The sequence below is a fragment of the Heterodontus francisci genome, chromosome 49 (assembly GCF_036365525.1).
Source record: "Heterodontus francisci isolate sHetFra1 chromosome 49, sHetFra1.hap1, whole genome shotgun sequence".
Lineage (NCBI taxonomy): Eukaryota > Metazoa > Chordata > Chondrichthyes > Heterodontiformes > Heterodontidae > Heterodontus > Heterodontus francisci.
Genome location: NC_090419.1, coordinates 1,966,270 through 2,038,358, shown reverse-complemented (window position 1 = coordinate 2,038,358; position 72,089 = coordinate 1,966,270). Strand labels below are relative to the sequence as shown.

General features: G+C 45.2%; 1 pseudogene; it reads left to right on the top strand.

Moving 5' to 3' along the window:
- Window positions 1-26,159: 26,159 nt before the first annotated feature.
- On the top strand, window positions 26,160-62,141 carry LOC137358327 (probable G-protein coupled receptor 139; annotated as a pseudogene).
- The last annotated feature ends 9,948 nt before the right edge of the window (window positions 62,142-72,089 follow it).

Sequence of the window (72,089 nt, the reverse complement as noted above, 5' to 3'; positions counted from 1 at the left end):
ATAATGGCCAATTTACCTACCAACCTGCAAGTCTTTGGCTGTGGGAGGAAACCGGAGCACCCGGAGAAAACCCACGCAGTTCACAGGGAGAACTTGCAAACTCCGCACAGGCAGTACTCAGAATTGAACCCGAGTCGCTGGAGCTGTGAGGCTGCGGTACTAACCACTGCATCATTGTGCCGCCCAAAATAGAAATGAAAGCAGAACGTTCTGGGAATACTCAGTAGGTCGGGAAAAATCTATAGAGATCGAAGCAAAATTAACATTTCAGGTCTGTGACCTTTCATCACAACTGTTCTGAGAAAAGTATAGTCCATGTATCAGATACAAAAGACAGCATTTCTAGTACATGCTGCCATGGCATCAACATTTGAGCGTTAAATAATCCAATGTTTACACCACATGTCCACATACCTAATATGTACAACAGTCTCCCTGCACAGGGGTCAGGATCAGGATACTGTGAGGATTCTCATTCAGAGAGCAGAACTGCTGAGGAAGAGAGGAGTTCAGTGGGGAATGGCGAATGAATGAAACAGCACAAATAAGTTCGAAGTGGGGCTCTCAGAACGATCCAGCAGGAGATGGTGGATGCATACTGTCCGGGAAAAGGCTTCATGGTGTCTGCCAGGCAAGATTCCTTTATTGGGATTTGAAGGGCAGCTCGGCTTTACTGGACTTTGGACCAGAGGGGGGAAGTCTGACATGTACAGAAATGTAAATGCTCTTCTGAGGCATAGCTCCGAGCTCTGAAGGGAAGAAGAAAGTATCCTGCACTGTGGGACAATTGGGGCAGAAAGACCCAGTGGATTAGGATTCGGTTCCCGAAGAAAGGCGAGAGACCTCTGAGGGGAAGAATTAATGTCAGTTAATGGTGAATACATTTGAAAAATAACTTCATGACATTTAAGGTAGAAAGTGGGGAGATATTTGATAAATGTAATCGAAGAAAGGGCAAACTGGCTGGCTCAGATGGATTTCATCCACACATACTTTGGAAGATAGGGAAGCGATAACAGAGTCATGATTATCTGTTCATTAATGATGATCAGAGGTGGGAATAGTGCCAGAGATGGACAGCTAATTTAAGACAGAAGATAGAATATGTTGAAGGAACAATAGACAATAAAGCATAACGTTAGTGGTAGGAAAGTTTATGGAATATTTATTGAAAGATTTAGCAGAAAATATATCTAGAAACATAGTAGTGGCCAACCTTATCAACGTACTTGAATAATATAAGAAAGTGTAGAGAAGTGTGAAACAGTCCATGCAATTTTCATTAATTTTCTAAAGGTCTTCGATAAGTATGCCACACAGCATACTCATGACTACGCTCAGAAATAGTTGTGTTATGGGATAAGCAACAGAATAGACAGCAACAAAAACAAGAAATGCTGGATTCACTCAGCAGGTCTGGCAGCATCTGTGAAAAGAGAAGCAGAGTTAACGTTTTGGGTCAGTGACCCTTCTTCGGAACTGACAAATATTAGAAAAGTCACAGGTTATAAGTAGGTGAGGTGGGGGTGGGGCAAGAGATAACAAAGGAGGTCGAGATTGGAACAGGCCACATAGCTGACCAGAAGGTCACGGAGCAAAGGCAAACAATATGTTAATGGTGTGTTGAAAGACAAAGCATTAGTACAGATTAGGTGTTAATACACTGAATATTGAACAGCAGCAAGTGCTATCCTGAAAAAAAAAAGTGGGTCAGCAAACTGAACAAACTAAGATGAAATGAAGAAGACCCCGAAGAAGGGTCACTGACCCGAAACGTTAACTCTGCTTCTCTTTTCACAGATGCTGCCAGACCTGCTGAGTGGTTCCAGCATTTCTTGTTTTTATTTCAGATTTCCAGCATCCGCAGTATTTTGCTTTTATTTTAGTGTTTAATTCACTGCCACTTCTCTTCCAGGAATGCCTACCTTGAAGAAGTTCTGCTCTTCCCTCCGACGGGATTTTCGTTTGTCTCTTTTACCTTGTTCACCTTCATTGCTTTCTATTTCCCTCCTGGCGTTTGATAAGTTATCTACCAAAACTCGTTTTCACAACCACATCTCCTTCCTCAGTGACTGTCTCCGGCTCCGACTAATTCCACGTGGATTCCAACTGCAGTTTCACCCATCATGCTTTGAAACCACCCAGGATCACAGGTATCTCCGAGAAATACAACGTTCCTCGGACTGCTACTCTCGCCGCATCCTGAGATCCACACTCAGTGCTATGCGCTGCCACATGCACACACTGGACCTCTCTCTCCAGCAGCACCGTCTCACCTTATCTCAAAGCTGTTCTACTCCGCAGTTCTGTACTCAGCAAAGGTCTCAGTTTTATCCCCTTACATCCCCACCTCAATGAATTTCGCGCTCGGCATGATGTTGAGCTCTTCTTCCGTCGCCTCCGCCTTTGACTTCTTTGACCAGGAGTCCTCCCCCCGACCAGCAGACCCATTCACCCGCCTCCAGCATTCTCCCTCTACCTGGACCCCTCCCCCTGGCGTCTTACCCGCTCTTGATCTCTTCATTGAAAACTGTCGGCGAGACATTGGTCATCTCAATTTCTCTGCCCCCCTCACTCACTCTAACCTGTCCCCCTCTGAACTTGAGGCACTCCGTTCACGCACTTCCTTCAAGTAAAAGGTGTCGCTATGGGTACCCGCATGGGTCCTAGTTTCCAAAGGGATCGTTCCCTTCGCGACACCCTGGTCTACTCCTCCATTACCCCCACCACCTCGTCCCCATCCCAGGGCACCTTCCCCTGCAATCGCAGGAGGTGTAATACCTGCCCATTTACCTCCTCTCTCCTCACTATCCCAGGCCCCAAACACTCCTTTCAGGTGAAGCCGCGATTTACTTGTACTTCTTTCAATGTAGTATACTGTATTCGCTGCTCATAGTGTGGTCTCCTCTACATTGGGGAGACCAAGCGCAGACTGGGTGACCGCTTTGCGGAACATCTCCGCTCAGTCCGCAAGCAGGACCCTGAGCTTCCGGTTGCTTGCCATTTCAACACTCCCACCTGCTCTCATGCTAACATCTCTGTCCTGGGATTGCTGCAGTGTTCCAGTGAACATCAACGCAAGCTCGAGGAACAGCATCTCATCTACCGATTAGGCACACTACAGCCTGCCGGACTGAACATTGAGTTCAATAATTTCAGAGCATGACAGCCCCCCATTTTACTTTCATTTTTAGTTATTTTTTCTTCCTTTTTTTTACATTCCTTTTTACATTTTTTACAATCTATTTTTGCATTTATTTCATTTCATCTTAGTTTGTTCAGTTTGCTTACCCACTGTTTTTTTCAGGTTGTTTTTCTTCAGGTTTGCACTTGCTGCTGTTCAATATTCAGTGTATTCACACCTAATCTGTACGAATGCTTTGTCTTTCAACACACCATTAACATATTGTTTGTCTTTGCTCCGTGACCTTTTGGTCAGCTATGTGGCCTGGTCCAATCTGCACCTTGTCCTTTGTTATCATCTGTGACTTTTCTAATATTTGTCAGTTCCGAAGAAGGGTCACTGACCCGAAACGTTAACTGTGCTTCTCTTTCCACAGATGCTGCCAGACCTGCTGAGTGATTCCAGCATTTCTTGTTTTTGTCCCTGTGGAACACCACTGGTCACACGTCTCCATTTTGAGAAACTCCCTTCCACTGCTACTCTCTGTCTCCTGTTGCCCAGCCAGTTCTTTATCCATCTAGCTAGTACACCCTGGACCCCATGCGCCTTCACTTTCTCCATCAGCCTACCATGGGGAACCTTATCAAATGCCTTACTGAAGTCCATGTATATGACATCTACAGCCCTTCCCTCATCAATCAACTTTGTCACTTCCTCAAAGAATTCTATTAAGTTGGTGAGACATGACCTTCCCTGCAGAAAACCATGTTGCCTATCACTGATAAGCCCATTTTCTTCCTAATGGGAATAGATCCTATCCCTCAGTATCTTCTCCAGCAGCTTCCCTACCACTGACGTCAGGCTCACCGGTCTATAATTACCTGGATTTTCCCTGCTACCCTCACTCCAAGGCCCCTCTGTTCACAATCTGAGAGATTGTTCAGTTAGATTGAAAGAGCAAATGTAAAACATAATATTTTGATGTAATCCTTCACTGAAGTATACACAGACATACGAGCGAGAGGCATGGAGTGTGAAACATCGGGGTAGAGGGAGAAAGATAGATGGAGATGGTAACAAATTGGAAAGGAGTGACGGGGACTGAGAGAGGTAATCTCTGGTAAACTCTCTTGCTGGTAATCTCTCTCCATCTCTATCTCTCTCTTCCCATCTCTTCTACTCTCTGAAACCCTATTTCTTCTCTCTGTTACTCACTTTCCAAGTCTATCTCTCCATTTTCTCTCTCTATCTCCCTCTGCACACTATCTCAATCTCTCCCTCTTGCTCTCAGGATGGGAAGAGGGAGAAAGAGAGGCAGAGAAAGGGTGTTGCAGGCAGTGAGAGATGAGGAGAAAGAGACAGAGGAACAGTGAGTCTGGCATTGGTAGATGGATCTTTACTCTGTATCTAACCCTGTGCGTACCTGCCCTGTGAGTATTCGATGGGGGCAGTCTCGGACCGGGGGGACTGTCGAAAAATCAAAAATTAATCGAAAGCCTTATCAAAGATGACATTTATAAACTCTTCTACATACAAAGGGTGGTAGAAGTTTGGAACTGTCTTCCAAAAATGACCCCTCCCCATCGCCGCAATCTCCTCCAGCTCCACAATCCACCAATATCTGTGATCCTCTAATTCTGGCCTCTTGAGCATCCCCAATTTGAATTGTTCCAACATTGGTGGCCGTGCCTTCAAGTTGCCAAGACCCGAACTTTGGAATTCCTTTCCAAAACCTCTCCATCTCACTAACTCTCTTTCCTCTTTGAAGACGCTCCCTCAAACCGACCTCTTTGACCAATTTTATGTTCGTCTCGTCTAATAGCTCCTTACGTGACTCGATGTCAACTTTTTATTTGCCGTATTTATTTGTTGGATGTGTGGGTTACTGGCCAGGCCAGCATTTATTGCCCATTCCTAATGGCCCTTGAGAAGGTGGTGTTGAGCCTCCTTCTTGAACCGCTGCAGTCCATGTGGGGTAGGTACACCCACAGTGCTGTTAGGAAGGGAGATCCAGGATTTTGACCAAGTGACAGTGAAGGAACGGCGATATAGTTCCAAGTCAGGATGGTGTGTGACTTTAGTTGTTGTGTGGACAGTATTTTCAGTGCGCAATCCATTTAAATTTTTAAATATTTTTTTTTTAACGTGGTTAGATGTAAACTTTCTCCTACAATCTGCCTGCCTCCCCGTATCTCCTCACTCTTTCTGCCCGTCTCTCCCTCCTGCTCTAAATCCACTGCTTTACTCTGTATACAAACTCACACTGTACCTGCCCTGGGAGGTCTCATTATGGTACTTAAGCAATGAGTTATACAGTTCCAGCATAACCTCCCTGCTCTTATATACTTTAACAGTCTTGTTGGGAATGTCACTGTAGTTTGAAAATATGAAACTCTGATCCAACATTCACCGCTAAAACACTCACACTAACCTCCAAAAAGAGGACTGGGCAGATAATGAGGATTGTTAATGATTGTTACAACTTGTCTCATCCTCTCTCTGTCTCTCCCTCTCATGCCTGTTTCTTCCCATCTTTCTCTCTCTCTCTCTCTCCCTCGTCCTCTCCCTCTTTCTCTGCCTCTTTCCATGACTCTGTCTCTAACACCATCTCTCTCTCCTTGGACAGAAATGTTTGTATTCATTTCTTGGTTAATTTTGAACCTGTAAATCTTGCCCTTGCTTGGAACATCACTGCAGTTTGAAAATACAAAACACTGTTCAACACTCGCCCCCTAAACTCTCACACTAAACCCCCAATACAGGACTGTGCAGATAATGGGGATTGTTACTGAGATTCTGTCAAAGTCCCCTCACACACTGTATCCCATTTCCCCTGCTTCTAAAGTTTGTCAGTGTTTAATACTATTTTTTTCAATAATATTAAATGTCACTTCAGTTTGAAAATATCAATCACTGATCCAACACTTGCCCCAAAAACACTCACACTAAACCCCTGATCATTCCTTTCAAAATTAGTTCTTATACACAGCCAGTTTTACTTTTTAATTCTATCTTTTTTCAACATTATTAGATGTAAAGTTTTTCCTATAATCTCGCACTCCATCTCTCTCTGTCTGTCTCTCCTTCTCTCTCTGTTTCTCCCTCTGTTTGTCTCCCTCCCTCTCTCTCTCTCTGTCCCTTTCTCCCTCTGCATCTGTCTCTCTCCCTCTGTCTCTGTCTCCCTCCCTTTCTCCCTGTCTCTCTCCCTCTGCATCTGCCTGCCTCCCTTTCTGTCTGTCTCACTCTGCATTTGCCTGCCTCCCTTTCTGTCTTTCTCCCTCTGTCTCTGTTTCTCCTTTTTTTCTCTATCATTCTAGCTCTGTCTCTCTCTCTCTCCCTTTCTCTGTTCCACTCTTTCTGTGTCTCTGTCCGTCTGCGTCTCACTCCCTCCATCTCTCTGTCCCTCTATACATGGACAGCAATGCTTTGAGCCATTTGTTTGGTTAATTTTGAATCTTTGACTCTTGCTTTTGTTGGGAATGCAGTTTGAAAATATCAAACACTCACCTAACACTCATCCCTAAAACCCTTACATTAAACCCCAAATACCGGACTGGGCAGACAATGGGGATTGTGACTGGGGTTCCGTCAAGGTCTCATTTCGCTATCTCTTCTGTCTCTCACTGTCTTCCACTTTGTCCCTCTCTCTCCATTTCCCCATTTGTTTCCGTTTCCCTCTCTCCTCTTTCCTTCATCGCCCCCAAATTTATAAATGGAGAGGGTGCTCCTCCCACTTTATAAATAAAGATGGAGCTCACTCCACTTTTACATAGCGAGGGAGCTCCCTCCACTTTGTCCGGAGAGGTGGAGCTCCCTCTACCTTATACATAGAAAGGGAGCTCCCTCTGTTTTATATAGCTGCCGTGGTGGGATTTGAACCCCTGTCCCCAGGCCATCTGGTTGGGCCTCTTGATTACGTGACCAGTGATATTATCACTACCCAACTGCCTCCCAAATGGATGCGTACAGTGTCTGTCCTGTAATATCACTCACAGTATGTTCTGGGCTGTAACCCTGAACATGGTCCCGAATCAGAGACTCAAATTTCACATTTTAACTGGGAAAAGGCAGGAACAGAGTGAAACGGGATTGCTTTTGTCCCTGGATTCAGTGTCCACTGCAGACAGATCAGTTACACAACATGAAAAGCCAGGAGTAAACATGGTCAATACAATAATATGGAAAATGTAAATGACGCCTCTCACAATTGAAGCATCCGTCCAGTATGAGTATAGATTTCAGGTTTATTCCCGAGAGAGGTCTTACTCAGAAAATGTCATTGACATTGAAATGATTGTGTTTTATCCACCACATTATTTACATCAGAGTCAAAGCTGCTGATGTAATGTGTTTGTTCAGGTGAGTGTAACTAATAGCAATGATCAGGGGCATAACCGTGTCAGTGGAGACTTATCCCCTGTATAAATCAGGACCCATTGGAATGGATCAGCTCAGAGTGCCTACTGGAGCTGTGGATTCCAGGCTAATAGAAATCTCTGCTTCTCATAGAAATGGGATATCCAGTAATGTTTCAGATAGAAGATATTTACTATCCTGTGCTTGCAGCAATTGGAGTTGCTGGTGAGCCAGTATCTCAGCTGTTAATGGTCTAAATCGATGTTAACTGTGCTGCTGTACTGGGTATTATTTCCCTCTGTGTGTGTTGCACAGCCGCCTGTTCTTTTCCAGCAATTTACTGATGGAATCTCCTTATTGTCTACTCTTTCATTCTTGTAGGAGTTGTGTTATGTATTTAATGGTATTGTTTTAAGTAACTGTGGCTTTGTTATTGGATTATTCTGTGTATTGAATGTATTGGAATGAGATGTTTCAGTTAGGATCTATAATCAGACCATTAGGACTTTTTAATATTTTCGTGATGTGGATCTAACCAATCCTGGAATATTTTTATGATTTTTTTTCAGTGATTGATAATGAGACATCTCACGGTCTCAGTGTTACAAGGGGACAGAACAAAATACTCCCTCCCCAATAACATGGCCCAGTTTAACTGTGATTTCAATGTATTTATTGATTATCACTGTTATCAAATATTGTTTCATTCTGTATGTGTCTGACGCTGGTTCAGAGGTCTGGCTACTGAACTGAGTTTGCTGCTGACACTTTCACTTCTCCTTCTCTGCTTCACTGTGAAACTTCACTGTCACTGGACTACATTGTAAAATAGAAAGTATTGATGTGATGTTTTACTGGTTTTCACTTTATCAGTTGGTATCAAGAGTCTTTCCATTTATCAGCTGCAGCGCTGATGTTGGTGTTTTATTAATGAAACAATCCCACATTATAACAGATTACTTTATAATTCCAGGAGAAGGAATTTCAATGATTGAGAGGTTTGTCTGGAAGTAGCTTTCGATCCTGCTTACTCCATGTATTGTAGATGAAGTGAAGAGTGTAGGTGAACAGGTTGAGACTTGAGTGTTCTGTAGAAACATTAAATTATTCACAGAGGTTTCACCATTGAATAAACTGACTCTGAGAATAGAATCATTGAACCTGGGGCTGGTGAACAGAACACAGACGCAGAATGTTAGGAATAAATCATATGTGAAAAGCAGCATTAAGTAACAATTTACAGGGTGTGAGTACTCCAGAGAGATAGGGAAGGAGAAAAGGAGCAGGGAGAATGAAACAGAGGGAAAGAGATTAGCAGAAGTAAAGAGAAAGAGAAAGAAGCAGCAGTGTAAATAATTCACTGTCATGAAGTGCTGGAATGTCCAGAACAATTTTGTGAGAGAAACTGTGAGTTGAAGTTGTCTGTTGTCAGATTGTGTTCATTTTCCTGTTGGACTTGATCCTCTGTGTTGATTTCTGTCAGGTCCTCATTTTGTTTTGTGGAATGTTCCTATTCCTTACTTAGTTACTGAATGAACTGAATAGAATCAGTTCTTCACTGATGGTAATTCATTATTTAAATACTGCACTTTAAAATCTCTGTGACTGCTGAATTCAATAATGAGCGAGGCTAATATCAGAAATATATTTAAATTTATATTTAATTGCCTGTACAAACGAAATATATTGACTATATTGTATTAACAATGAACTGTTCTCCAACACCAATAACCACAGGGATTATTGTTTGAATGTATGAATTGAGTTGTATTCCTGGGATCTATAGATTAGATTTCCTCTAACACTCTGCTGCAGTCTCTCCCTGTGAATCTCAGCCTCTCCTCTCACTGTATTGAATCCTCAGTCTCCTCATCCATTTCTTCAGTTTATCCACTTTCCCAAACCATCTGCTCCAGTCTCCCCTCCTGCTTCAACATGTCCTTTTCCTTCTCTCCCTCCCAATCTCACTCACTGGCTCCACCTCCAGCTGCCTTGTCCAACCTGATAGGAATACAGGAACATAGGAGCAGGAGGTGGCCATTCAGCCCTTCTCGCCTGCTCCACCATTCTAGATCATGGCTGTTAATCAGACTCAGCGCTGCAGTTTTCAGCATTTTCCCATGTGGGAACAGTCCCTGTCTGTTCCCTGAACCCAGAGCAACAAACCAGCTACACATCCCGCTCTCCCCAACCCTTCCCAACCAACAGTCTGGAGACACATCCCCAGTTAACCCATTGGATTCCATCTCTGTAAATCTCCTTCTCATTCCCCCACTGACACTGCATCCTCACTCAGTACTTCCAGTAGATCAGGTGCTGACTTCATTCACTTTCTGCATCAATTTCCCAATTCATTATTAATAATTGTGTTTTCAAACATTTCACTGTGACAAAACACTGCCCAGGTCAATGAATCAGTTTTCACTGCTCGATGCAGCAACAAAGCTGGAAATTTCAGCCCAGATCCTGTCAAACTGCTGCTTTGTCTCCAGGTCTGATCAGTAATTTCTCTGCTTCCTTTTCTCTCTCTCTTCCAGTTAACTTGGTGGCGATTGTGACCCTGTCCCGAGGAAAGTGCGGTCTCTCCAAATGTATCAGTGTCTACCTGGTGGGAATGGCAGTGTCTGATCTCCTGGTCGTTATCACTGATCCCATATTGAACTGGATTGTTGGAATTTATTTCCCATATTCATTCCTGAACATTACTCCTGTGTGTTCTCTCATTTTCCTTCTGCTTTGTGCATCCACAATTGTTTCTGTCTGGCTCACAGTCACTTTCACCTTTGATCGATTTGTGGCCATTTGTTGTGAGAAGCTGAAAACAAAATATTGCAGCGAGAAAAGGGCGGCTGTGGTTGTGGGAACAGTGAGTGTTCTGGGCTGTTTAGAGTCTCTCCCCTGGTACTTTACACAGGAACAACAATACATTATTTATAATGTTCCCATGGATTGTGTTAATAAACTGAATTTCTTTACTTCCCCATATGGAAGGCATTTGAATTGACTGACCTCATTTTAACCCCTTGTGTCCTGGTCTTTCTGATTTTGCTGCTCAATGTTCTGACTGTCAGGCGGATTTTATTCTCCAGTAAAGTCCGCAGGGGATTCCGGCGCCACAGCAATGCAGAGAATCACAAGGACCCAGAGATGGAGAATCGCAGAAAATCAATTATTTTACTCTTCAGTATATCGGGCAGTTTTATCCTGTTATGGGTGACCCAGGTTGTGTTTATCATTTATACTCGAATTACAGATAATTATTATTATTCCTCCTACACTGACCCTCTCTTTATCACAGGTCAAACATCACAGATGCTGCAGATTCTCAGTTCCTGCACCAACACATGTATTTACATTGTGACCCAGACTAAATTCAGACAGGAGCTGAAGAAGGGGGTGAAATACCCTCTCAATCTCATTGTTAAATTAGTGAAATCATAGAAAGAGCTGAAGGGTTTCAAACACTGGAACTAAATCCCATTCCCCCTCCTCCCCGCCACCCCCCCAGACCCCCAGCTCCACCTCCCACCCTCCACCCACCTTTGTGATTATTTGACCGGCGCCATCTTTAGTCCTGGCAGCTGCCTGAGCGTCGGCAGACCCTGACTTTAACTGGAACAGGATACGTTTGCGCATGTGCCAGTGCAGCGCCACCTAGTGGTTGCTTTGTCAACAAACGCCGCCAGTGGACAAAGCTGCAAATCGCAGTGATTGTGAGGTGGTGAGAGTGGGGCAGTAACTGCAGTGAGGCAGGGGCACCAGCAGATGGAGATGGTGAGAAAGGGAGACAGTAACTGCAGTGAGACAGGGACACCAGCAGATGGGGATGGTGAGAGGGGAGACAGTAACTGCAGTGAGACAGGGACACCAGCAGATGGGGATGGTGAGAGGGGAGACAGTAACTGCAGTGAGACAGAGACACCAGCATTTGGAGATGGTGAGAGAGGGACATTAACTGCAGTGAGACAGGGACACTAGCAGATGGGGATGGTGAGAGGGGAGACAGTAACTGCAGTGAGACAGAGACACCAGCATTTGGAGATGGTGAGAGAGGGACATTAACTGCAGTGAGATGGTGACACCAGCCGATGGAGATGCTGAGCCATTACTGATGGGAGATTCCCTTGCTGAGTTTGAAAGTTTCCACAAGTCTGAAGAATTTACTTTATTGAAAACTTGAGACGCTGAATAAAATAATTTAATGCAACTGTTGGAAAATGGCTATTTTTCTACTATGTGAACACTTATAAAATGAAACTCATTCCTGTTTGGAAAGTTATATTGAATGATTAAAGGTAATGTATAAATAAAACAACAGGATCAAATAAAACTCATTCATTTATAAATAAAAACTCTCCATATAAGTTGTGTTGAGTTCTTGACCACCTACGTTATGACATCTCTCTCTCTCACACACTTCTCTTTCGATGCTGGTATCTTCTCTACTATAACTAAGAGTAGTTGAAATTTTACTCCAATTGTTTTCTGATAATTAATATTTAATCTGCTTTCAGAAACCTGTCAGACATTGAATTCCAGACCAGAACAACTCCCTGCCTATTTGTTTCACCCCTCTGCTAGTGTAAACAGTCTCTCCTCATGTCTCCAAAACGAAGGAAAGATTTTTAATGCAATTAATTTCTGCAGGACAGCAGCTGCAGAGGAGCTCGAACCTCCTGAATTTGGACAAGCGATGAACAAAAATCTCTCTGAATCCCCCAGGAGAACAGAGGATAGAAACAGTCTGGAAGCAAATGGAAGCAAGTGACACTTTATTGCAGCAGTAAAAACTCTTTGTCAGAATGTAGAGGTCGTTATTGCTGAACTTTATATAAACTGGAGGTGAAAATTGGAAGATCTTTAACACCATTTGTGATAAATGGCCATTTCCCAGCTTTGTTTCTTTCGATTGATTACAGGCTAATACATAAATACAGCAGCATCAAATACAGTGCAAAGAATCATTGACTAATATAACTGTAAATATGGGTAAGAATTGTTGTGTGAAATGTCACTGGTTATAAAAGTTCTCTTGGTTGCATCATTAACCTGGCTCTAGTTTCAGTCTTTGTCACACAGTGGAAGTGAAAATCTGAATAAAAACTGCTTATTTATACTGCAGTCAAACCGGCCTCTCCAGCAAAAACTCTTTGTCACAATTTCAAGGTAACTGCAATGAGTCATTTTCTGAACTTTCTGTAAACTGGAGATGAATAGTGAAAGACATTTAATACAATGAGTGTTAAATGGTCATTATCCAAACCGACCCCTCCAGGTTTTAAATTACAGCAGCTTTTCTGCTCTGTTAATGAGGATTTTGTGGGAGGGAGAGAGAGAGACAGACAGACAGGTTTCTGTCTGGAATGGTCCATTTGGGATATGGCTGGAATATCCTCTTCCCCCATTCCCTGTTTACACAGAGACTCACCTTGGACTGTTCCATACCTGGGAGGAAGTGCCCAGATGGAGGAAGCTGAGAGCTGGTTGGATTAGCTGAATTTGGGGTGGACTGTCTGTTTTGAGTGACAGGTTCTGGGATATATTAGGACAACATCAGCCTCTATTCATTCTTTCCTTGCGACTAGTTTGTGAAAGTGAGTTTCTGTGTCTCAGTTTCGCTGTCTCTGTGCCCAGGTGAATTGGAACTGATTACAGTGTGTGTGTGAGAGAGAGTCCAGTCTGAATCCCCCACTCTCTCTGTCCCAGTCCTGACGCTTATCTCCAAATCCCACTCCAGTGTCCCTGTCCAGGATCTTTTCCCCATGGATGAGCTGATGGAGGGAAGGTGTTAGAGTCCAACGATGGAACGCAGACAGTGTGGGATGGTGAGTATCACATCTTTACTGTCACACTCTGCCTTTCTCCCTCCTTCTGACTCAGTCTCTCTCACTCAGTCTCTCTCACTGAATCTCTCTCTCACTGAATCTCTCTCTCACTGAATCTCTCTCACTGAATCTCTCACTGAATCTCTCTCTCACTCAATCTCTCTCACTCAATCTCTCTCTCACTCAATCTCTCTCTCACTCAATCTCTCTCTCAATCAATCTCTCTCTCACTGAATCTCTCTCTCTCACTGAATCTCTCTCTCACTCAATCTCTCTCTCACTCAATCTCTCTCTCACTCAATCTCTCTCACTCTATCTCTCTCTCACTGAATCTCTCTCTCACTCAATCTCTCTCTCACTCAATCTCTCTCTCACTCAATCTCTCTCTCACTCAGTCTCTCTCACTCCATCTCTCTCGTGCTGAATCTCTCTCTCACTCAAACTCTCTCTCAATCAATCTCTCTCTCTCACTGAATCTCTCCCTCACTCAATCACTCTCTTACTGAATCTCTCCCTCACTCTATCCCTCTCTCACTGAATCTCTCTCACTGAATCTCTCTCTCACTGAATCTCTCTCTCACTCAATCTCTCTCTCACTCAGTCTCTCTCACTCCATCTCTCTCGTGCTGAATCTCTCTCTCACTCAATCTTTCTCTCAATCAATCTCTCTCTCACTGAATCTCTCTCTCACTGAATCTCTCTCTCACTGAATCTATCTCTCACTCAATCTCTCTCTCACTGAATCTCTCTCTCACTGAATCTCTCTCACTCAATCTCTCTCTCACTCAATCTCTCTCTCACTCCATCTCTCTCTCACTCAATCTCTCTCTCACTCAATCTCTCACTGAATCTCTCTCTCACTCAATCTCTCACTCAATCTCTCTCTCACTCAGTCTCTCTCACTCCATCTCTCTCGCGCTGAATCTCTCCCTCACTGAATCTCTCTCTCAATCAAACTCTCTCACTCAATCTCTCTCTCACTCAATCTCTCTCTCACTCAATCTCTCTCTCACTGAATCTCTCTCAATGAATCTGTCTCTCACTGAATCTCTCCATTTCGGAATCTGGTCCATTTGGGATATGGCTGGAATATCCCTCTCTCCCCCACTCCCTGCTTACACAGAGACTCACCTTGGACTGTCCCATACCTGGGAGGCAGTGTCCAGATAGAGGAAGCTGGGAGCTGATTGGGTGAGCTGTATTTTGGGTGGACTGTCTGTTTTGAGTGACAGGTTCTGGGATATATTAGGACAACATCAGCCTCCATTCTTTCTTTCCATGTGGCAGGTTTGTGAAGATGAGTTTCTGTGTCCAGGTGAATTGCAAGCTGATTACAGTGTGTGTGTGTGAGAGAGAGAGAGTCCAGTCTGAATCCCCCATTCTCTGTCCCAGTCCTGACCCTTTCTCCAATTCCCACCCCAATCTCCCTCTCCAGGATCTTTTGCCCATGGACGAGCTGATGGAGGGAACGTGTTAGAGTCCAACGATGGAGGCAGACCGTGTGGGATGGTGAGTATCACATCTTTATTGTCTCTCTCTGCCTTTCTCCCTCCTGCTGACTCAATCTCAATCTCTCTGTGTGTTTTTCTCTCTCTCTCTCTGTTTTTTTTCTCTCTTTTTCTCTTTTTTTCTCCCTCTTTTTCTCTGTTTTTTTTCTCTCTGTTTTTTCTCTCTCTTTTTCTGTTTTTTCTTTTTCTCTGATTTTTTCTCTCTCCCTTTATCTCTGTTTTTTCTCTCTCCCTTTTTCTCTGTTTTTCTTTCTCTCTCTTTGTGTATTTCTCTCTCTCTCTCTCTCTGTTTTTCTCTCTCTCTCTTTTTGTTTGTTTATTTCTCTCGATTTTTCTTTGTTTTTTCTCTCTCTTCTTTTTTTTTTCTCTCTCTCTCTCTGTGTTTTTCTCTCTCTCTTTTTCTGTTCTTTTCTTTTTCTCTGTTTTTCTCTCTCTTTTTCTCTGTTTTTCTCTCACTCTCTCTTTGTGTGTTTTTCTCTCTCTCTCTTTGTGTGTTTTTCTCTCTCTCTTTGTGTGTTTTTCTCTCTCTCTCTCTCTTTGTGTTTCTCTCTCTCTCTTTTTGTGTGTTTTTCTCTCTTTTTCTTTGTTTTTTTCTCTCTTTTTCTCTTTTTTCTTCTCTCTCTCTTTTTCTCTTTTTTCTTCTCTCTTTGTTTTTTCTCTCTATCTCTGTTTTTTCTCTCTCTCTCTCTGTTTTCTCTCTCTCTCTCTCTGTTTTTTTCTCTCTCTCTGTTTTCTCTCTCTCTCTCTCACTGCTTTTTCCTCTCTCTCTCTCTCTCTCTGCTCTTTCCTCTCTCTCTCTGTTTTTCCTCTCTCTCTCTCTGTTTTTTCCTCTCTCTCTCTCTGTTTTTTTCCTCTCTCTCTCTCTGTTTTTTTCCTCTCTCTCTTTTTCTGTTTTTTTCTTTTTCTCTGTTTTTCTCTCTCTTCCTTTTTCTCTGTTTCTCTTTCTCTTTTTCTCTGTTTTTCTCTCTCTCCCTCTTTTTCTCAGTTCCCCCCCCCTCTAAATTCCACCCCCCCCCCGGGAACAGACTCCCCCCTCTAAATACCCACCGATAACAAACTTCCCCCACCCCCCACTCTAAGTACCCGCCCCCGGGAACAGACCCCCATCTAAAAATACCCCGGGAACAGACCTCCCCCAACCCCCCCACCCTCTAAATACCCCCCGGGAACAGACCTCCCCCCTCTAAATGCCCCCCGGGAACAGACCTTCCCCCTCCAAAAATACCCCGGGAACAGACCTCCCCCTCTAAATACCCCCCCCAGGAACAGACTCCCCCTCTAAATACCCCCCGGGAACAGACCTCCCCCGCTAAATACCCCCCGGGAACAGACCTCCCCCTCTAAATACCCCCCCGGGAACAGACCTCCCCCTCTAAATACCCCCCGGGAACAGTCTCCCATCTAAATATCCCATTCAGCCCTTTGATCCTGTCCCACCCCATGTTAGATCATGACTGATCTGTCCCTTCCCCCATTGGGCCACAAGGAGACAGGCAGAGACAGTCGGGGAGCAGATACACAGAGAGGCAAAGAAACACTGGGCTGGACTCGGACTTGGTGCCAATGGTGCAAACCAGGGTAGAGGGGAGGAGGGTGGTTGTGAATCAGCTGTCCGTTCAGCATCTCGCCCCTGTTTTTATCTCAATGAGAGCAAAACTGGGCAGAGATGGAAAGCAGGATCCCGGTTCACAATCGCCCTGTAAAAACACCAAGGCAGCGAGTTCAAATCCACCCCCAGACAGAGGCACATAGACACAGAAAACAGATTAGGACAGAACAGAGAGAGAGAGAGAGAAATAAATGGAAAGGGAGATGGAGAATGAGATGCAGGGAGTCCAAAACCAGTGAGAGAGAAACTGAGAACAGAGGGTCAGAAATACCGAGAAGGGCAGAGAGAGAGAGAGAGATACAAAGAGATGTAGATATTGAGAAAGATCCCTTACAAAGAGAGATGCAGAGACAGAAAGAAGTGGAGGGGCAGAGATACAAAGTAAGATGCGTTCACAGAATAGAGAGGGCTGTCCCAGGACAGCGGGGGAGAAAATGCAGTGATAATCTTGCAGGAAATGGGGAGCAGAGATGGAAAGATTCAGGGATTTGGAAGTGAGTGAGTGAGTGAGTGAAGAAATTGACTGAGAGAGAGACAGATAAAGACGCAGAGAGTCGCAGAAAGAGAGTGACAATGGAAACCTGTGTGACTCTAGAGAGAGGCAGAGATAGAAAGGATGTTGAGAGATACAGAGATAGGGTTTTAAAGATGTGAAGAAACAGAACTAGGAACAAGGAGGAAGGTGCAGGGAACAAGTTGCAGCAAGAGATGGAGAGAGGGAAATCTACAGGATTACATTGACTGTTCTGGAGCAGCGCTTCCCAAACTATTCCCTTCGGAGCACCCTCCAGCCCTCTCCCTTGTGGTAAAAATCCACAGACCCCCAAAAAGTTTCAATCTCAGTCTCTCCCTCTTGCAGCAGTCACAGCGCATGCAGCCTCCAGCCTCTGGACACAGCAACAGTCAGTTGCACCTCGTTGTTGCACGCAGCACCTCCAATTAGCCAGCAGCCAACCACAGTGCTGTACCTGTCCTGGGAGTTGAGTTTCGCTCAGTTTAGAGATACAGCACTGAAACAGGCCCTTCGGCCCACCGAGTCTGTGCCGACCATCAACCACCCATTTATACTAATCCTACACTAATTCCATATTCCTACCACATCCCTACCTGTCCCTATATTTCCCGACCACCTACCCATACTAGGGGCAATTTATAATGGCCAATTAACCTACCAACCTGCAAATCTTTGGCATGTGGGAGGAAACCGGATCACGTAGACGAAACCCACGCAGACACAAGGAGAACTTGCAAACTCCACACAGGCGGTACCCAGAATTGAACCCGGCTCACTGGAGCTGTGAGGCTGCAGTGCTAACCACTGCGCCACTGTGCCGCCCTGTTTGATGGGACATTGTCGAGTGAGCTTTGCTCAGTATCTAACCCCGTGCTTTAGCTTTCCTGGGTGTGTTTCATGGGGACAGTGTGGAGGGTGGTTTACTCTGTACCAATCACGTGCTGTAACTGCCCTGGGAACAGATTTAACTAAGATGGTTGCAATTCCCCATGCGTAGAATTTCTAGGCATTAAACTCTGTGACAGTGGTTTGTCTTGGCCAGTTCTGTTATTATAAAACACTTTCTGTTTCCGTCTGTCGCTTTGGTCTTTTTCCTTGGGTATTTTCTTCATTTTTCAGTGCTTATTTGCTTCCATATAATGAAGGGAGCAGTCACTACCATTTGTCATCATGACCTCCCTTAACTGGCCCAATGCACTGACTCCATCCCACTCTCCGGCCAGTGTCTGAGACTGAACCAGCCTGTTCAAATCCTAGGCTTCCTATTGGGCTCTGAGCTCATCTTCCAACGCCATCACCCAGACTGCCTCCCTCGGAGTCTTTGTCCATCTCTGTCTCTGCCTCAGCTCCTCTGCTGCTAATTCTCTCATTCATTCCATTGTTAGCTCCACACTCGACTAATACAATCTACTTATCTATTGCCTCCCAGCTTGTCCCCTCCATAATCTTCAGCTAATCTAAAACTCTGCTGCTCACATCCTACATCACAGTAAGTCCTGTTCACCCTTCAGCCCTGTTCCTCCTGAGCTTTTTTGGCTTCTGGTCTGGTAATTCCTCAATTTTAAAATTCTTATCCTCGTGTTCAGGCCCAACTCATTAAACATTTTCCAGTGACGAAACTGCGTCCTCAAAATGGCAATTGTTAAGTTGTTTATGTTTATTATTTTACCCTAAGTACTTTTAACCCCAACGTGGCATTTTGTTTCCATACAAATGGCACAAAGGGAACAGAAGACATAGGGGAGGAGGTAGAAATCAGCTTGGACTCTGATGCAAAACACCATCACCAATACATAGAACATAGAACATTACAGCGCAGTACAGTCCCTTCAGCCTTCGATGTTGCGCCGACCTGTGAAACCATCTGACCTACACTATTCCATTTTCATCCATATATCTATCCAATTAACACTTAAATGCCCTTAAAGTTGGCGAGTCCACTACTGTTGCAGGCAGGGCATTCCACGCCCCTACTACTCTCTGTGGAAAGAAACTATCTCTGACATCTGTCCTATATCTATCACCCCTCAACTTAAAGCTATGTCTCCTCGTGTTTGCCATCACCATCCGAGGAAAAGGGCTCTCACTATCCACCCTATCCAACCCTCTGATTATCTTTTCTGTCTCTATTAAGTCACCTCTTCTCCTCCTTCTCTCTAACGAAAACAACCTCAAGTCCCTCAGCCTATACCAGGCAACATCCTAGTAAGACTCCTCTGCACCTTTTCGAAAGCATCCACATCCTTCCTATAATGCGGTGACCAGAACTACACGCAATACTCCAGGTGCGGCTGCACCAGAGTTCTGTACAGCTGCAGCATGACCTCGTGGCTCCGAAACTCGATCCCCCTACTAATAAAAGCTAACAAACCATATGCCTTCTTAACAGCTCTATTAACCTGGGTGGCAACTTTCAGGGATTTATGTACCTGGACACCAAGATCTCTCTGCTCATCTACACTACCAAGAATCTTCCCATTAGCCCAGTATTCTGCAATCCTGTTACTCCTTCCGAAGTGAATCACCTCACACTTTTCCGCATTAAACTCCATTTGCCATCTATCAGCCCAGCTCTGCAGCCTATCTATGTCCCTTTGTAACCTACAACATCCTTCGGCACTATCCACAACTCCACCGACCTTCGTGTCATCTGCAAATTTACTAACCCACCCTTCTACACCCTCATCCAGGTCATTTATAAAAATGACAAACAGCAGTGGCCCCAAAACAGATCCTTGCGGTACAACACTAGAAACTATACTCCAGGATGAACATTCACCATCAACCACCACCCTCTGTCTTCTTTCAGCTAGCCAATTTCTGATCCAAAGCACTAATTCACCTTCAATCACATACTTCTGTATTTCCTGCAATAGCCTACCGTGGGGAACTTTATCAAACGCCTTACTGAAGTCCATATAGACCACATCCACGGCTTTACCCTCATCCACCTGTTTGGTCACCTTCTCAAAAAACTCAATAAGGTTTGTGAGTCACGACCTACCCTTCACAAAACCGTGCTGACTATCGCTAATGAACTTATTCTTTTCAAGATGATTATAAATCCTGTCTCTTATAACCTTTTCCAACATTTTACCCACAACCGAAGTAAGGCTCACAGGTCTATAATTACCAGGGCTGTCTCTACTCCCCTTCTTGAACAAGGGGACAACATTTGCTATCCTCCAGTCTTCCGGCACTATCCCTGTCGACAATGACGACATAAAAATCAAGGACAAAGGCTCTGCAATCTCCTCCCTGGCTTCCCAGAGAATCCTAGGATAAATCCCATCTGGCCCAGGGGACGTATCTATTTTCACACTTTCCAAAATTGCTAACACCTCCTCCTTGTGAACCTCAATCCCATCGAGCCTAGTCGTCTGTATCTCAGTATTCTCCTCGACAACATTTTCTTTCTCCACTGTAAATACTGACGAAAAATATTCATTTAACGCTTGCTCTATCTCCTCTGATTCCACACACAACTTCCCACTACTATCCTTGATTGGCCCTAACCTATCTCTAGTCATTCTTTTATTCCTGATATACCTATAGAAAGCCTTAGGGTTTTCTTTGATCCTATCCGCCAATGACTTCTCGTGTCCTCTCCTTGCTCTTCTTATCTCTCCCTTTAGATCCTTCCTGGCTAGCTTGTAACTCTCAAGCGCCCTAACTGAGCCTTCACGTCTCATCCTAACATAAGCCTTCTTCTTCCTCTTGACAAGCTCTTCAACTTCTTTAGTAAACCACGGCTCCCTCGCTCGACAACTTCCTCCCTGCCTTAAGTACATACTTTACAAGGACACGCAGTAGCTGCTCCTTGAATAAGCTCCACATTTCGATTGTGCCCATCCCCTGCAGTTTCCTTCCCCATCCTACGCATCCTAAATCTTGCCTAATCGCATCATAATTTCCTTTCCCCCAGCTATAATTCTTGCCCTGCTGTATATGCCTGTCCCTGCCCATCGCTAAGGTCAACCTAACCGAATTGTGATCACTATCACCAAAGTGCTCACCAACTTCTAAATCTAACACCTGGCCGGGTTCATTACCCAGTACCAAATCCAATGTGGCATCGCCCCTGGTTGGCCTGTCTGCATACTGTGTCAGAAAACCCTCCTGCACACACTGGACAAAAACAGACCCATCTAAAGTACTCGAACTATAGTATTTCCAGTCAATATTTGGAAAGTTAAAGTCCCCCATAACCACTACCCTGTTACTCTCGCTCCTGTCAAGAATCATCTTTGTTATCCTTTCCTCTACATCTCTGGAACTATTTGGAGGTCTATAGAAAACTCCCAACAGGGTGACCTCTCCTCTGCTGTTTCTAACCTCGGCCCATACTACCTCAGTAGACGAGTCCTCAAATGTCCTTTCTGCCGCTGGAATACTTTCCTTGATTAACAATGCCACACCCCCCCCCCCTCTTTTACCATCTTCTCTGTTCTTAGTGAAACATTTAAATCCCGGAACCCGCAACATCCATTCCTGTCCCTGCTCTACCCATGTCTCTAAAATGGCCACAACATCGAGATCCCAGGTACCAACCCATGCTGCAAGCTCACCCACCTTATTCCGGATGCTCCTGGCGTTGAAGTAGACATATTTTAAACCAAGCTCTTGCTTGCATCTAGATGTGGAAATATATCACCGTTCCTTCATGGTCACTGGGCCAAAAGTCAGAAATACTATCTGTATAGTATTGTGGGAGCATCTTCACTAAACGACTGCAGTGGTTCAAGTTGAAGGCCCAACATTTCATCATGGAAACCAGGGATAGAAAAGTTATGCCAGTCTTGTCAGTGTCACCCATATCCTGAGAACAAATGTATATGGAACAGAATATAAATAAAATCATTGAGTTTGTATTTAACTGATTGAAACCAGGCTTGGACTGTGATAAGAGCAGGACATCTTCTTCTTTGGCCTCCTTGTCTCGAAAGACAATGTGTAAGCGCCTGGAGGCAGTCAGTAGTTTGTGGAACAGCGCCTGGAGTGGCTATACAGGCCAAACCTAGAGTGACAGGCTCTTCCACAGGTGTTGCAGATAAAATTGGTTGACGGGGCTGTTGAGCAGTTGGCTCTCTCCTTGCGCTTCTGTCTTTTTTCCTGCCAACAGCTAAGTCTGTTTGACTCGCCGCACTTTAGTCCCGCCTTTCTGACGATCACTGGCAACTGACTCCCACGACTTGTTATCAATGTCGCAGGACTTCATGTCACGTTTGCAGGCGTCTTTAAAGCGGAGGCATGGACGGCTGGTGGGTCGATAACAGTGACGAGCTCGCTGTACAATGTGTCCTTGGGGCTCCTGCCATCTTCCATCCACCTCACATGGCCAAAACATCTCAAACGCCGTTGGCTCGGTAGGGTGTATATGCTGGTGTTGTTGGCCCCCTCGAGGACTTCTGCGTTGGCGATACGGTCATGCCACCTGATGCCAAGGATTCTCTGAGGCAGCGAAGATGGAATGAATTGAGACGTCGCTCTTGGGTGACATACGTTGTCCAGACCTCGCTGTCATAGGGCAAGGTACTGAGGACACAGGCTTGATACACACAGACTTTTGTGTTCCATGTCAAAGTGTGCCATTTTCTCTCTTGGCTAGTCTGGATGCAGCAGTGGACGCCTTTTCCATGTGCATGTTGATTTCTGCATCAAGAGACAGGTTACTGGTGATAGTTGAGCCTATGTAGGTGAACTCTTGAACCACTTCCAGAGCGTGGTAGCCGATATTGATGGATGGAGCATTTCTGACGTCCTGTGTCATGATGTTTGTTTTCTTCAGGCTGATGATTGGGGCAAATTCGTTGCAGGCAGCCGCAATTCTGTCGATGAGTCTGCCATAATCCGACAACGTACTCTGATAAACATTCCGTCAACTTAGTTGGCCTCAATGGCCCTTTGTGTTTGATGTTCTGCTGTTACCTTTATTCGAGTGCAAGTAACAATGAGCCACTGGCTCAAAAACTGCCGGACACCAATTGTAAACATGAAATAATGAATCAATGGCTTGTTTTACTACCGAATCGGAGAATCACGCAGCATGGAAACAATTCATTTAGTCTATCGTGCCTTTTCCATTTTTTAAAGAGCTTTATATTTTGTTCTTATTGCCTATTCTTTTCCCATACATCTGCAAATCATCTCTCGACCTCCGCCAGTATTCATCCAGTTCCCTTTTGAAACTTACTTGTGAATTGATTCATTCATGTCTTCAGACGGTGCATTCCAGATTGTAATAAATCACTGTATATATAAAAAGTTATCTTTTTATTCCCTCTTGTTCTTTTGCCAAGTATTTGAAATCCTGTTTCCGACCCTGGTTCCAGTGGAAATAGTTTATCCTTACTCTGTTAAAATTCCACATCATTTTGAACGCGGATATTAAATGTCCCCTTGACAGTATTTGCTCTAAGGAGTGCAATCCCAGCTTCTTCAATCTTCCACATAGTTGAAATCACCCAGCCATACCATTATTCCAGTAAATTTCCCCTGTACCCTCTGCAAGGCTTTGACATCCTTTCTAACATGTAATGTCCAGAATAACTCACAACTGTTCAGCTGAGACCTAATCAATACTTCATCAAGTTGTCGCGTAGTTTTCTTGCGTTTTCATTCACTGCCTCTATGTATAAAACCAAATATCCTATATGCATTTTAACAAGCTTAGCAACGTGTCTTCTCACATTCAAAGACTTGTGTACATGTGCCTGCACCTCTGTTAACATTGTATCATTTAATTCTGTTGCCTCTCCTCATTCTTCCTGCCAAGTGTATCCTTCACACTTCTTCGCAGATAGGATCAACAAAAACCCTAAAGCTTTCTATAGGTATATCAGGAATAAAAGAATGACTAGAGTTAGATTAGGGCCAAAACAAGGATAGTAGTGGGAGTGTGCATGTGGAATCAGAGGAGATGGGGAAGCGTTAAATGAATATTTTCCGTCAGTATTTACAGTGGAGAAAGAAAATGTTGTCGAGGAGAATACTGAGATACAGACTACTAGGCTAGATGGGATTGAGGTTCACAAGGAGGAGGTGTTAGCAATTTTGGAAAGTGTGAAAATAGATAAGTCCCCTGAGCCAGATGGGATTTATCCTAGGATTCTCTGGGAAGCCAGGGAGGAGATTGCAGAGCCTTTGTCCTTGATCTTTATGTCGTCATTGTCGACAGGAATAGTGCCGGAAGACTGGAGGATAGCAAATGTTGTCCCCTTGTTCAAGAAGGGGAGTAGAGACAGCCCTGGTAATTATAGACCTGTGAGCCTTACTCCGGTTGTGGGTAAAATGTTGGAAAAGGTTATAAGAGACAGGATTTATAATCATCTTGAAAAGAATAAGTTCATTAGCGATAGTCAGCACGGTTTTGTGAAGGGTAGGTCGTGCCTCACAAACCTTATTGAGTTTTTTGAGAAGGTGACCAAACAGGTGGATGAGGGTAAAGCCGTGGATGTGGTGTATATGGATTTCAGTAAGGCGTTTGATAAGGTTCCCCACGGTAGGCTATTGCAGAAAATACAGAAGTATGGGATTGAAGGTGAATTAGTGCTTTGGATCAGAAATTGGCTAGCTGAAAGAAGGTGGTGGTTGATGGCAAATGTTCATCCTGGAGTTTAGTTACTAGTGGTGTACCGCAAGGATCTGTTTTGGGGCCACTGCTCTTTGTCATTTTTATAAAAGATCTGGATGAGGGTGTAGAAGGGTGGGTTAGTAAATTTGCGGATGACACGAAGGTCGGTGGAGTTGTGGATAGTGCCAAAGGATGTTGTAGGTTACAGAGGTACATAGATAGGCTGCAGAGCTGAGCTGAGTGATGGCAAATGGTGTTTAATGCGGAAAAGTGTGAGGTGATTCACTTTGGAAGGAGTAACAGGAATGCAGAGGACTGGGCTAATGGGAAGATTCTTGGTAGTGTAGATGAGCAGAGGGATCTTGGTGTCCTTAAATCCCTGAAAGTTGCCACCCAGGTTAATAGGGCTGTTAAGAAGGCATATGGTGTGTTAGCTTTTATTAGTAGGGGGATCGAGTTTCGGAGCCACGAGGTCATGCTGCAGCTGTACAAAACTCTGGTGCAGCCGCATCTGGAGTATTGCGTGCAGTTCTGGTCACCGCATTATAGGAAGGATGTGGAAGCTTTGGAAAGGGTGCAGAGGAGATTTACTAGGATGTTGCGTGGTATGGAGGGAAGGTCTTACGAGGAAAGGCTGAGGGACTTGAGGTTGTTTTCGTTCGAGAGAAGGAGGAGGAGAGTTGACTTAATAGAGACATATAAGATTATCAGAGGGTTAGATAGGGTGGATCGTGAGAGTCTTTTTCCTCGGATGGTGATAGCAAACACGAGGGGACATAGCTTTAAGTTGAGGGGTGATAGATATAGGACAGATGTCAGAGGTAGTTTCTTTACTCAGAGAGTGGTAGGGGCGTGGAACGCCCTGCCTGCAACAGTCATAGACTCTCCAACTTTAAGGGCATTTAAGTGGTCATTGGATAGACATATGGATGAAAATGGAATAGTGTAGGTCAGATGGTTTCACAGGTCGGCGCAACATCGAGGGCCGAAGGGCCTGTACTGCGCTGTAATGTTCTATGTTCTATGTTCTATGATCAGGGATGATTTAGAATTAACATATCCAGGCAGCTTGTCATTTACAAACTCATGTTTTGCTTTTTTTCCCCCAAGCCACAAAAAATTTGTCCCAGATTATAGAATCGAAACATCTCTCGAACGTTTCACCGACGTTAGAATGAATGACCTGTAAATTACAGGGTTACCCATTTGTCCTTTTTCAGACAGGGTGTGACATTTGTAACCACCAGTACACTGTCACCATTGCCATGTCAAAGTAGGATTGAACAATTCTGGCCAGTGCTTCTGATTTTTCCACATATCTTTCCACCAGCAACCCACAGACATCCCATCCTGATCGAGTAAAGCATATTCTTTATTGTCCTTCAAAAAGTGTTGGATCGAAATGGGTTAACTGAGCCTGTTTTCTTTCAGTGCTTGGAATTGGTGTTAGTCTCCATGGACTGTAGTTGTGAGGGTTTCCTCTGGAGGGTTTTCTTCTTCTATTAATAGTGCACGTCCTTCAAAATGCTAAGCTATTAACACCTAGTGTCAGCGGGAGTATCAGCCCCGGCACTAACAGGGATCTGCGGCTGCAGAGAGAAGGAGATGATCGATCAGAAACTGAGAACAATGGATTGGAATGTTACAACAATGGATCAGAATCTGAGAGCAATAGATTGGAATGTTACAAAAACGGGTCAGAATTTGAGAACAATTGATTGGGAGGTTGTAACAATGGGGAAGGGTTTATCTTCTTCGTTTCAGGCACTTATTGCAGATTATGATTGGATAACAGTAGCATGGCGAATTTATTGCGCTCTTTATGTGATTCAATACTTTTATTATCCAATACTCGCTATTCTTGGTGTTCCTGGTAAGTCTGGCTGTTCAGCGATTAATTCTGTAAACCGTGCATTCTAACAGCATTATTGTACTGCCATTTATTCTGCCCTCTTTGCTGTTGCTATTGTTGTTTGTGCTGGTTAGTCTCTGTACCCAGCTATTAACTCTACAAACTGATTTGATTTACTTTTCCTTATTTTTGCTGCTGCTGGTGTCTGTGGTATGTATGCTGTCACATGTGCAGACCAAGATTCAATGCAGTGCTGCTTTTGATGTTTAAACATCGGCAAAATGGAAGCCATGATTTTCGTTCCCCATCACAACAAAGAACAAAGAACAAAGAAAATTACAGCACAGGAACAGGCCCTTCGGCCCTCCAAGCCAGCGCCGATCCAGATCCTCTGCATAACCCTGTCGCCTATTTTCAAAGGGTCTGTATCTCTTTGCTTCCTGCCCATTCATGCATCTGTCTAGATACATCTTAAAAGATGCTATCATGCCCGCGTCTAACACCCCCGCTGGCAACGCGTTCCAGACACCCACCACCCTCTGTGTAAAGAACTTTCCACGCATATCCCCCCTAAACTTTTCCCCTCTCACTTTGAACTCGTGACCCCTTGTAATTGAATCCCCCACTCTGGGAAAAAGCTTCTTGCTATCCACCCTGTCTTTTCCTCTCATGCTTTTGTACACCTCAATCAGGTCCTCCCTCAACCTCCGTCTTTCTCATGACAATAATCAGAATCTACTCAACCTCTCTTCATAGCTAGCGCCCTCCATTCCAGGAAACATCCTGGTGAACCTCCTCTGCACCCTCTCCAAAGCATCTACATCCTTTTGGTAATGTGGCGACCAGAACTGCGCGCCGTATTCCAAATGTGGCCGAACCAAAGTATTATACAACTGTAACATGACCTGCCAACTCTTGTACTCAATACCCCGTCCGATGAAGGAAAATATGCCGTATGCCTTCTTGACCACTCTATTGACCTGCATTGCCACCTTCAGGGAACAATGGATCTGAACACCCAAATCTCTCTGTACATCAATTTTCCCCAGGACTTTTCCATTTATTGTATAGTTCACTCTTGAATTGGATCTTCCAAAATGCATCACCTCGCACGTGCCCTGATTGAACTCCATCTGCCATTTCTCTGCCCAACTCTCCAATCTATCCATATTCTGCTGTATTCTCTGACAGTCCCCTTCACTATCTGCTACTCCACCAATCTTAGTGTTGTCTGCAAACTTGCTAATCAGCCCACCTATACTTTCCTCCAAATCATTTATGTATATCACAAACAACAGTGGTCCCAGCACGGATCCCTGTGGAACACCACTGGTCACACGTCTCCATTTTGAGAAACTCCCTTCCACTTCTACTCTTTGTCTCCTGTTGCCCAGCCAGTTCTTTATCCATCTAGCTAGTACACCCTGGACCCCATGCGTCTTCACTTTCTCCATCAACCTACCATGAGGATCCTTATCAAACGCCTTACTGAAGTCCATGTATATGACATCTACAGCCCTTCCCTCATCAATCAACTTTGTCACTTCCTCAAAGAATTCTATTAAGTTGGTAAGACATGACCTTCCCTGCACAAAACCATGTTGCCTATCACTGATAAGCCCATTTTCTTCCAAATGGGAATAGATCCTATCCCTCAGTATCTTCTCCAGCAGCTTCCCTACCACTGACGTCAGGCTCACCGGTCTATAATTACCTGGATTATCCCAGCTACCCTTCTTAAACAAGGGGACAACATTAGCAATTCTCCAGTCCTCCGGGACCTCACCCATGTTTAAGGATGCTGCAAAGATATCTGTTAAAACCCCAGCTATTTCCTCTCTCGCTTCCCTCAGTAACCTGGGATAGGTCCCATCCGGACCTGGGGACTTGTCCACCTTAATGCCTTTTAGAATATCCAACACTTCCTCCCTCCTTATGCCGACATGACCTAGAGTAATCAAACATCTATCCCTCACCTCAACATCCGTCATGTCCCTCTCCTCGGTGAATACCGATGCAAAGTACTCATTTAGAATCTCACCCATTTTCTCTGACTCCACGCATAATTTTCCTCCTTTTTCCTTGAGTGGGCCAATCCTTTCTCTGGTTACCCTCTTGCTCCTTATATATGAATAAAAGGCTTTGGGAGTTTCCTTAAGCCTGTTAATGACCCCTTTTAGACCTCTTAATTGCCTCAATGCCCTCAATGCTGCCCTCAATGCAGCCCAGCCTCTACCAGTCATGGATGAGCTGGACATACAGCCAACCAAATCGGAACTCAGTGATGCCATTGATTCCCTAGCCAGCGGAAAAGCCCCTGGGAAGGACAGCATTACCCCTGAAATAATCAAGAGTGCCAAGCCTGCTATACTCTCAGCACTACATGAACTGCTATGCCTGTGCTGGGACGAGGGAGCAGTACCCCAGGACATGCGCGATGCCAACATCATCACCCTCTATAAAAACAAAGGTGACCGTGGTGACTGCAACAACTACCGTGGAATCTCCCTGCTCAGCATAGTGGGGAAAGTCTTTGCTCGAGTCGCTCTGAACAGGCTCCAGAAGCTGGCCGAGCGCGTCTACCCTGAGGCACAGTGTGGCTTTCGTGCAGAGAGATCGACTATTGACATGCTGTTCTCCCTTCGTCAGATACAGGAGAAATGCCGTGAACAACAGATGCCCCTCTACATTGCTTTCATTGATCTCACCAAAGCCTTTGACCTCGTCAGCAGACGTGGTCTCTTCAGACTACTAGAAAAGATCGGATGTCCACCAAAGCTACTAAGTATCATCACCTCATTCCATGACAATATGAAAGGCACAATTCAACATGGTGGCTCCTCATCAGAGCCCTTTCCTATCCTGAGTGGTGTGAAACAGGGCTGTGTTCTCGCACCCACACTTTTTGGGATTTTCTTCTCCCTGCTGCTTTCACATGCGTTCAAATCCTCTGAAGAAGGAATTTTCCTCCACACAAGATCAGGGGGCAGGTTGTTCAACCTTGCCCGTCTAAGAGCGAAGTCCAAAGTACGGAAAGTCCTCATCAGAGAACTCCTCTTTGCTGACGATGCTGCTTTAACATCTCACACTGAAGAATGCCTGCAGAGTCTCATCGACAGGTTTGCGTCTGCCTGCAATGAATTTGGCCTAACCATCAGCCTCAAGAAAACGAACATCATGGGGCAGGATGTCAGAAATGCTCCATCCATCAATATTGGCGACCACGCTCTGGAAGTGGTTCAAGAGTTCACCTACCTAGGCTCAACTATCACCAGTAACCTGTCTCTAGATGCAGAAATCAACAAGCGCATGGGTAAGGCTTCCACTGCTATGTTCAGACTGGCCAAGAGAGTGTGGGAAAATGGCGCACTGACACGGAACACAAAAGTCCGAGTGTATCAGGCCTGTGTCCTCAGTACCTTGCTCTACGGCAGCGAGGCCTGGACAACGTATGCCAGCCAAGAGCGACGTCTCAATTCATTCCATCTTCGCTGCCTTCGGAGAATACTTGGCATCAGGTGGCAGGACTATATCTCCAACACAGAAGTCCTTGAAGCGGCCAACATCCCCAGCTTATACACACTACTGAGTCAGCGGCGCTTGAGATGGCTTGGCCATGTGAGCCGCATGGAAGATGGCAGGATCCCCAAAGACACATTGTACAGCGAGCTCGCCACTGGTATCAGACCTACCGGCCGTCCATGTCTCCGTTATAAAGACGTCTGCAAACGCGACATGAAATCGTGTGACATTGATCACAAGTCGTGGGAGTCAGTTGCCAGCATTCGCCAGAGCTGGCGGGCAGCCATAAAGACAGGGCTAAATTGTGGCGAGTCGAAGAGACTTAGTAGTTGGCAGGAAAAAAGACAGAGGCGCAAGGGGAGAGCCAACTGTGCAACAGCCCCAACAAACAAATTTCTCTGCAGCACCTGTGGAAGAGCCTGTCACTCCAGAATTGGCCTTTATAGCCACTCCAGGCGCTGCTTCACAAACCACTGACCACCTCCAGGCGCGTATCCATTGTCTCTCGAGATAAGGAGGCCCAAAAAGAATTCCTCGATTCAGATTGGTCCTACATTCCCCATATTCTTCCAAAGCTTCGTCTTTCCTCAGCCGCCTAGACCTTATGTATGCTTCCTTTTTCCTCTTAGCTAGTTTCAGAATTTCACCTGTCATCCATGGTTCCCTAATCTTGCCAATTCTGTCCCTCATTTTCACGGGAACATTTCTCTCCTGCACGCTAATCAACCTCTCTTTAAAAGCCTCCCAATATCAAATGTGGATTTATCTTCAAACAGCTGCTCCCAATCTACATTCCCCAGCTCCTGCCGAATTTTGGTATAGTTTGCCTTCCCCCATTTAGCACTCTTCCTTTCGGACAAGTCACGTCTTTGTCCATGAGTATTCTAAAACTTATGGAATTGTGATCACTATTCACAAATAGTCCCCTACTGAAACTTTAAACAAGACTCCCGCGAGATTAACAGTGAAATCTTGCAGAACTCCAGTCACTGGTGGGCTCTGGTGGTTGATATATGAGATGGTTGTGGTTGTTGGAGGTCAATCATCTGAGCTCCAGGACATCACTGCAGGAGTTCATCAGGGTCGTGTCCTAGGCCCAAACATCTTCAGCTGCTTCATCAATGACCTTCCTTCAATCATGAGGTCAAAAGGTGGGATGTTCACTGAGGATTGAACAATGTTCTGCACCATTTGCAACTCCTCAGATACTGAAGCAGTCCATGCAGAAATGCAGCAAAACTTAGACAATATGCAGGCTTGGGCTGATAAGTGGCAAGTAACATACGCGCCACACAATTGCCAGGCATTGACCATCTCCAACAAGAGAGAATCCAACCAACTCCCCTTGACATTCAATGTCATTTTGATTGCTTAAGTCCCCACTATCAGCATCCTGGGAGTTACCATTGACCAGAAACTGAACTGGAGTAGCCATATAAATGCCATGGCGACAAGGGCAGGTCAGAGGCTAGGAATCCTGCGGCGAGTAACTCACCTCCTGACTCCCCAAAACCTGTCCACCATCTACAAGGCACAAGTCAGGAGTGTGATGGAATACTCTCCGCTTGCCTGGATGGGTGCAGCTCCAACAACACTCAAGAAGCTCTACACCATCCAGGACAAAGCAGACCGCTTGATTGGCACCCCATCCACAAACATTCACCCCCTCCACCACAGACACACAGTGGCAGCAGTGTGTACCATCCACAAGATGCACTGCAGCAATGCACCAAGGCTCCTTAGACAGCACGTTCCAAACCCGCGGCCTCTACCACCTAGAAACCTAGGCAGCAGACGCATGGGAACACCATCACCTGCAAGTTCCCCTCCAAGTCACACACAATCCTGACTTGGAACTATATCGCCGTTCATTCACTGTCGCTGGGTCAAAATCCTGGAACTCCCCTCCTAACAGCACTGTGGGTATACCTAACCCACATGGACTGGTTTTTTTCAGGTTTTTTTCAGGTTTGCACTTGCTGCTGTTCAATATTCAGTGTATTCACACCTAATCTGTACTAATGCTTTGTCTTTCAACACACCATTAACATATTGTTTGCCTTTGCTCCGTGACCTTTTGGTCAGCTATGATGCCTGGTCCAATGTGCACCTTCTCCTTTGTTATCTCTTGCCCCACCCCCACCTCACTTGCTTACAATCTGTGACTTTTCTAATATTTGTCAGTTCCGAAGAAGGGTCACTGACCCGAAACGTCAACTCTGCTTCTCTTTCCACAGATGCTGCCAGACCTGCTGAGTGACTCCAGCATTTCTTGTTTTTGTTCCACATGGACTGCAGCAGTTCATGAAGGCAGCTCACCACCACCATCTCAACGGCAATTAGGAATGGGCAATAAATGCTGACCTAGCCAGCAACATCCCCATCACAGGAGTGAATAATAAAAAAACACAAACATACATACAGACACACTCTGAGACACAAACAGATACACACAAACACAGAAGTACACACACTCAAGACACAGAAACTGAGGCACAGATGCACCAAGATATACAAACAAACACAGTCACAGTCTCAGAGACACACACACTATGAGATACAAACAAACAGATACACATAGGCACATAGAAAGACACAGAGACATGGACACACACTCAGTGACACATACTCACAGAGACTGAGACACATAAACACACAAGCACAGAGGCACTCAGAGACACCGAAACTGATAATCAATCACACTGATACACAAAGACACAGAAACACTCAAACTCATATATACATAGACACTGCGATAAAACACACAGAAACACACCATGAGAGACAAGCAGGCAGGTATATATAACATATAAGTAAACAAACATGCACAGACACACACACACACACACACAAACAGACATAAACAAGCAGGTATACACTGACACATAGTGGAACACACACACACACACACACACAAACACACACACTGAAACGCAAGGAGATACACAAAGACACGTAAAAATAAGCAGACATACTTGGAGACACACACACTGAGACACAATCAAACAGAAAAACACATACACAAGCACGTACAGGTCGAGGGTTTGGAAGGTGCTGTCTGAGGAGCCTTGGTGCGTTGCTGCAGTGCATCTTGCAGATGGTACACACTGCTGCCACTGTGCGTCGGTGGTGGAGGGAGGGAATGTTTGTGGATGGGGTGCCAATCAAGCAGGCTGCTTTGCCCTGGGTGGTGTCCAGCTTCTTGGGTGTTGTTGGAGCTGCACCCATCCAGGCAAGTGGAGAGTATTCCATCACACACCTAACTTGTTCTTTGTAGATGGTGGACAGGCTTTGGGAAGTCACGTGGTGAGTTACTCGCTCAGGATTCCTAGCCTCTAACCTGCTCTTGTAGCCACGTTATTTATATGTCTGCCCCAGTTCAGTTTCTGGTCAATGGCCGCCCCTAGGATGTTGATAGTAGGGGATTCAGCGATGGTAATGTGATTTAATGTCAAGGGGAGTTGGTTAGATTCTCTCTTGTTGGAGATGGTTATTGCCTGGCACTTGTGTGGCGCGGATGTTACTTGCCACTTATCAGCACAAGCCTGGATATTGTCCAGGTCTTGCTGCATATCTACACAGAGTTCTTCAATGTCTGAAGAGTCATGAATGGTGCTGAACATTGTGCAATCATCAGCGAACATCTCCACTTCTGACCTTATGATTGAAGTAAGGTCATTGATGAAGCAGCTGAAGATGTTTGGGCCGAGGACACTACCCTGAGGAACTCCTGCAGTGATGTCCTGGAGCTCAGATGATTGACCTCCAACAACCACAACCATCTTCCTTTGCGTCGGGTATGACACCAGCCGGCGGAGGGTTTTCCCCCTGATTCCCACTGACCTCAGTTTTGCTAGAGCTCCTTGATGCCATACTCGGTCAAATGCTGCCTTGATTTCAAGGGCAGTCACTCGAAGCTCACCTCTTGAGTTCAGCTCTTTTGTTCATGTTTGAATCAAGGCTGTGATGAGGTCAGGAGTTGAGTTGCCCTGGCATAACCCTAACTGAGCTTCTGAGCAGGCTATTGCTAAGCAAGTGCCGCGTGATCGCAGTGTTGATGACACCTTCCATCACTTTACTGATGATTGAGATGGGGCGGTAACTGGTCGGGTGGGACTTTTCCTGCTTTTTGTGTACAGGACATACCTGGGCAATTTTCCACATTGCAGGGTAGATGCCACTGTTAGACCTGCACTGAAACAGCTTAGCTTGGGGCGTGGCAAGTTCTGGACCACAGGTCCTCAGTACTATTGCCGGAATATTGTCAGGGCCCATAGCCTTTTCAGTATCCAGTGCCTTCAGTCGTTTCTTGATATCACAAGGAAAGAATCGAATTGGCTGAAGTCTGGCATTTGTGATGCAGAGGACTTTAGGAGGAGGCTGAGATGGATCATCAATTCGGCACTTCTGGCTGAAGATTGTTGCAAATGCTTCAGCCTTGTCTTTTGCACGAAAGTGCTCCGCTCCCACTTCATTGAGGATGGGGATATTTGTGGAGCCACCGCCTGCAGTTAATTGTTTAATTGTCCACCACAATTCACGGCTGGATGTGGCAGGACTGCAGAGCTCAGATAGATACTCAGAGTTACTGCTTACAGACACAGGAACTGAGACACAAACAAACAGATACACTCAGACATACAAACACAAACGTACATACACACACACCCAGAGACAGAGACTGATACACAAACGAACAGATACACTCAGACATAGAAACACAAACGTACATACACACATATACCCAGCAACAGAGACATAAACAAACAGATACACACAGACACATAAACACAAACTCATACACACGCAGAGACACACACCCCGACACCCAAATAAGCAGATATATAAAGATGCATAAGGAACAAAGAACAAAGAACAGTACAGCACAGGAACAGGCCATTCGGCCCTCCAAGTCTACGCCGATTTTGATGCCTGCCTAAACTAACACCTTCTGCACTTCAGGGCCCATATCCCTCTATTCCCTTCCTATTCATGTATTTGTCAAGATGTCTCTTCAAGGTCGCTAACGTATCTGCTTCCACCACCTCCCCTGGCAGCAAGTTCCAGGCACTCACCACCCTCTGTGTAAAACAATTGCCTCGTACATCCCCTCTAAACTTTGCCTCTCTCACCTTAAACCTATGTCCCCTGGTAACTGACTCTTCCACCCTGGTAAAAAGCTTCTGACTATCCACTCTGTCCATGCCGCTCATAACTTTGTAAACCTCTATCATGTCGCCACTCCACCTCCGTCGTTCCAGTGAAACCAATCCGAGTTTTTCCACCCTCTCCTCATAGCTAATGCCCTCCAGACCAGGCAACATCCTGGTAAACCTCCTCTGTCCCCTATCCAAAGCCTCCACGTCCTTCTGGTAGTGTGGCGACCAGAATTGCACGCAATATTCTAAGTGTGGCCTAACTAAGGTTCTGTACAGCTGCAGCATGACTTACCTATTTTTATACTCTATGCCCCGACCGATGAAGGCAAGCATGCCGTATGCCTTCTTGACTACCTTATCCACCTGCGTTGCCACTTTCAGTGACCTGTGGACCTGTACGCCCAGATCTCTCTGCCTGTCAATACTCCTCAGGGTTCTGCCATTTACTGTAAAGCTCCCATCTGCATTAGACCTTCCAAAATGCATTACCTCACATTTGTCCAGATTAAACTCCATCTGCCATTTCTCTGCCCAAGTCTCCAACCGATCTATATCCTGCTGTATCCTCTGAAAATCCTCATCACTACACGCAACTCCACCAACCTTTGTGTCGTCCGCAAACTTACTAATCAGACCAGCTACATTTTCCTCCAAATCATTTATATATACTACAAACAGCACTCAGTTACACACTCAGAAAGAGCTACAAAAGAGCGTGAAAACACATGTGTTAGTTCATATGTGTTCTAAAACATGTGCACAGAACCAGACACAGTAACGCACATTGACACACAGAAAGCCCACACACACACACAGATGTACATACACACATATACTTCTCTAAATGTTGTGGTGAAGCAGAGATATGTACGAGTCCAAGTGCAGGAATCACTAAAACCTAGTAGGCAGATGCAAAAAGTAATGAAGAATATTATTAGGATGTTGGCCTTTATCTGGAGGGCTGGATTACAAAGGGAAGTGAGTGGTGCTTCAGCTGTACAGAGCTCTGGTTAGACTCCATCTGGAGTATTGCTATCGGGTTTGGGTCATCCATCTCAGAAAGGATGTATTGTCCTTGAAGTGAGTGCAGCCCAGAACGATACCAGAATAATACTGGAGATAAAAGGGTTAAATTCTAAGGACAGGAAGCATAGACCAGATAAACATTCACTTCCGTAGAATACATTAAGAGGTGATATAATTCTGGTGTTTAAGATCACAGAATCACAGAATATTACTGCACTGAGGGAGGCCATTCAGCCTTTCAAGGTTCTGCCAGCTGTTTCGAAGAGCAATTATGTTTGTTGGACTGTTCCAATCTTCCCCATCTCCCAGCAATATTTCCTCCTTCACAGATTTATACAATTCCCTTTTGAAATCTACATTTAAATCTTTTTCCACCACCAGACCATCAAGTAGTACATTGGAGATGCTAACGATTCATTCACAAAAACGTTTGTTCTCATGCTCCCACTGGGTATTCTGACAGTCACCTTAAACCTGTGTCATCTGCTCATTGATCCTCCAGTCATTGGAAACAGTTTCTTTTTAGTGAATCTGTCTGAATCTATTACTTCTGTCACAACTCTGTCATTACCTATGAATTGCTCTTGTTCATTCTTCAGTGACTCTGCTCCCATTCTGATTTACATGTTGTTATTTATTTCTCTGTAAAATACTTCACTATTTCTTTTCATATTACTTGACAATTTAAATTTGCAGCTCCTCTTTGACTTCATTTATTTTGGTTTCCTTCCTCATTTCTTTGATTTTACTTTCTCACATCCTCACATTTATTGTCAATGGACTTTCATTTTAGTTTCAATTTGTGCTTCTTCATTTATTCATCCATGGTGTCTCATTATTGGGCAGTCTGTTCTTTTTTAGCAGAATAAATATCTTCTGAAGTCCATTCATCACTTTTTGAAATATTTCCCACTGCTGTTCTATTTGCTTGTTCATCAATATTCTGTTCCAATTTACCTTTCTACATTGCAGACTTACCATTCAAAATCAGCTTTTCTAATTTATTATTTTTGGCTTTTCTTCTTTAAATCTTTCTCAATCATTGCCTTAAAGTTTGTTATGTTGTGATTGATATTGCCTCGATTTTCATCAAAGTTTTGATTTCACATCAGCTCTGGTTTATTTTCAATGACTGGATCCATCACCACTGCCTTGATGGATCTCCTATCTACTGGGTACGAATTCCATCCTAAACACATTGTAAATATTCCTTTCCCTTTGCCCCATTCCCTACCTCTTCTTTCCAGATTATTAGTTGTGGTTGAAATCTCCCATGATTAATACACGATGAATTTGATTCACTTCATATTTTCCTCTAATTCCCATCCACTATTAGCTGACCTGTAGAATGGCCATTTTCATATGATTTAACTTGGCTACGATCCACATTCCCCTGAGACATTTGTATCCAATATGGAAAATACACTCAGCAGATCAGCAGCTATTGCTTGCCAATTATTCAAATGTTCAAGATGAATTTGGAAGTTGACCAAACAGCTTCCGTGACAGAGACAGACTGTCAAAAATAAGGAAAAACAAGTCCCGGAAGACTTACAAAGTCTTACTTACAAAGCACATCTTCTTAGGCCTCCTTATCTCTTGAGACAATGTGTAAGCGCCTGGAGGTGGTCAGTGGTTTGTGAAGCAGCGCCTGGAGTGGCTATAAAGGCCAATTCTAGAGTGACAGGCTCTTCGACAGGTGCTGCAGAATAATTTGTTTGCCGGGGCTGTTACACAGTTGGCTCTCCCCTTGCGCTTCTGTCTTTTTTCCTGGCAACTGCTAAGTTGCTTCGACTCACCACACTTTAGCCCCACCTTTATGGCTGCTCGCCATAAACAAGTCCCAGAAGACTTACAAAGTAAAGCACATCACAGGCATAAGAACATAAGAAATAAGAAGAGGAGTAGATCATTCGGCCCTTTGGTTCTGCTCTGTCATTCGATATGATAATGTTTGATCTATTATCATAACTCCACCTTCCTACACTATCCCCATCTGCCTTATTATCCAAGAAATTATCAATGTCATTCCTGAATATATTCAACAGCTGAGCATTCACTATCCTCTCGGTAGAGAATTCCAAAGATTCATTCCCCTTTAAGTGAAGACATTTCCCCTCATCTTAGTCCTAAATGGCCAACCCTTATTCCTAGTCTGTGTTCTCTAGTTCTAGATTTCCCAACCAGCATGCAGACATAAGCCAGCAGATATTCCAAGTGAAATGAAATGTCAGAAAATGTGTTCAAGAATGTGGCTGGGTGAGATGGGGGCACAGATTTGCAGCAGAGGTCAAAACTAAAAGTAATCTTGCTTCTCGATTAACAGAAAAATCTTATAGAACTCGAAGTCACTGATGAAGCTTGACATATCCAGAGTCGCTCAATTGAAAACTGGGAGTGTGGAAGTTCAGTTCAGCTCATACATTGTGTTCAGTGGTATTGCTGGGCTGTGTGAAAGTGATTGTGTTGGGACATAAATTACACAGCAAATCTCTTGACTCAGATAGTAGGCACAGGGAGAGAGAGAGAGGCAGAGAAACAGCAGCAAAGAGGAAACATACAGAGGGAAATAAGTGAGACAGACTGAGAGAGAGACGTGGAGTGAGAGGTTTACAGTGCGTCGGGGAAAAGAGAGAATGAGGCAGAGAGTGTGAGTATAATTATGTCATGTTCATTTACCTAGTTAAAAACTGAGGCTCAGTGATTTTCCATTATTTCTGCTAGTTTACTGCCATTACCTAACTTTACCTTATGCATCCCTTAGTGAGCCTGTCCCGATCCTGATTTTACTTTTGTTATTTGTGTCTGTAGAAAACTTTACTAATTTATTTTTATTATTCCCTGAAAATTTCATTTCCTCGGTCCTCTTTGCCTTCTTTTTTCACTTTGTTCCTAACTTCTTCCAATTCCTTTTTGTTGCCTTATTCTGTCTTGTAAATGGAATTAACGTTTACCTTTTACTTTCATTTCAATTTCAATGTCCTTATCAAATTATCCGCCTATGGTGTTTTATCATTGACTGGTTAGTTCTTGTTATTTAGCAGAATATATTTATACTGAAATCTATTGATCACTTTTTGAAATATTTCACACTGCTCTTCTATCTCTTCGCATGTCAATATTTTTTCAGCATTCCTTTACTAGTTCCATTCTCATTCCCTAAAAATCAGCTTTTTCCCCAATCTATTAACATTGGCTTTCCCTTACTTACATCTTTTTCAAACATTATCTTCAATCTTTTAATCTGATCACTATTTCCAAGATTTTCACCTAAGACTACCTTTCCTAACAGCTAGGCTTCATTTCTAACGTTAGATCCTATATAGGTCCTTTCTTCCTGGGCTTCCTCCGTACTGGGGAGGAAAGGAGATCTGATTGGCCATTAAATATTCCATTCCCTTTTCCCCTTCATCCATGTCGTCTTTCCAGTTTATGTGGAGGTAGTTAAAATTCCCCTGATTTTTATGCTATGCATTTATGGAATTTCAAAGATTTGTTTGCATGTTTTCCCTCAACTTCTCTTCCACCATTAGGTGGTCTATAGGAGAATCTTATTGGAATAATTTGAACCTGACTGTGATCCCTGTTCTCCAGAGGCATCTGTGTCCTGGATGGATATAAGCTCAGCACAGCTGTGACAATTCCTTGTCAATTATTCAAATGTTTCAGATGAATTTAGAAATTGACCAAATGTCTTCAGTTCCAGAGACAGACTAACAAAACAAATGAAAAACAGAAACAGAATGAATGCATAGAGAATGTACAGATAAAGAAGAGAGTGGGTATGTCATTGGAAGATGAAATGTAATAAAATGAGTTGAGGAATGGGGCTGCGTGAGATGTGGAGTCAGAGATGAGATTAGAAACACAAACAGGATTCGCCCGAGATTATCAGTGAAATCTTGCAGGATTCCAGTCAGTGTTGGGGTCTGGTGGTGGTTGTGTAAGATGGTTGTGGTTGCTGGAGGTCAAACATCTGAGCTCCAGGACATCACTGCAGGAGTTCTTCAGGGTAGTGTCCTACGCCCAAACATCTTCAGCTGCTTCATCAATGACCTTCCTTCACTCATGAGGTCAAAAGGTGGGATGTTCACTGAGGATTGAACAATGTTCAGCACCATTCACAACTCCTCAGATACTGAAGCAGTCCGTGCAGAAATGCAGCAAGACTTGGACAATATGCAAGCTTGTGCTGTTACGTGGCAAGTAACATTCGCGCCAGACAAGTACCAGGCAATGACCATCTCCAACAAGAGAGAATCTAACCATCTTCCCTTAACATTCAATGGCATTCCCATCGCTGAATCCCCCACTATCAACATCCTAAGGGCTGCCATTGACCAGAAACTGAACTGGAGTAGCCACATAAATAACGTGGCTACAAGAGCAGGTTAGAGGCTAGGAATCCGGTGATGAGTAACTCACCTCCTGACTCCCCAAAGCCTCTCCACCACCGACAAGGCACAGGTCAGGAGTGTGATGGAATACTCTCCACTTGCCTGGATGGGTGCAGCTCCAACAACACTCAAGTTTGACACCATCCAGGCTAAAGCAGCCTGCTTGATTAGCACCACATCGAGGAACATTCCCTCCCTCCATCACCGATGCACAGTGGCAGCAGTGTGTACCATCTACTGGGTGCACTGTATCAATGCACCAAGGCTCCTGAGACAGCACCTTCCAAACCCCCGACCTCTAACAACGAGAAGGATTGGAGGACAGCGAATGTGGTACTATTATTCAAGATGGGTAGCAGGGATAAACCAGGTAATTACAGGCTGGTGAGTCTAACATCAGTAGGAGAGAAACTATTGGAAAAAGTTCGAAGGGACAGGATTTATCTCCACTTGGAGAGGCAGGCATTAATCAGGGATAGTCAGCATGGCTTTGTCAAGGAGAGATCATGTCTAACTAACATGATTGATTTTTTTGGGGAGGTGAATAGGTGTGTACATGAGGGTAAAGCAGTTGATGTAGTATACATGGACTTCAGTAAGGCTTTTGATAAGCTCCCACATGGGAGATTGTTTAAGAAGGTAAGGGCCAATGGGATCCAATGCAATTTGGCAAATTGGATCCAAAATTGGCTTAGTGGCAGGAGGCAGAAGGTGATGGTTGAGGGTTGTTTTTGCAAGTGGAAGCCTCTGACCAGTGGTGTAACACAGGGTTCGGTCCTGGGGCCCTTGTTGTTTGTCGTGTACATTAATGATTTAGACATGATTACAGTAGGTATGATCAGTAAATTCACAGATGGCATGAAAATTGGTGGTGTTGTAAATAGTGAGGAGGAAAACCTTAGATTGCAGGACGATAAACATGGGCTGATAAGATGGGTGGAGTTGTGGCAAATGGAATTTAATCCTGAGAAGTGTGAGGTGATGCTTTTGGGAGGACTAACAAGGCAAGGGAATATGCAATGGATGGTATGACCCTAGGAAGTACAAAGGGTAAGAGGGACCTTGGTGTACATGTCCATAGATCACTGAAGGCAGCAGCACAGCTAGATAAGGTGGTTAGGAAGGCATCTGAGATACTTGCCTTTATTAGCCAAGGCATAGAATATAAGAGCAGGGAGTTTATGATGGAGCTGTATAAAACGCTATGATACAGGATGAGTAGAGCGCCCCATGTCTGTGTATCACATACTCAGGGGATGAGTAGACCGCCCCCTGTCTCTGCATCACAGACTCAGGGAATGAGCAGACTGCCCCTTGTCTCTGTATCACAAAATCAGGGGATGAGTAGACCGCCCCCTGTCTTTGTATCACAGACTCAGGGTATGTGTTGACTGACCCTGTCTCTGTATCACAGACTCAGGGGATGAGCTAACCGCCGTTGTCTCTGTATCTTATACTCAGGGGATGTGTAGACCGCACCCTGTCTCTGTATAACAGATTCAGGGGATGAGTAGACCGCTCCTGTCTCTGTATCACAGACTCAGGGGATGAGTAAACTGGCCCTGTCTCTGTATCACCGACTCAAGGGATGAGTAAACCGCCCTTGTCTCTGTATTTCATACACAGAGGATGAGTAGACCGCACGCTGTCTCTGTGTCTCATACTCAGGGGATGAGCAGACCACTCCCTGTCTCTGTATCACACACTCAGGGGATGATTAGACAACCCCCGGTCTGTGTATCACAGACTCAGGGGATAAGTAAACCGCCCTTGTCTCTGTATCTCATACTCAGGGGATGAGTATATCGCCCCCTGTCTCTGTATCCCCGAATCAGGGGATGAGTAGACCGCCCCCTGTCTCTGTATCACCGACTCAGGGGATGAGTAGACCGCACCCAGCCTCTGTATCACCGACTCAGGGGATGAGTAGACCACCCCATGTCTCTGCATCACAGACTCAGTGGATGAGTAAACTGCCCCTTTTCTCTGTATCTCAGAATCAGGGGTTGAGCAGACCACCCTCTGTCTCGGTATCTAAGACTCAGGGGATGAGTAGACCGCCATCTGGCGCTGTATTGCAGACTCAGGTGATGAGTAGACCACTCCCTGTGTCTGTATCGTACACTCGGGGGATGAGTAGACCGCCCCCTGTCTCCGTATCACACACTCAGGGGATGAGTAGACCACCAGGGGATGAGTCATATGCTCATCGAGATACAGAGCGTGGCCATTCGGCCCACTGAGTCCATTCACTCTCTTCGCAGATAAATCCAGACAGTCCCATTCCGACTCTCAACCCATGGAGCCCAGAAACTTTCTTCCCTCGAAGAGCCCATGCAATTTCTTTGCAAGTCATTGATCACCTCCGTTTCCAACATCCACGTGGGCAGCAACTTCGAAGTCATTATCACTCGCTACATAAGCATTTCTTCTTCACATTCCCATTGCATCTCTTGCCCAAGATTTTCAATCAGTCTCCCCTTGTCCTTGTACCATCATTTAATGTGAACCGTTTTCATTTGTCTACATTATGCATGCCTGTCATAATCTTGCACATCTCTATCAAATCTTCCTCAATATTATTTGCTGCAGGGAGACAAACCCCAGGTTTTTAAAGTAAATCTTTTAACTAAAATCCCCACCCTCGAATCATTCGGCTAAACGTCTTCTGCACCCTCTCCAGGACCCTCATATCTATTCTAAAATGTGGTGACTAGATTGGACGCAATATTTTCGCTGTGGCCCAACCAGTGCAAAAACCTTCATAAAAGGGTAGGTAGGGAGAGTAGGTCCCTTTAAGGATCAGTGTGGTAATCTATGTGTGGACCCACGGCAAATGGGCGCGGTCTGAAATGAATATGTCTGCCTGTATTTAACGTGGAGGAGGTCATAGAAGCTAGTGAGCTCAAGGGAGGGAACACCGATATCTGGCAGCATATCAGCATTACAAATGAGGAGGTGTCGGAGGTTTTGAAGTACATTAATGTGGGTAATTCCTCGAGGCCTGACCAGGTGTATCCTCGGATGCTCTGGGAAGCAAGAGAGGAGATTGCTGTGGCCCTTGCAGAGATTTTTGTATCATCGTTAGCCACGGGTGAGGTACCAGAAGACTGGAGGATAGCTAATGTTCTGCCTTTATTTAAGAAGGGCAGCAGAGATATGCCAGGGAACTATAGGCCGGTGAGCCTTACATCAGTGGTGGGAAAGTTATTGCAAGGGAATCTGAGAGACAGGATTTATATGTATTTGGAAAGGCATTGTCAGATTATGTATAGTCAGCGTGGCTTTGTGCTTGGGAACTCATGTCTCATGAATTTTATTGAGTTTTTGAGGAGGTGACCAAGAGGATTGACGAGGACAGGGCGATGGACCTTGTCTACATGAACTTTAGCAAGGCTATTGAAAAGGTCCCGCATGGTAGGCTGGTCCAGAAGGTTCGAACACATGAGATCCAGGGTGTGCTAGCAAATTGGATACAAAATTGGCTTGGTGATAGGAGGCAGAGGGTGGTAGTGGAGGGTTGCTTTTCAGATTGGAGGCCGGTGACCAGTGGTGTGCTGCAAGGATCGGTGCTTGGCCCTTTGTTGTTTGTCATATATATTAATGACTTTGATGTGAATATAGGGTCAATGATTAGCAAGTTTGCAGATGACATCAAAATTGGTGGTATAGTGGACGGAGAAGAAGGTTGTCTAACGTTACAACAGGATATAGATTAACTGGGAAAGTGGGCAAGGGATTAGCAAATGGAATTTAACACAGACAAGTGTGAAGTAATGCATTTTGGGAAGCTAAACCAGGGCAGGACATATACAGAGAATGACAGGTCCTGTAGAGTGTTGTTGAGCAGAGAGACTTTGGGGTGCAAGTACATAGTTCCCTGAAAGTGGCAACACGTTAGACAGGGTGGCGAAGAAGGCGTATGGCATGCTTGCCTTCATCGGCTGAGGCACTGAGTACAAGAGTTGCGACGTCATGTTACAGTTGTACATAACGTTGGTTCGGCCGCATTTGGAGTACTGTGTGCAGTTCTGGTCGCTGAACTACAGGAAATGTGTGATTAAACCAGAGAGGGTGCAGAAAAGATTCACAAGGATGTTGCCTGGTTTGGAGGGCTTGAGTTATAAAGAGAGATTGGACAGGCTGGGTCTGTTTTCCCTGGAGTGAAGGAGGCTGAGAGGGGGCATGATCGAGGTATATAAAATTATGAGAGGCATTGATAGGCCAGAGTCTGTTTCCCATGGTAGGGGTGACTAAAACTAGATGGCATAGATGTAAGGTGAGATGGAGGAGGTTTAAAGGGGATCAAAGGGGTAAATTTTTCACACAAATAATAGTGGGTACCTGAATGAGCTTCCAGAGGAGGTGGTGGAGGCAGGAACAGTAGCAACATTTCAGAGGCTTCTGAACAGGTACTTGAATGAGCAATGCATAGAGGGATATGGAATTAATGCAGGCAGGTAGGATTAGTATGGATAAGCATTCAGGTTGCCATTTATACGGTGGGCCGAAGGGACTGTTTCTATCCTGTATGACTCCATAACTTTCTTGCTTTTGAAAACTATTTCCCTATTTATGAAGCCCTATATGCCCCATGCTTTACTAACCACTCTATTTTTTAACGCCTTCAAAGTTCGATGCACGTGCATCCCCAGGTCCCTCTGTTCCTGCACATTCTTTAGAACTGTGCTTTGAAGTCTCTGTTAACTTCCTATCGTTTAAAACGGAATGCATCACCTCACACTTATCTGAATTAAAATTCACTGGTCGCTTGCCTGCCCATTTTGCCAACTTATCTATGTTCTGCGGCAGGTGGTGCATATCTTTCTCATTGTCACTGTCCAAGTTTGGTATCATCAGCAAATATTGAAATGCTACTGAGTAGGCCAAGATCCAAGTCATTATATCCCGCAGAAGGAAAACAAAATACACAGTGGACCGAACACTGACCCTTGGCGAACATCACTGTCTACCAACGTGCATTCATTAAAGCCACCATTTACCGCCCTTAAGCCAATTTCAATCCAATTGGATAAATAACCCTCCGATTCCACGAGCCTGAATTATGTTAACCAGACTTTTACGTGGTATCTCAACAAATCATCAAATGCTTTCTTCGTGTCCATATGAACAACGTCCATCGCATTCCCTTCATCAACCTTCTCTGTTACTGCATGATCTGCCCTTTAAAAATCCATGAAGGTTATTGTTAATTCGCTCAAGCCTCAAGAAGTGCCTATTGATTGTTTCCCTGACTTGTTTCTAAAACCATAAACTTCACGCATGTTAAACCAACTGCTCTCTAGTTTTTAGGAGTATCCTTACACCCTTTCATAATTTGCCCCTCTCCAGTCATCCTGCAACTCCCCCATATCTAGGGAATATTGGATGATTGTGGAAAGCCCTTCCATTATCTCCACCTCACCTTCCTTTAACAACCTGGGTTTCAAGCAATCAGGAAAGTTTACTAATCTACCCTAAGCACAACCAGCCGAACTAGTACCTTCCCTTCTCATTTATTACCCTATCAATTGCCTCTATTCTCTCTGCTTCGACCGATACTTTGCCAGACTCCTCTTCCTTAATAAAGACAAATACAAAGTACTGATTCTGTATTACATCATATATACCAGAAATGTTGGACATACTCAGCAGGTCTGGTGGCATCTGTGGAGAGAGAAGCAGTGTTAATATTTCAGATCCGTGACCCTTCATCAGTTCTGAGTTTTTGCAGCATTTCTTGCTTTTTTTTCAGATTTCCAGGATCTCCATTATTTTGCTTTTATTACTCATTGTGTATTCCAGCCTTGCCACATGCCTCCAAATATAATTCTTACCCTTCGTGTCGCTAATACGTTCTACATCACTTCCCACTACCTGCTTCATATTTGTATGCAGTACAAGATTGGTGGAATCCCTATTGGAATACTTTGGGTTACCTTTTGTTTTGAATGGGAGTGAATGTACAAGGTGGTGCCGATCAAGTGGGTGGCTTTGTCTTGAATGGTTTCGCGATTCCTGATTGCTGTTGGAGCTGTACTCAGGCAGGTAAGTGGAAAGTATTCCATCACACTCCTGACTTGTTTGGTGCGAAGAATACATGCCCATTATCAGCACAAGCCAGAATGCTGCCCATGTCTTGGGGCATGCGGTCATGGACTGCTACAGTGTCTGAGGATTTGCATATGGTACTGAACACTGTCATCGTTTCTGTTAATTCATGTATGGCATGTGGGCCAGCATTTATTTACCATCCCTAATTTCCTTGAGAAGTTGGTGGCAAGATGCCTTCTTGAACCACTGCAGGCAATGTCGTGTAAGTGGACCCACAGCGCTGTAAGAAAGGGAGTTCCAGCATTTTGACCCAGCGACAGTGAAATAACAGTGATATAATTCCAATTCAGAATGGTGTGTGGCTTGGAGAGGAAATTGCAGGTGCTGGTGGTGTTCTCATGTATCTGCTGCCCTTGCCCTTTTAGGTGGTAGAGATCGCGGGTTTAGAACGTGCTGTCGAAGGAGCCTTGGCGAGCTGCTGCAGTGCATCCCGTAGAAGATACACACTGCTGCCACTGTGCGTCAGTGGTGAAGGTAGTGAAGGTTCATGGTGGTGGATGGGGTGACAATCCTGCGGCTTGCTTTGTCCTGGATGTTGTCGAGTTTCTTGAGTGTCGTCGGAGCTGCACCGGTCCAGGCAAGTGGAGTATATGACGTCACATTCCTGAAGTGTGCTTGTAGTTGGTGGACAGGCTTTGGGGTGTCAGGATGTTAGTTACTCGCAGTAGAATTCCTAGCACTGGACCTGCTCTTGGAGCCATAGCATTTAATTGGCTGTTCGAATTCAGATTCTGGTCAATAGTGATGCCCAGGATGCTGATCAAAGAGTCATAGAGCTATACAGCAGAGAAGCAAGCCCTTCAGCACATCGCTTCTGTGCCCACCATCAAGCATTGATCCATCCAAATCCCATTTTCCAGCACTTGGCCCTTAGCCTTGTATGCTATGGCATTTCAAATGTTCATCTAAATACTTCCTAAATGCTGTGAAGGTTCTTGCCTCAACCATCCCTTCAGGCAATGTGTTCCAGATTCTAACCATCCTCTGGGTGAAAAAAAACCTCAAATCCTCTCTAAGCCTCTTGCACCTGACCATAAACATATGATCCATGGTTATTGACTCCTCTCATGGAAAATGGTTCGTCCTATCAATGCCCCTCCTAATTTTGTAAACCTCAATCCGGTCCCCTCTCACCCTTCTCTGTTTTAACGAAAGCAACACTCGCCTATCCAGTCTCTCTTCACAGCTGAAATTCTCCAGTCCAGGCAACATCCTGGGGAATCTCCGCTGTACCCTCTCCAGTGCAATCACATCCTTACTATAGCGTGGAGAGCGGGACTGTACACACTACTCTAGCGAGGCCTAACTAGCATTTTATACAGCTCCATCATAATCTCCCTGCTCTTATATTCTATGCCTCCACCAATAAAGGCAAGTTTCCCAGATGCCTTCCTAACCACCTTATCTACCTGTGCTGCCGACTTCAGTGATCTATGGAAAAGTACAACAAGGACCCTCTGACCCTCTGTACTTCCTAGGGTCCTCCCATCCATTGTATATTCCCTTGCCTTGTTATTCCTCCCAAAATGCATCACCTCATACTTCTCAGGATTAAATTCCACTTGCCACAGCTCTGCCCATCTTACCAGCCCATCCATATCATCCTGTAATCTAAAGCTTTCTTCCTCACTATTTATGACACCACCAAATGTTGTGTCATCTGCGAACTTACTGATCATACCTCCATTATTCACGTATAAATCATGAATATACGCTACAAGCAGCAAGGGTGCCAGCACCGATCCCTGTGGTACTCCACTGGTCACAGGCTTCCAAACACAAAATACACTCTCGACAATCACACTCTGCCTCCTAGCACAGAGACAATTTTGGATCCAAATTGCCAAATTGCCCTGGAACCCGTGGGCTCTTACCTCCTTAACCAATCTCTCATGCGGGACCTTATCAAAAGTCTTATTGAAGTCCATCTCGACTAAATCAACTGCTTTACCTTCATATACACAACTAGTTACATCCTCGAAAAATTCAATCAAGTTAATTAGACACGATCTCCCTCTGACAGAGCCATGCTGACTATCCCTGATGAATTCCTGCCTCTCCGATGGACATTAATCCTTCCCCTCAGAATTTTTTCCAATGGTTTCCCTACCACTGATGTTAGACTCACTGGCCTGCAATTACCTTGTTTATCCCTGCAACCCTTTTTGAATACTGGTACCACATTCGCTGTCTTCCATTCACTCTGGTACCTCTGCTGTGGGCAGAGAGGATTTGAAAATTGTTGTTAGAGCCCTTGCTATCCCCTCCCTTGCCTCACATGACAGCCTGGGATACATCTGATCTGGGCCTGTGGATTTATCCACTTTTAAGCCCGCTAAGACAGCTAATGATTCCTCTCTTTCAATGATAATTTGTTCAACTGTATCACCATCCCCTTCCCTTGTCTCTACAACTACAACGCCCTTCTCCATCGTGAACTCAAATGAAAAGCAATCATTTAATACCTCAGCTATGCCCTCCGGCTCCACACACATTTCCATTTTGGTCCCTAATAGGCCTTACTGTTTCCCTGGTTACCTTCTTGCCCTTAATAGACTTATAACACGCCTTGGGATTTTCCTGTATTTTGGCCGCCAGAGATTTTTCAAGTCACCTCGTTGCTTTCCTAATTACTTTTTTAAGTACCCCCTTACACTTTCTAAAATCCTCTAGTGCCTCCGCTGTTTTCAGTGCTCTGAATCTGCCATAAACCTCTTTTTTCCCCTTATCCAATCCTCTATATCCCTTGACATCCTGGGTTCCATGGACTCATTGGTCCTACCCTTCACCTTTACCAGAACATGTTTGCCCTGAACTCTCACTATTTCCTTTTTGAATGAATCCCTCTGGCCTGATGTAGACTTCACTACAAGTAGCTGCTCCCAGTCCACCTTGACCAGATCCTGTTTTATCACATTGAAATCGACCTTCCTCAATTCAATACGTTTATTTCCGGTCCCTCTTTGTTCTATTCCACAACTATTTAAATCTTGCAGAAATATGGGTACTATCACCGAAATGTTCCCCCACTGGCACTACTACCAATTGTCCAGTTCATTCCCTAGGATTAGGTCCAGTACTGCCCCTTCTCATGTAGGACTACAGCTGTCCTGTATGCACTGTAGGAATTCTGCCCCCTTTATTTTTTTTGCACTAAGACTATCGCAGTTGATATTGGTAAGTTGAAATCCCCAACTATTATTGGCGGATTGTTTTTTACACCTCTCTGAGATTTGCCATCACATCTGCTCCCCGATCTCTCCCTGACTATTTGGAGGCCTGTTGTACACTACCAGCCAACTGATTAACCCCTTTTTGGTTTTATGTTCTAGACATATGGCCTTTTTTGAGGAATCTTCATCCCTCCTTACTGTCGTAATTGACTCCTTGATCAACAGTGCAATGCCACCTCCTCTTTTACTCCCTCCCCTGCCATACCTGAAGATTCTATACCCTGGAATATTGAGCTGCCAGTCCTGCCCTTCGCTCAACCATGTCTCTGTGACAGCAATAATATATTTACATGTGTTTATCAATGCCATCAATTCATCTGCCTTACTAGTAAGACCACTTGCGTTAAAATAGATACAATCCAGCCTTGTATTATTTGCTTGTGCCTTAAAAGGTCTATATTTTCTCTGCCTTCCAGATTGACTTAGTGTATCTCCTAATTTTGACTGTGCATCACCCCGCACAGTAGCTACACGCTGCATCCCATTTCCCTGTCAAATTAGTTTCACCCCTCCACCCCACACCCCCGCCCCCCACGCGACCGCGCCCCTGAACAGCACGAGCAAACTTCCCAGCAAGGATGTCGGTCCTGTTCCAGTTCAGTGCAATCCGTCCAACTTGTACAGATCCCACCTTCGCCAAAAACAGACCCAGTGGTCCAGGAACCCAAAGCCCTCCCTCCTGCACCATCTCTTCAGCCACGCATTCATCTGCTCTATCCCTGCATTCCTCTACTCACTAGCACGTGACACTGGGAATAATCCAGAGATTACAAACTTTGAGGTCCTGCTTTTTAATCTGCTTCCTCGCTCCATAAATTCCTGTTGTAGGACCTCATCCCTCTTTCTACCTATGATTTTGGTGCCAATGTGAACCATGACTTCTGACTGTTCACCCTCCCCTTCAGAATGGCCTGCAGCTGCTCCGTGACATCCTGGACCTAGTACCAGGGAAGTCACTTACCATCCTGGACTCACGTTTGCGGCCACAGAAACGCCTATCTGTAACCATTACGATATAATCCCCTATCACTATAGCTCTCCCACGATTGTTCCTCCCCTCCTGTGCAGCTGAGCCACCCGTGGTGCCACAGACCTGGCTCTTGGCACATTCCCCTGAGAAGCTATATTCCACACTTGTATCCAAAGTGGAAAATCTGTTAGATCGGGAAATGGGCCCAGGGGTTTCATGCACTACCTGCCTTGTACTTCTACTCTGCCTTGCAGTCACCCATTACTTTTCTGCTTGAGCAGTCTTTCCCTCCGGTGTGGCCACCTCCATGAGGATCTCAGCCTTGCGGATGCTCCAATGTTTCCAGCCGCTGCTCCAGATCTGAAACGCGGATTTTAAGTAGCTGCAGCTGGAGACACTTCCTGTACAAGTGTTACCCTGGACTCTGGAAGAGTCCCTGACTTTCCACATTGCACAGGAGGAGTACTCCATGCTGCCAAGCTGCCCTGCCATGACTTATCCATAATTTACTCACTTAAATTACCCAACAAATTGATTATATACACGAGGGACCTTGATTCCCTAAATATCAAACTCCTCAATACTGAAGTAGTCCGTGTAGAAATGCAGCAAGACTTGGATAGTATCCAGGCTTGGTCTGATAAGTGGCAAGTAACATTCGCGCCACACAAGTGTCAGGCAATGACCATCTCCAACAGAGAGAATCTAGCCATCTGCCCTTGACATTCAATGGCATTACCATCGTTGAATCCCCTACTTTCAACATCCTAGGGGCTACCATTGACCAGAAACTTAACTGGAGTAGCCCATATAAACACCGTGGCTACAGGAACAGGTGAGAGGCTCGGAGTCCTGCGGCGAGTAACTCACCTCCTGACTCCCCTAAGAATGTCCACCATCGACAAGGCACAAGTCAGGAATGTGATGGAATACTCTGCACTTGCCTGGATGGTTGCAGCCCCAACAACACACAAGAAGCTTGACACCATCCAGGACAAAGCAACACGCTTTATTGGCACCCCATCTACAAACATTCACTCCCTCCACCACCGATGCACATTGGCAGATACGTGTACCATCAACAAGATGCACTGCAGCAACGCACCAAGGCTCCTTAGACAGTAACTTCCAAACCCGCAAACTCTGCCAAATAGAAGGACAAGGGCAGCAAATTCATGGGAACACCACCACCTGCAAGTTACCCTCCAAGTCACACACCATCCTGAGGTGGAACGACATCGCCGTTCCTTCACTGTCACTGGGCCAAAACCCTGGAACCCCCTTCCTAACAGCACTGTGGGTGTACCTACCCCACAAGACTGCAGCAGTTCAAGAAGGCACCTCACCAGCAACTTCTCAAGGGCAATTTGGGATGGGCAATAAATGCTGGCCAGGCCAGCGACGCCCACCTCCGATGCATGCATAAAAATACTATACTAAAAAACTGTAGCTCTTTCACTTAATTTGTTTACTTACGCAGCTATTTCAAGTTATTCCCTAACAGCAGTTACTCACCAACTAACCAACTTGCAGCTTCCCTGTGATGTCACTTTTGACTTTTTTTCAAAACTCAGGTGCGCATGGACTGCTGTCCTCTCCCAGAAGGTAAGTGAATGCCCGCAGCCTCGTGCTGAATTTATCTACTCTCGTTCTCGGCTTTCCCAAACAGGTCCGATTGCTCTCCACCCCTGAAGTTATGTCTCCTTTACTGAAGGTCAGATGATATGTAGACATCTTCTCTTTTGACCTTATGATTGAAGCATGGTGCTTGATGAAGCAAGTGTAGATAGTTGCGTCTCGGACACTACCACAAGGAACTCCTGAAGTGATGTCCTGCAGCTGAGATTGTTGACCTCCAACAATCACAACCATCTTCCTTTGCGTTAGGTATGACTCCAACCAGCAGAGAGTTTTCCGCTCACCTGTAGAGTTCAGCTCTTTTGCCCATGTTTGAACCAAGGCTATAATGAGGTCAGGAGCTGAGTGGCTGATAAGGGTAATGATGTTGAAGTGGTGTACATAGACTCCCAAAAGGCATTTGATAAAGTGTCACACAACAGGTTTGTCAGCAAAGGGAGAGCCCATGAATAAACAGGACAGTTGCTGCATCAATTGGAAATTGGCTGAGCAACAACACAGTGTAGTGGTGAATGTTTTTTTTGTTTTCCCTAGGGCTGGAGGAAGTAGCCAGTGGGTTCCCCGGGTGTCGGTATCAGCACCAGTGCTTTTCTTGATCTATATGAATGGCCTGGCTTTGGATGTGTAGGGCATGATTTTGATCGACGACACAAAAGGTGGAAGTATTGTGAATTATGAGGATAGCGATAGGCTTCAGGCGGACGTCGACAGGCTGGGAGAATGGGTGGTAAGAAAGCAGATGAAATTTAATAATGGGAAGTGTGAAGTGATTCATTTCGGTAGGAAGAACGAGGAGGTACAGTATAAAATACTGAATACAATTCTACAGGGGTGCAGGAGCTGAGGGACCTGCGGGTATATGTGCTCATTTTGTTGATAGTTGCAGGGCAGAGAAAGCCTTTAATGAGGCCTACACGATCCAAGGATTTATGAAGAGGGTCATATAGTACAAGATCTATGAAGCTGTGACAAACCTGTATAAAATATGGTTCCGTCTCAACTGGAGTATTGCGTCTAATCCTGGTACCGCAATTTAGGAAAGATGTGAAAGCTGTAGACAGGGTGGAGAAAATATTTTCAGACACGTTGCAGGATGAGGGACTTCAGTTGACTGGGTCGATTGGAGAAGCTGAGGTTGTTCTCCATACAGACGAGAACGTCGAGAGGAGATTTGATAGAAGTGTTTAAAATTATGAAGGGTCTGGAGAGTGTAGCTCGGGATAAGTAGTTCCCATTGGCCGACAGTTCCATAAGCAAAGGACATTGACTTAAGGTGATTGGCAAAGAAGCAAAGGTGCAGCGAATGGTTAGGATTTGGAATGCAAAGCCTTAGACATTGGTGGAGGCGGATTCAACCGTGCAATTCACAGTGGAATTGGAAAATTATCTGAACAGAAAAAAAACACATAGCTAGGGAAAGTCCAGGGGCTGGAGGGGACTAGCTGAATTGCTCTGCAGTGTCCAGTACAGACACGACAGGCTGCATGGCCTTCTTTTGTACTGTACCAATCCTGACTCTATGATACTATAAACGAACACGTGAACATTCCGACTCTTTACCAGCCTCTAAGGTACATGCAGTGCAAGCTTTCAGCAGATGACTGCGCCTGTCAGACCAAGTGATGGTGCGACATCATCAATGCTGTGCTGTTGCTCTCTCTCTCTCTGTCTATCTGCTGGAGCTGCCGTGCCTGGGAAGCTGACAGTTTTGGATTATCATTGGAAAGTATGAAATCAGAAGGCGAGGGTTGAATTCAGGGATTGTTGCTGGGATGGAAAGCAGGAGATCCATGGTCCCACCACCGGTAGCTTGCACATCATCCCAGACAGCACTGATGAGGGGGAGGTGGAAGTTAAGAAGGGGCATAAGGCAGACACATAGCATCATCCTGAATGCTCTCGGTGATGCCGGATGCTACGGGTTCAGTCATAGCTGGTGTCATGATGTGGAGAACCGTCTCCTCCATCAGTCTCTGGGGATGAAGGTATGCCTGGCCCCCATCAGTTTAGTGCTGCGCCCTGAGATTATAGGCAACATATCCTGCAATAGCGTGGCCATAATCTCAGTGATTGTATTTCACTGTGTTTGGGTGATGTTCCTGCCATACCTGAATAGCTGGTGGTATGTGGAGGCAGCGAGAGATAGTTATGAGACGGCTATCAGTGATGAGGTGGAGTATGTGAATGTTAGGTGTGGGTCCTGATTGTTTGAGATTGCTGATGGGTGAGTAATGGGGGTGTAGTGAACATTGAGCAGTGTGATAAGTTGGTAATGATGGGGGTAGGAGATGCCATATGGAGATGAATTCACTGATATTGACATGGAGAAGGGCGATGTAGGTGTCGAGGTCAGGGTGGGGGTTTGTGATATACCTGAGTATATTAACATTGAAAGAGAGGAAGCATTAGCTGGTTTACCGGGCTTTAAAGCGGATAAATCCCCAGGCCCAGATGAATGTATCCCAGGCTGTTATGTGAGGCATGGGAGGAGATAGCAGGGGCTTTGACACAAATGTTCAAATCCTCCCTGGCCACAGGAGAGGTACCAGAGGACTGGGGGGCAGCGAATGTGGTAGCAATATTTAAGAAGGATAGCAGGGATAAGCCATTTAATTACAGGCTGGTGAGTTTAACATCAGTGGTAGGAAAAATTTTGGGACAAATTCTGAGGGACAGGATTAATCTCCACTTGGAGAGAAATGGATAAATCAGGGATAGTCAATACGGCTTTGGATTTTTTGAGGCGGTGACGAAATGTGTAGATGAGGGTAAAGCAGCGAATGTAGTCTTTCTGGACTTCAGTAAAACCTTTGAAAAGATCCCGCATGGGAGAATGGTTAAGAAGGTAAGAGCACGTGGGATTCAGGGCCATTTGACAGATTGGATCCAACATTGGCTTTGTGGGAGGAGGCAGAGGATAACGGTCGAGTGTTGTATTTGCGAGTGGAAGCCTGTGACCAGTGGTGTAACGGAGGGATCGGTGCTGGGACCCCTGCTGTTTGTAGTGTACATTAATGATTTGGATGTGAATATCGGAGGTATGATCAGTAAGTTCGCGGATGACACGAAAATTGGTGGCATTGTAAAAAGTGAGGAGGAAAGCCTTAGATTACAGAACGATATAGATGGGCTGGTAAGGTGGGCGGAGCTGTGGAAAATGGAGTTTCATCCTGAGAAGTGTGAGGTGATGCATTTCTGCAGGGCTAACAAGGCAAGGGAATATACAATGGATGGCAGGACCCTAGGAAGTACAGAGGGTCAGACAGTCCTTCGTGTACTTGTACATAGATCACTGAAGACAGTAGCACAGATAGATAAGGTGGTTAGGAAGACATATTGGGATACTTGCCTTTATTATTCAAGGCATAGAATATGAGAGCAGGGAGGTTATGATGGAGCTGTATAAAACACTAGTTAGGCCACAGTTGGAGAGCTGTGTACAGTTCTGGGCACCACATTATAGGAAGGATGTGATTGCTCTGGAGAGGATGCAGAGGTGATTCACCAGGATGTTGCCTGGGTTGAAGCATTTCAGCCATGAAGAGAGACTGAAAAGGCTTGGGCTGTTTTCCTTAGAGCAGAGAAGGCTGAGGGGAGATATGATTGAGGTGCACAAAATTATGAGGGGCTTTGATAGACTAGATAGGAAGAAACTTTCTTTCCCCTTAGCAGAGGGGTCAATAACAAGGGCGCATAGATTTAAGGTAATGTGCAGAATGCTTATAGGGGATTTGAGGAAAAATGTTTTCACCCAGAGGGTGGTTGGAAATGGAGCACGCTGCCTGAAGAGGTGGTAGAGGCAGGAAACCACACAATATTTAAGAAGTATTTAGATGAGCACTTGAGATGCCATAGCATGCAAGACTAATGCCCAAGTGCTGGAAAATGGGATGAGAATAGTTAGGTGCTTGATGACCAGCACAGTCACGATGGACCAAATGGCCTGTTTCTGTGCTGTATAACTCTATTTCCCTATGACCCGTGTGAGCTCATTTAATTTCTTCTGGCACTGCTGCCATGTCCTCGGATCCAGGCATCCTGCATTGACCTCCCTCGTCCCCAGCTCCCATTCCTTTCAGTGGGTTTTTTCTTGAGGTTCTGCACTCCCTCCCGACGGAAACATGGCCTCTGTCCTCCTCCTGGCCTCCATGAAAAAGGCTTCAGCACCACATCCATGTGCCCTAGCATTAGGTGATTAAAATTCAGATTTTCCATGTATGATCTGCTGGGACGTGCCCTACCTTTTAATGTAGGTTTAGCATACATTTCCCACTTTTATTCTCTGTATATCTATTTAAAAAGCCTAGGATCTCATTATTTCCTGCTTTGGTAACCTGTTTGGAGACCTTCAAAGATTTAAGCACAAATAAGCCCCTTGTCTCTGTCCTTGTACTCGCTTTAAAGTTGTATCTGTTAGCTTGTATTATCCCTCCACATATAGCCTTCTAAACTGCATTACCTCACACAAATGCTGTGTCAGTTAACAATTCTGAAGATTGAAGCTGTTGTTTTCAGTTCCAGCACCAAAGTCCATTTACTGTCTACTGATTCCATCCCTCTCCCTTTCAACTGTGTGATACTAAACCAGACAGTTCACAGCTTTGGTGTCATATTTGAACCTGAGAAGAGATTCCAACCACATATAAGCACCTTCATTAATATAGCATATGTTCACCTCTGTAACATGATTCGACTTCGACCCTTTCTCAGCTCCTCTGCTCAAAACCTTCATTCATGCCTTCTTAACCTCTAGACTTGACTATTCCAATGCCTGTCTGATGATATCCCACATTCTACTCACTGCAAACTTTAAGTCGTTCAAAACTCTGCTGCTGATGTGTCAACTCACAGGAACTCCCATTCACGTATAACTCTTGTGCTCGCATGACCATCATTGTCTTTCGATTAACAAGGCTCTTGATTTTAAAGCTGTCTTTCTTGTTATCAAATTCCTTCATGGTCTCTTCTGCTGATCTGGATTTTATGTGCACCCCTGAGTCATGGTCGGAAGGGAGGGGAGGGGGAGGTGCAAATAGAATCATGTTGAGTGATGGGGCAGATGGCCCATCACCAACCCACCGCAAAACAATGTTGCCTGGGGCAGGATCGGGCGATTGAGGCCCTAAAGTGGCCCATTCGCAGTAGTTTAAGCGCTTCTTCCCACCACTGCTGGGATCTAACCAGCAGCAGGGGTACCTATGCGATTTGAGGAGGATGCCTTGTATAATGGGGCGCCCTTTCGGTGGGCTTGGGCTCCCTCCTCTGTGGGCAATCTATGGCCCATGGAGTGCCCTGTCCAGGAAACAATGAAACTCCCAGGAATCCCTCCCCCCTGGGCTTCACGACCAATCTCCAATTGCCGTCACTTGGGGCCGTCCAGATTGCCTCTGACGACATCCCTTCATCACAAAACCAAGAAGTGCTGGGAACACTCATTAGGTCTGGCAGCATCTATGGAATGAGCAGCAAAGTTAATGTTTCAGGTTAGTGACCTTTCATCAGAACTGGCAAAGGTTAGAAGTTTATTTATTTATTTAGAGATACAGCACCGAGTCTGTGCCGACCATTAACCACCCATTTATACTAATCCTACACTAATCCCATATTTCTACCACATCCTCACCTGTCCCTACATTCCCCGACCACCTACCTATACTAGGGGCAATTTATAATGGCCAATTTACCTATCAAGTCTTTTGTTGGTGGAAGGAAACCGGAGCACTCGGCAAAAACCCATGCTGATTTGCAAACTCCACACAGGCAGTACCCAGAATTGAACCCGTGTCGCTGGAGCTGTGAGGCTGCGGTGCTAACCACTGCGCCACTGTCCCGCCCTAATGTAATAGGTTTTAAGCAAATCAAGTGGAGGTGGGGCAAAAGAGAACAAATCAGAAGGTATTGATCGCACAAAGGGTCACAGAGAATAACTAACATGGAAGTCATTGGGCAAAAGCAAATACAAAGAGTGTGTTAATGGTGTGGTGAAAGACAAAGCGTTAGTACAGAGAGGGTGTTAAATGGCAGAATAATGAAAGCTCTAGCCACATGCAAGAATATGAGGGAAACAAAAGTGGGCAGGCACATGGCAATAAAACATTGTAATGATGGAACAAACTAAAATAAAATGAAATTTAAAAAAATCAAAGTAATACTAAAATAGAAAGGGTTCTATGCATGCTCTGAAAGTATTGAACTCAACGTTCAGTCTGGCATGCTGTAGTGTGCATAATCAGTCAATGAGGTGCTGTTCCTTCAGGTTGTGTTGATGTTCACTGGAACACTGCAGCAATCCCAGGGCACAGATGTGAGCATGAGAGCAGGGAGGTGGTGTGTTGAAATGGCAATCAACAGGAAGCTCGGGGTCGTGATTTCGGACTGAGTGGAGGTGCTCCGCAAAGTAGTTGCCCAATCTGTGTTTGCTCTCTCCAATGCAGAGGAGACCTCATTGTGAGCAGCGAATACAGTACCCTAACATCTTCTGGGAAACAGGATCAGAGGCGAAGGGACCCAATCGCATTGTGCCTAATGCGACCTTCCTACCCAAAGTGAAGAGAGCCCCCTTTAGGTGGAATTACACGAGCAGTTAGTGGGAGCCCCGCCACTTGTGCAGGCCATCCAGTGAAACAAGGTCGTCTCTTGCAGGCTTGGGGCCTCCTCCACGGGTAATCTGTGCCCCCTCAGCAGCAAAGGCAGCACCTCTGGTAAACATCCTGCACTCAACACGCAGCCTCGTCCATCTGCTGGGAACTACTGGACTGCCACCGGTGACCCTGCAACACCTACATTGGGTCTGGGACTCTAAAGCTGCTCCTGCTCCCAGGCCTCGTGCGATAGCAGCAGTGCCCCCCGCTTCCTTATTGGCCCAGGCAAAGCTGCTATACTTACTTTGGCTATGAGTCTCTAGTTGTGGCCCTGGTACCCGGACAACTGAGGTACTGACAATGGTCCCCAGACGCTGACTGATCATTCATACCCAAACACATTTAATTGGGCTCCAACCTCCTGTAATGGTCCGTGCCCAAGGACTGGTTTATTACCATCAGTGCCCTTCTAGTCCCTCACAGATCCCAGAGGACACCACCCCACACTTACCTGGAATCTAGAGCTCCTGCAATCCTTCCAGGCCTAGTTAGTATCGGCATTGACCCGTGCTCTGTGGCAGGCCCCAGCGAACCTGCCACATTTAACTGGGATGTGGGGCTCCAGCAATGCATCTGGTCCCAGACTTGGTGTAGTACCAACAGTGGCTCCTCCTTCCTGAATGGCCCCGTGATCCCCCAAACTTACCTTGGGTCTAGGACTCCAGTGATGGCCCTGGTTCCAGGAATGAAGTTCTTCCGGGAGAGGCTCCACTCCCAAGCAGGCCCCAGTGACTAGCAAAATCTTATCTGGTGTTCAGGGTATCCAAGAATGGGCCTGAACCCAGTGCTGGTGTAGTACTGGGGGTGGCCTCCACTGCCTCAATGACCCTCATGAAAGGTCACAGACCTGAAACGTTCACTCTGCTTCTCTCTGCACAGATGCTTCCTGAGCTGTTGAGTAATTCCAGGGCTTACTATTTTTTTAATCTTTATATTTGGCTTCCAATTGAGGGAGGAGTGAGGAGATAGTCCTTATTTCTCATTATTGTATATATTGATTTCTAAACCCGATAATAACAATCAGTTCCCCACATTTTTTTTTCAAATTAAAACAAAATGCCGTTTGCTTCGGACATTGTAAGGCTTGTAGTTTAAGAGAACATTTTTACTTTATTTTTCGTTGTATGTCAGCATTTGGTGGTTTTAGCTGTATTGTTGCCATGCCAATCTGATATAAAACAGGCTGGCTGATGCCCATGAACCACCCCATCACCAAGATAAACAAAATAAATGGCTTTCCCATTACCCCACCAAAAAAAAACCGTACATTTAATATGTGACCTCCCCTACAGCTGCACAACGTGCAGAGGTCACACATTCCCCTCCCCACAATACACATGTAGAGTTAACTCGCCAACCCCCAACACGCCCCCGCACTATAATAAAAATACTAAATTGCCCCCTCACTACCTCGATGGTGCCAGCTTTCCCTGGACGGGAAACAGAAGGCGTATCAGTGCCAGCCGCCACGCGCAAGGTCACAGACAGTTGGCAAGTTCGCAGTGAAAGGAACATTCATTTATTCATATCCTTTATTGCAATATTTAAAGTTGGGACCCACCGCTGAGTGGGGTTTGGATCGGCCATGGAGCCTCACTGCCACCAAGAAGATTGAGACTAGTAATGCTGGCATTGAACTCATCAATATTCTGCCCAGTGTTTCAGCCCACTGACCCTTGGTCTGAAATGTGAGAGATGAAAGTTTGAACAGATTTAAAGGAGTTGGGGGGCATTATGATCAGCATTGACCTTAACAATTTCACAATCAGACTTTTGACATTTAAACTCTCCTGGCTTCTACCATATCACAGATCTTCCTGTTTGTTCTTTCAGGTCTAATTATTTCACTGCATCACTGAATACAGCAACATATTTGTCATTCTCAATAAGTCCTCAAAGTAACAGGGGTGTGGGGCTCCAGCAATGCATATGGTCCCAGGCGTACCTGGGAGTGGAGCCTCTCCTGGAAGTACTCCATCCCTGGAACCAGGGCCATCACTGGAGTCCTGGACACAAGGTAAGTTTGGGGGGTCAGCGGGCCAGTCAGGGAGGCGGAGCCACTGCTGGTACTACACTGAGTCTGGGACCAGATGTATTGCTAGAGCCCCACACCCCAGTTAAGTTGAGTCCTTGTAACTTTGCTCCAAGCCTGATGTCTGACTTCCCTGTTTATTTCCCTTCCTCACAGCTAACTTGCTGACGATTGGGATCCTGTGTCGAAGAAAGTGTGGCCTCTCCAAATGTGTCACTCGCTACCTGGTGGCCATGGCAGTGGCGGATCTACTGGTCATTATCCTTGACCTGATATTGAGGCACATTCCCATTCGTTATCGGGCACAATTTCTGTTCCTGTTGTCCGTCCCCATATGTAATATCCATGCTGTTCTACTTTACGCAGCCACAGACTGTTCTGTCTGGTTCACTGTCACTTTCACCTTTGATCGATTTGTGGCCATTTGTTGCCAGAAGCTGAAAAGTAAATATTGCACCGAGAAAACGGCGGTTGTGGTTCTGGGAACAGTGACTGTGCTGAGCTGTCTGAAGAACATCTTTTGGTTTTTTATGTTAACAACTCGCTATCAGCTGTTGAACCAATCTACGTTTTGTTACATAACAATGGCAGGTCTGACCAAGTGGTTCTGGGGAGCAACGAGTTCCTCAATCATAGTCTAACGGTGCTTGTTCCCTTTGTGGTGATTCTGTTGCTCAATGCAATGACCGTCAGGCACATTTTAGTGAGCAACAGAGGTCGCAGGAGACTCCGGGTTCAGAGCAATGGGGAGAATCACAGAGACCCAGAGATGGAGAGCCGAAGGAAATCCATCATTTTACTGTTAGTTATCTCAGCCAATTTCATCCTGTTATGGACAACGTTGATGGTGTATTGGCTGTGGAACCGGATGTTTTGGTTGGGGTATCGGTCTGTCCCTGGTCTTGTGCGGGAAGCGGGCTTTATGCTGCAGCTCCTGGGTTGCTGCACAAACACTGCGATTTATGCTGTTACCCAGACTCAGTTTCGGGAGCAGGTGAAGAATGTGCTGAAATATCCATTTACTCGAATTGTTAAATTAATTCAATGATGTGAGGGATTGAATCATTGACCCATCCCAACGCTCTTGGGGGCGGGATCTGTCGCTCTGGTGGCACAGCAGGGTCTGAGCCTGTCGCTATGTTGACGGGGGAGTTGGGCGAGGGCTAAATGGGGTTGAGGTCTGTCACTATGTTGACAGAGCGGGGGCGTTGCCTGTTGCTATTGTTTTGGAGTGGGATCTGGGCCTGTCTGGATGGTGACAGGGCGAGGCCAGACCTGATCACCACGGTCACGTAGAGTGGTGGCGAGGACTGTTCCATATTTTGACGTGAGAGTTGGGGCATACAGACATGCAAACATCCGGACATACGAATTCGGAGAAGGAGTAGGCGACTCCACCCTTCGAGCCTGCTCCTCCATTCAATAGGTTCATGACTGAACTGATTACTCCACATTTCTGCCTAACCCCGATAACCTTCCACACCTGGGGCGGGGCCTAATTTACATGGGGAGGGGCTGACGGGGCGTGGCCTGTTCCTCATGGTGATGGCCAGGAGTGGGGAGTTCAGGCCTGATCCACATGGTGATGGGCAGTGTGGACAAGGCCTGTCGCCTTGAAGCAAGGAGTTGGCTGTTCCAAAGGTGACGCTGCAATGACAGGTTGCAGTGCCTGACGTCCAGCGGCCCCGCTCACTGCTTCGCCGATTGGAAGATAGAGGGCTCGAGAGGAAAGCATCACCAGTGGCCCCGCTCTCCGGCGCTCTCTGTGGCAACCAGGGCAACAAGTACCGGAAGAGAAAAATGGTGTGAAGCTTCAGCCTGAATATTTCAAAATAATGTGCGGCCCTGTTGAACCCTGTATGATCCTTAATAATCCTTTTCACACATTAAATGGTTTTAGATCATTTGTAATACATTATAACTCTTCCAAATCATCTATAATTATTTGGAACCCTTTATAGTTCTTAGCAATATTTTATAACCCTGTATAATGTTTTATAATCTTTCATAAACCTTCATAAAACTTCCTAATATTTCGAACATTTGTAATAATCTATATGTCTCTATAATTCTTCATAATGCTTAATAATCCTTTCTACTCCTTTATAATGGTTTCCAATTCATTATAATTATTTATGATACTTTATAACCCTCTATAATGCTTTGCAATTCTTTATAAACCTTCATGATCCTTAAAAACCTTCATAACACATTATAACCGGTTATAATACTTCCAAATCCTACAAGGCACGTTATATCTCTTTTCAATCTTTATATCCCTTTATGAGCCTTATAATCAGTTATTATCCTTTATAGTACTTGAAAATGAACAGTAAGACTTGATAATCCTTTTAACTGCTTTATAATACTTTCTAATCTCTTGTGAACTCACAGGACAACGTTCTTGCTTGCAGTGTGTCCTTGCTGAACTGCACTTGTGATGCTGCCTGCAGTGTCAGCATTATGGTAGAGGTCACATGACCAGGAGGCACAGTAGTACAATATTGCATTTCCATCCCAAACAGTCCAGTTTTCATACAGAAATAACAACAGTGAATTGCACAAATTATTATTTACACTGTGAGTTGCCCACTTCACCCATTACGCACACAACCGCTCCAATGCATTAACAGATCCTTATTCCCGTGACACTCTGCACATGCATCGCTCGCAGAGGGCTGAATTGTATATTCCTGCTGCCAAAACCGGCGGCGGGCAAAAACAGGTGGCGCATCGCTGAGCCGCCATGATCCTAATTTCGATGGTTCATTTAAATAGCTGGGACGGGTTGCCCCCACCCCACAGCCCGACAACGTGGAGGGGGCCGGCTGTCCATCCCTGGCAATGGTATCAGCAGCTTGTGTGCAGGAGCTGACGTTATTTTTAATGGGCTTTGAGCCCTGCTGTCGCATTTCAAGTTTTAAAGGTGCAGTTATTAAAACAAAAATGCATTTATTTTGCCCCTCTCTCAGCCCCAATAACCATAAACTTAATTTGTCAGTCACTCCTGTTAATACTTCTGGCTTCTGTCGTATGTTTGCTATTGGAAGCGTAGTTTGGCTGCAGCATGATCTTTGTACCGGACTACTTTCCATGCCTTCAATAGGTGTGTTTCTCCACTCAAGTATTGGCTGGTAAACATCTATGCCGGGTTTGCTCGCTTTCCTTATGATTCCTTTGGCGATTTTCATGGTTGCCTCAGCCTCTTCATTTGATGGGGGATAGTGAGGGGATGATATATGGTGTTGAATTTTCCAATCCTTTATGAAGCAGCGGAATTATTCACTCGTGAACTGAGAGCCATTGTCGTTCATCACAATGTCTGGAACGCCAGAGCAACTGAAGTCTGCTTTCAGGCAGTCAACAATCTCACCGACAGTCTTTGAAGTCAGCTGGTTTATCCTCCCAGTAGTCAGAATAGTTGTCAATGGTGACAATATATTCAGTACCTGTGGGAGTAAAGAGGCCTACTCCCATCTACACCCATAGTCCATCTGGGATGTCATGTGTCATCAGCGGTTCTTTGGCTTGCTTAGCTTGGTACACGTTACATGCACTGTACAGGCTGATGTGTTTCTTGTTTTCATTTCTCATGTTTGACCAGTTGAGCACTTCTATTGCCTTCCTCACACTTGACAAAATTCCTTACTGGTTTGCATGGATGCGCTTTAGCGGCTCTCCTCTCAACTCCTGAGGAATAATGAATTTATTTCCTTTGTAAAAGATGCCATTTTAGCCTGTCAAGTCATCTCTGTCTGCCCAATAAGCTGTTGTAACCACAGGACTGTCTTTGATCCTTTCAGGCCATCTTTTCCTCACTACTTCTTTCAAAGCATGGACAGCTGCATCTTGTTGGGTTGTTCATTTGATTTGAGTAAGGAGCTTGTCAACCAGATTCAATGTCTCTGCTCTTCCAGAGCATGTAACGCTGAAGCTTCACGTTAGATCTGGAAGATTTCACACTCTGTTGTAGCATCCTCTACTTTTTTCATTGGGAGTGCTGCTCTCGGCAGCATGTCAGTGATGTGCATTTGCTTCCCTTGCTTGTATTTCACGTCCAGATGATATCTCTGTAACCGAATAACATACTTTGAAGATGCTTTGGAGCAGATAGTAGTGGCTTAAGGAAAACACGTTGAAGTGGCTTGAGGTCAAAATCGACTGTTACTGTATCTCTTCAAAGTAGGTATTGATAAATTTTTCACAAGGAAAGACAATGGCCAAGCAGTGTTTCTCGATCTGAGCACAGCGTCGTTCCTTCTTCGTTTATGCCCTGGATGCAAATGCAACCAATTGTTCTGACAGCGTTAAGTTTGCCCCAAGTCCTATCTCACTGGCATCAGACTGCAGGGTTAATTCATCACCTACATCATAGTATTTCAACAGTGGCATTCCCATCACTAGTTTCCTGATTTTAGTGAATGTTGCTTCTTGCCCTGTGACCCAATATGTGGGCAAAGATGTTGTGTTTGCCCTCACAGGAGAAGACTCAAGTTCCATACCATAAATCGACCTTAACCGAGGGACAAAAGAGGGTGAGGAAATTAAGGAAATTGATAGCAGCTGAGAAAAAGTATTGGAGAAACCTGGGGGACCAAAATCTGACAAGTCCCCAAGACCGGATGCCCTACACACTAGAGTTCTAAAGAGATAGCTGCAGAAATAGTAGATGTCTTGTCTATGGTTTTCCAGAATCCCTTAGACTCAGGACTGGATCCGTCATATTGGAAATTGGCAAATGTTATAACGCGTGTTAAGAAAAGAAGTACAGAGAAAACAGGGAACCACATGCCAGTTAGCCAAACATCAGTCATTGGGAAGATGCTGGAAACTATTCTTAAACAAATATTAACATTTCATTTGGAAAAACAAAGAATGTTGAGAACAAGTCAGCTTGCTTTTACTAACGGGAGATCCAGTTTGGCAAATTTATTAGAATTTTTTGAGGATGTAAATAGTATGCCACACGGCCGGGTCCACGATGGCCTGTCTGACATGGGACTCCAGGTCGAGCATCCAATCTCGGATTCCTGCCTATTGGTCGATCCCTTTGCATACTCCTGACAGAAGACACGGGTGTGAATATAAAGAACAAAGAACAGTACAGCACAGGAACAGGCCATTCGGTTCTACAAGCATGCGCCGATCTTGATGCCTGCCTAAACTAACACCTTCTGCACTTCAGGGGCCCATATCCCTCTATTCCCTTCCTATTCATGTATTTGTCAAGGTGTCTCTTCAACGTCGCTATCGTATCTGCTTCTACCACCACCCCCGGCAGCAAGTTCCAGGCACTCACCACCCTCTGTGTAAAAAAATTGCCTCGCACATCCCCTCTAAACATTGCCCCTCGCACCTTATACCTATGTCCCCTAGTAACTGACTCTTCCACCCTCGGAGAAAGCTTCTGACAATCCACTCTGTCCATGCCGCTCATAACTTTGTAAACCTCTATCATGTCGCCCCTCCATCTCCGTCGTTCCGGTGAAAACAATCCGAGTTTTTCCAACCTCTCCTCATGGCTAATGCCCTCCAGACCAGGCAACATCCTGGTAAACCTCCTCTTTACACTCTCCATAGCCTCCACGTCCTTCTGGTAGTGTGGCGACCAGAATTTCACGCAATATTCCAAATGTGGCCTAACTAAGGTTCTGTACAGCTGCAACATGGCTTGCCAATTTTTATACTCTATGCCTCGACCGATGAAGGCAAGCATGCCGTATGCCTTCTTGACTACCTTATCCACCTGCGTTGCCACTTTCAGTGACCTGTGGACCTGTATGCCCAGATCTCTCTGCCTGTCAATACTCCTGAGGGTTCTGCCATTTACTGTATACCTCCCACCTGCATTAGACCTTCCAAAATGCATTACCTCACATTTGTCCGGATTAAACTCCTTCTGCCATTTCTCCGCCCAAGTTTCCACCGATCTATATCCTGTTGTATCCTCTGACAATCCTCATCATTATCTGCAACTCCACCAACCTTTGTGTTATCCGCAAACTTACTAATCACAGAAGCTACATTTTCCTCCAAATCATTTATATATACTACAAACAGCAAAGGTCCCAGCACTGATCCCTGCAGAACATCACTAGTCACATCCCTCCATTCAGAAAAGTACCCTAACACTACTAACCTTTGTCTTCTATGACCAATTTCCTCCCTAACTTCCCCCCAACAGTGAACCCCTTATTCAGGGCCAGGGACACCTTCCTCTCGGTCTTGAGGAAAAACACTGCCTTCCCACACATTTTTGAGGGTGGAACAATGGGGATGGTAGCTGACAACCTCGGCCAGTGCCTTTACGCGTGTCATATTTGGGTGGGTGTCAATCTTCACCCTATGCTGTCTTGTTAAAAGCTTAAAAGGCGCTAGATTAACAGGAACGGCTGCAGCAGCTGCTGCAGCATAGGAAGGCCCCGCCACGGAGGGAACTGAGAAGACTTGGAGTAGAAGACTTACACCCACCATGTGTTGAGAGTGAGAGAGGAAAAGCAATTATCAAATATAGCAATAACTTGATAGGATAAGCAGTCAGAGGCTGAGGCGAAGAGGCTGAGGGAGAGGAAGGCAAGGAGGAAATAGTATTTTACAGCTGCAAAATTACAGAGCTGTCTTAATGCCTGTCCTCTGGTTGGAGGGGGCCGATGTCATCACCTGGAAGAGCTGAAGTTCCCCAGGCACACACTTTTCCAGATATCATGAAGCAACAATGAAGACTCTTCCCCTGGGCAGCTTCCACTGTCACACACCACAGGGTGGGGAAGGAGCTCCCGATTCGATGCTAACAACTCAGAAGCCCCATATTGAAACAGGCAAGAGCTGGATAATATCCAGGCTTAGGCTGATAAGTGGCAAGTAACATTCGCGCCATACAAGTGCCAGACAATGACCATCTCCAACAAGAGAGAATCCACTTGACATTAAATGGCATTACCATCGCCGAATCCCATACTATTAACACCGTAGTGGCTACCATTGACCAGAAACTGAACTGGAGTAGCCTTATAAATATACTGGCTGCAAGAGCAAGTCATAGGCTTGGAATGCTGTGGCGAGTAACTCACCTCCTCACTCCCCAAAGTTAGCCCAACATCTGCAAGGCACAAGTCGGGATGTGAAAGAATACTCTACTCTTGCCTGGATGGGTGCCACTCCAACAACACTCAAGAAGCTCGACACGATCCAGGATAAAGGAGCCCACTTGATTGGCACCCCAGCCACAAACATTCACTTCCTCCACCACCGTCGCACAGGGGCAGCAGTGTGCACCATCTACAAAATGCACAGCAGCAACGCACCAATCCTCCTTAGTCAGCAACTTCCAATCCTGCGATCTCCACCAACTAGAAGGACAAGGGCAGCAAATGCATGGGAACATCACCACCTGCAAGTTCCCTTTCAAGTCACACACCATCCTGACTGGGACCCATATCGGCCACTCCTTCACTGTCGCAGGGTCAAAATGCTGGCGTTCCTTCTTAACAGCACTGTGGGTGTACCTAACTCACATGGACTGCAGCGTTAAAGAAGGCAGCTCACCACCACCTTGTCAAGGGTACATAGTGTTGAGCAATAAATGCTGGCCTACTAGCGACGCCCACATCCCATGAATGAATAAAAAAACAGCCCAACGTTAGTTATTCTTCCTTTTTCTCGTTCCCCCCTCCAACAATTAAATACGAAAGGACTGCAATGCTGAAACAAACTCATGGAAGAGCTTTCAGTTCCTTCATCTTCCTGCTCCTTTTCCTTGTTTACAGAATAAATGGAAAACATCTTCCTTTCAGTCTCGTTCTCTCTCCCCCTGCAGCAGTTGTACTTGCACAACCTCCAGTCTCCCGCCTCAGCACACTGTCCACAATCAGAAATCAGCCGAAAATCCTTGTGCACCCGGAAGTCAGTGGTCCAAATTGGGCAAGAGCCAACACCAGTGCTTTACCTGTCCTGGGAGCGTTTGATGCGACAGTGTAGACGGAACTTTACTCCGTATCTAACCTTTTTTTTCTCTTTCGAGGAAGTGTTGCACTGTGTTTAATCCATGCTCTAGTGGCCCTGGAGAGTTTGATAGGGACTGTGTCGAGGGTGATTTAGTCCGGATCGAAGCAGTGCTTTACGTCCTGTAAGTGTTGACGGAATCAATTTGGAGGCAGATTTAGTCGTTATCTAACCGTTTTTACTGGGTGTGTTTGATGGTACAATGTAGAGGGAGGTTGACGCTGTATCTAACCCGTGCTGTACCTGCATGGGAACGTTTTATGGGGACTCTGCAGAAGGAGGTTTATGCTGTGTCTATCCCGGTGCTGAAACTGCCCGAGGACTCTTTGATGGGGACAGTGTAGAGGGACGTTTACTCTGTATCTAACCCGTGATTTACTTGTCCTGGGAGTGTTTGATGGGGACAGTGCAGAGGGAGGTTTACTCTGTACCTAACCCGTGCTGTAGCTGCCCTGGGAGCATATTAAACGAAGCTGATTGCTATTCCCCAAGCGTGAATTTCTAGGCATTAAACTCTGAGACAGTGTTTGTGTTGGTCAGTTCTGCTTTCATAAAATCCGTTCTGTTTCTGTCTGTCGCTTTGGTCCTTTTTTCATGAGTATTTCCTTCATTTTTCAGTGCTTATTTTTTCCATTTAATGAAGGGAGCAGTCACTACCAGTTGCCATCATGATCTCCCTTAACTGGCCCTTGCACTGACTCCATCCCACTCCCTGGCTGATATCTGGACTGAACCAGCCTGTTTACAACCTAGGCTTCCTATTCGGCTCTGAGCTCAGCTTCCAACGCCATCACCCAGACTTCCTCCCTCCGAATCTTTGTCCATCTCTGCCTCTGCCTCAGCTCCTCTGCTGCTAATTCTTTCATTCATTCCATTGTTAGCTCCACACTCGACTAATACAACCTACTTATCTTTTGCCTCCCAGCTGGTCCCCTCCATAATCTTCAGCTCATCTAAAACTCTGCTGCTCACGTCTTACATCACAGGAAGTCCTGTTCACACTTCACCCCTGTTCCTGCTGACCTATATTGGCTTCTGGTCTGGTAATGCCTCAAATTCAAAACTCGTATTCTCGTGTTCAGGCCCAACTCATTAAACATTTTCCAGTAGCGAAACTGCATCTTAAAAATGGCAATTGTTAACATGTTTATGTTTATTATTTTGCCCTAAGAAACTTTAACCCCCAGTGTGGCAGTTTGTTTGCATACAAATGTCACAAAGGGGACAGAAGAGACAGGGGAGGAGGTAGAAATCTGCTTGGACTGTAATGCAAAACACTATCACCTCTACATTCCCATTTTCCAAGTTACACACTATCTAGATATGGAAATAGATCACCATTCCTGCATCGTCACTGGGTCAAAAGTCTGAGATCCTTTCTGTACAGTATTGTGGTAGCATCTTCACCACACGACTGCAGTGGTTCACGATGAAGACCCAACATTTCATCATGGTAACCAGGGATGGACAAGTAATGCCAGTCTTGTCAGTGTCACTCATATCCTGAGAACAAGGAGCAGACAATCCAGGTTCCACAAATTGTGGTTGATGAACTGGGCTGCAACCATTCCATTTTCTGTCTTTTGGGGATTTTGCGCTGGTTAAGATAATTGAAACTGGCCTGAGGCAAAGCACAAACCGACAGACGAGAATCAGAGTGAAAGCGAGGGAGAGAGAGAGAATTGGCCATTAGAAGGAAATCCATCAATGGCAGATCAAATCACAAAAATGATGCAATCGGATCATACCCATTAGGAATGGGGTGCACCGGCGGGCACAGTCCTAGAGCCATTTACGGCATAGAAGGAAGACATTCGGCCCATCGAGTCTATGCCAGCTCTCCATCGAGCAATCCAGTCAGTCCCACTACCGTGGTTAATAACCGCAGCAATCCAAGTCTCTTTCGTTTAAGCGCCCATCCAATTTCTTTAGAAAACTTCGATTGTGTCCACTTCTACCACGCACAAGTGCAGCGAGTTCCAGGTTATTATCACTCACTGGGTAAAAAAAAGTTATTCTCACATCCTCTGCATTTTTTGCTCAAAGCCTTCACTTTGCGTTTGCTAGGTCTTATACCATTAGTTAATAGGAACAGCTTTTCCTTGTCTAACGTATCGAAGAATATCATAACCTTGTACACCTCTATCAATTCTCCCCTCAATCTCCTTTGCTCCAAGGACAACAAAGAAAAGTTTTCCAACCTCACCTTGCAGCTAGCAATCCCCTCATCTGGAACCATTCTGGTAAATCTCCTCCGCACCCTCTCAGGGATCTTCATATCCTTCCGAAAGTGTGATGACCAGAAATGCATACACTAATCCAATTGGGGCATAACCAGATTGTTATAAAGTTTCAACATAACTTCCCTGACTGTTGCACAATGCGTCTATTTACGAAGTCAACAATGCCATATGTTTGGCTACCACTCCCTCAGTATGTCCTTCAACTTTCAAAGTTCGATGTACAAGCATCCCCAGGTCTCTCTGTTCCTGCACACGTTTTGGAACCGTGCCATTCGGTCTATATTGCCTCTCCCTATTCCTTCTGCCAAAATGCATGACCGCTTACTTGTATTAAATTCCATCTGCCACCTGTCTTTCCATTTTTCTAGCACATCTATGTCCTGTTGTAGGCTGTTCATATCATCCTCACTGTTTGCCACACCTCCAAGGTTTGTGCCATCGACACATTTCGAGATTCTGTATTCCAAGATGTAAGACTTATATATGGCAAAAAAATTGCTCCTCGCACTGACCCTTGGTGAAAACTATTATCTACCATCCGCCAGTCTGCAGAAAAAAACAACCATTTAGCATGGCTCACTGTTTTCTGTCTTTTATATATTTTTTATCCAATTGGACTATAATTCCGGTGGGCATAGTCCTAGAGCCATTTACGGCATAGAATGTAGACATTCGGCCCATCGAGTCTCTGCCAGCTCTCCATGGAGCAATCCAGTCCGTCCACTCCCCTGGTTGATAACCGTAGCCTGCAA